The sequence below is a fragment of the Panthera tigris genome, chromosome C1 (genome assembly GCF_018350195.1).
Source record: "Panthera tigris isolate Pti1 chromosome C1, P.tigris_Pti1_mat1.1, whole genome shotgun sequence".
Lineage (NCBI taxonomy): Eukaryota > Metazoa > Chordata > Mammalia > Carnivora > Felidae > Panthera > Panthera tigris.
Window position 1 is genome coordinate 150,997,530 of NC_056667.1, and position 72,089 is coordinate 151,069,618.

Here is a 72,089-nt window from a genome sequence, read left to right on the forward strand (position 1 = left end):
AATCATAAATCCATTTACTAAGGTTTCCTTAGTATGTCTTGGTTACATGAACCCATCCTGTAGTAGATTCCTCACAAATGATTCACACAGACGATAGACCCTGGGTTCTTGCACAGTTAACACTGGTTTTCTATAGTCTTGATACTTTAAAGACAACTTGGCTGAATTTAAAACCTTGCTTAACTTTTCTTTTAGTGAACATTTTGAAAGGGTTGCTTCACTGTTGCTTTGTGTTTTTTGTTGTTCTTGAGAGGCTGATGTTAGACTAATATACTTGCCATTATAGATAATTTCATTATTTTGTTTAGAGGAACTGGCGATTTGTTTTTCCCTTAAATTAGAATAATTTTCCTAGCATATTTCTCCAAATCATTTGTTTTAGACCATTTTCTCATGTACAAGGTAGGCCCCTTCAAAATGTAGATTTAAGCTATTTTTTATTTCTGGATAATTTTCTTGCCTTACAGATTCCAATGTTTATTTCTGTTCTGTTTCTCTTTATTTTACAGTAACTCTAATCATGTTAAGGACAGATTTTTTTCCTTGCCTGCCTGGCGTTTCATCCACTTTCTTCTTAACCTTTATACTCTTAAAAACAATCTCAAATGTACTCTCTTGGTTTTTGTCCTGCCTTTCTTCAAAGTCCCTTATTAAATTTTTATTCCAATCTATATTTACTCCCCTGGGTACCTTCTAATTTCTTCTTCACTTCCTGGTTTACTTTTTCATTTTCTTCAATTTTTTTTCTGAGTTGGACTTACATTGCATTTTTTCCTGTGTTATGTCATTTTTGTCACTAGGTTTTTTTTTTAACTTTCTGTTTTAATGCATTTCTGGAATTACAACTAAATGCTTCCTTGAAAGTAATATAATTTACAATATTTGATACAGTGTTCTTCCTTATTGAATTTTGGGAAAAAAATTATCACAGGTAATATTTTAATTGGAATTTTCTGTTTATTTTTTTTGCATACTTATGTGTTGATTTTGGTTGATTTTTTTAAATCGTTGGCATTTTTTTGATGATCTCCTAGCTCAAAAATGCCCTTTTCTACCAGTATGGTAAAGTGCATTTTAAAAGAATTAGTTGTGCCGTTTATATAAGTGATGATGGCGTGAAAATGGGATGAATGGCATCTCATTTTATCTTTTGTTTCTGTAGGATCCTTAACTTTTAGGTCTCCCTCTTCTTTCTCTTTCTCTCTTTCTTTCTCTTTCTTTCTTTCTTTCTTTCTTTCTTTCTTTCTTTCTTTCTTTCTTTCTTTCTTTCTTTCTTCATTCTCTATTTAGCAGATTCTCCACATAAGAAGCAATGTTTCCCAAAAGCTAATTCCTCCAGGTTTGCCTACTTTTAAGCCCCATTCTTGTAGCTGGTGTTGGGAACTACCAATTACTTGACTCGTTTCTAGTATTTTGGTACTAACTGTTGTAATTTCTTTCTGTAAGTGATTTATCTATCTTTTTGCTATATGTTCTATTCTATTCTTCTTTTTCACAGAATCCCTAAGTTCTCCTTTACTTATTCTTCACACCTATAGTCTTTCACCAGCCATGAGAGCTTTCTGGAATTTAGTTTTTATTTCTCTACTTATAAGAATTAGAAGCTGATGGCATTTGTGTCCCCTAGTGATGTCTAAAATATGGTTGGTTGTAATTTTATTTTTGTTTATTTGTTTATTTATGTCATTTTATTTGTCATTGTTGGTCATGTGGGTTTTCAGAAGGTTGTAGGAAGAGATTCAGATTCAAGGAGATCAAGAGATTCAGATTCATTACCCTCCATACTGGGATGCTTCCCCAGGGAAGGTTACTTTAACAACTTCAAACAAATCAAGAGTCGGATGTTCAACCGACTGAGCCACCCAGGTGCCCCAAAATGTCAGTTTTAGAAGCTGAGTGGAGGCACTACTGCAGGACTGAGAGAGTAGAATTAAGGATGAGTAATTGTTTCAGTTTGTAAAGTGACTCATAAGAAAAAAGTGTCAGTAGAATTTCAAAGTTAGGATAGATTCAAATTGCAAAGTGATAAGGACTAATTGGTAATTTCTTAAATAAATTGGGTTTTATATAAAGGAATTGTTACAAATGGAGTAAATTTTCAATTCATTAATAGCAAAGTAATCAGTTTTTGGAAAAAGATAATGTCCTACTAATGCACAGTAAGGATTCCATTTGTCCCTGACCTTCAGGGAAATTCTAAAGGAAACATTATTGAAAAGGATTGTAATACCATATCATTATCACTTGATTAATTATGCCAGATTTTCACTTGAGATGCTCATTTTTAACAGAGATTTGTTTTTGACTCAAATTAATTTGGTTTAATTGAACTGAATTGTTTTAATTTTTGTTTATATTTTAATGATTATAGCACTTAAAGATATTAGGCGTGATGGCGCTTTGCTATGGAAAAAGTAAGCTGATTGGGATTGAACAGGAATTAATATAAATTGCCACCAATATGAATCACTTGGAGAATTAAAATAAGCTACTAGAGGTATTGTGAGATTTACAAAATTAATAAGCATAAAATGCTTGGAACAGTGTCAAGCACAGTGTAACTACTCAATAAATATTAGCTATTGTTAGAACATAAGCTGTACCAACCTTGATTTTGTTTACACAGCTCTTCTTTTGGATATAGCTAATAGAACAAATTGGAGTAAAAATTATTTTTGTAGGTCATTTCTTTTTGACTTTCGTCAGTAACAGTGGAAATATTTCCTGAAACCTCTCCATTTTTAGAATCTAACTTCTAAAATATAGACATATTGCTTGAAGCATTCATGCTTTTTTTTATAATGAGGCAACCTATTCTGAACATAGATTATGGTGAAAAAAGAATGTAATATTTACTACAAAAGAGAAACATACAATGCTTCTAAATATTATGCTATTTAATAATTCTTTATTGAATTTTATAGTTTTATATTTCTTAGTCCATTGGATTAATTATTGAGACCTATTGAGACCTTTGTTCTATCATATAATCATAAAGACAAAAAGCTTTTCTTAGGGAAATATTTGCCTTAATAGTTATATTTTCAGGCTACTTAAATCCTGAATCTTTACCATTATACCCTGTCAGGTTTTTTTTTTCTCCATATGCACTACTTTCTATCCCTTTTTACTTATTCCTTCTGCAGCATATAGCCAGCCTAAAACAAAAATTAAATTAAATGTTTGCTCCAGTCTCAGAAATACCAATTTATCCACATTTGTATATTTTGTGTTGCCATGACCTCCTTTGACAATTTCTAGAAGTTTAAATTTTTTTAATCTTTTGTTTAATTCCAGTTAGATAACATAGTTAGTTTCAAGTGGACAGTGTAGTAATTCAACACTTCTGTACAACACCCAGTGCTTATCATGACAAGTGCACTCCTTGATCCCCATCACCTATTTCATCCATGCCCCCACTGACCTCTCTCTGATAGTCCTTAGTTTATTGTCTCTCTCTCTCTCTCTCTCTTTTTTAATTTAATCCAAGTTAGTTAACACATAGTGTAATAATGATTTTAGGAGTAGAATTTAGTGATTCATCACTTACATATAACACCCAGTTTCATCCCAACAAGTGTCCTCCTTAATGCCCATCACCCATTTAGCCCATCCCCACCCAGCACCCCTCCAGCAGCCCTCAATTTTTTCTCTGTATTTAAGAGTCCATTATGGTTTGTCTCCATCTCTGTTTTTATATTAATTTGCTTCTCTTCCCTTATGTTCATCTGTTTTGTTTCCTAAATTCCACATATGAGTGAAATCATATGGTATTTTTTTTCTCTGACTGACTTAATTTCGCTTAGCATAATACACTTTAGTTCTATCCACATTGTTGTAAATGGCAAGATTTCAATTCTTTTAGATTGCTGAGTAATATTCCATTGTACATATATATGCCACATCTTCTTTATCCATTCATCAGTTGATGGACATTTGGACTCTTTCCATACTTTGGCTATTATTGATAGTGTCACTGTAAACATTGGGGTGTGTGTGCCCCTTCGAATCAGCACTCCTATATCCTTTAGATAAATACCTAGTAGTGCAATTACTGGGTCATAGGGTAGTTCTATTTTTAATTTTTTGAGGAACCTCCACACTGTTTTCCAGAGTGGCTGCACCAGTTGGCATTCCCACTAGCAGTGCCAAAATGGTCCTCTTTCTCTGCATCCTCGCCAACATCTGTTTTTGACTGAGTTGTTAATTTTAACCATTTTGACTGGTGTGAGATGGTATCTCATTGTGGTTCTGATTTGTATTTCCCTGATGATGAGTGATGTTGAGCATTTTTACATGTGTCTGTTAGCCATTTGGATGTCCTCTTTGGAAAAGTGTCTATCCATGTCTTTTGTCCATTTCTTCACTGGATTATTTGGTTTTTGGGTGTTGAGTTTGATAAGTTCTTTATAGATTTTGGATACTAACCCTTTGTCTGATATGTCGTTTGCAAATATCTTCTCCCCTTCCGTCGGGTGCCTTTTAGTTTTGCTGATTGTTTCCTTCACTGTGCAGAGCTTTTTGTCTTGATGAGGTCCTAATAGTTCATTTTTGCTTTTGTTTCCTTTTCCTCTAGAGACATGTCAAGTAAGAAGTTGCTGTGGCTGAGGTCAAAGAGGTTGTTGCCTGTTTTCTCCTCTAGGATTTTGATGGCTTCCTGTTTTAGTTTTAGGTCTTTCATCCATTTTGAGTTTACTTTTGTGTATGGTGTAAGAAAGTGGTCCAGGTTCATTCTTCTGCAGGTTGCTGTCCAGTTTTCTCAACACCATTTGCTGAAGAGACTGTCTTTTTTTCAATTGGATATTTTTTCCTGCTTTGTGAATTATTACTCGTCCATACATTTGTGGGTCCGTTTCTGGGTTCCTTATTCTGTTTCACTGATCTTTGTGTCTGTTTTTGTGCCAGTACCATACTGTCTTGATGATTACCGGTTTGTAATACAGTTTGAAGTCCAGAAGTGTGATGCGTCCAGCTTTGGTTTTCTTTTTCAGGATTGCTTTGGCTATTCAGGGTTTTTCTAGTTTCAAACAAATTTTTAGGATTGTTTGTTTTAGCTCTGTGGTGTTATTTTGATAAGGATTGCATTGAATATGTAGATTGCTTTCAGTAGTATCAACATTTTAAGAATCTTTGTTCTTCCAATCCATAAAGCATGGAATATATTCCCATTCTCTTTGTGTCTTCTTCAATGTCTTTCATATAGTTTTCAGTGAATAGATTTTCACCTCTTTGTTAGGTTTATTCCTAGGTACTTTATGGTTTTTGGTGCAATTGCAAATGGGATCGATTCCTTGATTTCTCTTTCTGCTGCTTCAATATTGATGTATAGAAAGGCAACCTATTTACGTACAGTGATTTTATATCTTGAGACTGCTGAATTCATGGATCAGTTCTAGTAGTTTTTTGGTGGAGACTTTGGGTTTTCCATATAGAGTATCATGTTGTCTGCAAAGATATACTGTCAGGTTTTAATGCTTTGTTAAAAGCTCCTGTGTGGTAAGTACACACACACACACACACACACACACAGCACACTTTGAAGGGGCCAGCTGTAATAAGTAATCTGAATCTTTGGCTAAAATGTGTTTAATGAGATTAATCACCAGAAGATGTAAAAAAAGTAGGGCAGAAGTTTGAAGTTTGGACATTAGATTCTCTTTCTTCTCCTCTTACTTCCTGTCTAGTAATCCACAAGTAATAAATGAGGCTAAATGTCTGTTAAAGAATGTTGAGTAAAATAGAAACTCATGTAATCAGAGCAGATAAAATCAGTGGACAAAATTGGAAACTCTGAGCTCTGAGAGACCTCAGTAGCTGTGTTTAACATAAATACTTTTTGGGCCAAATTTGACTTCACTATGCCCTAATTAGAAATAAACATATCACTAAGTTCCTACTTGAAAAAAAGCTGTTACCTTTTAGATGTTTTGGAAGAAGATAATGGAAACAGAGGTAGAAGTAAGGAATAAGTAGGGGGAAGATAAACAAGAAAGACAGATCTATGGGGCATAGTCTGGATTAGGACCTCATCTTTATTTCTTCCTAGAACAGGATGCTGGCTACTGGGAGGCAATGTACTACTCTTTAAGTTATGTAAGTGTGTAAACCCATGACAGAGCACCAAGGACTAAGGACATTTTCTTTGGTACTGAAACATAGATTTTAGAGGCTTAGGTAAGCTTGTGCTACTAATGGAGGAATTAAAAGAACACCGCCTTCCACTTTCTACCTCCATGAAACCCTAAGAAACCAATCCATGAATATCCAAATCTGTTTCCTTGCTTGCAGGCAGAAGCAAGGAACTGTATCAGACAAGGATAGCATGCAGACTGCACGTGGAGGCTTATTTTCATTCCTTGCATTGCTGGCCATCGTTATCCATTTCTGGGTGCTTCTTAACACCTATGAGTGCTCTAGAGCTTAACGACAGGGGATAAATGGTAATAAATATATATATATTTTTTAAGTTGGCAATTGTGTGTGATATTATGAGCTAAAGGCTTTGGTACTTATTGCTTGCTGGGTGATGGGGTGCTAAATATGTGTGAGTTCAGGACATCATCCCATGCAAAGTACAAATCAAAGAAAATCTTGGATTGGAAAACAAAGCTGAGCAGACCATGCATTCGGCAAACAAACCAGATTTGTGACAAAAATACAAATATACAGATGTGTGTTCAATAAAACCTTGTGACAGTGTTACCATAAGAAATTATTAGCTGAATTTCAAATTCCATTTTTAAAAACGTAACATGAGGTCCATTTTGATTTAAGGAATTTTTAACTGTAGAACATATAGTCAGTTCCTTATAGGACAATGTCACTCACATCACGAAGTCAATTTAAACCTTGAGTTTGAAGGTAAAACACATAAGAACATTGTTGAATGTCCTCAATCACCACTTCCTTGCACTTTGGGGGAAAAAATCAGAAGAGGATGTGGGTGGGAACAGATGCTGCTTAAGTAGAATTCCACTTGGGCTATTTTAAGTCGTAAATCCCCTTCCATTTGAATTTATGATTAATTTTCTATTCATGTGGTGTGATATTGTTGTAGTTTAGAAACAGAAGTTTAGCCAACAAATGTTCAGAATAAGCTCTATATTCTTTTTGAAAATGCCATTAGTTGAATGGCTTTTGATAAGGTGCCCAACTTTGCTAAGCCTCACTTTCCTTCGTTTAAGGTGGAGGCAGTTCCTGCTTCAATTATTTACAGTATCTTTATAAGATTCCAAATAAACCTCCTATACATTTGAACTTTCATTGAAAAACCTTGCTTAAAGCCCTAGTAATAAAAAGTAAAATGTAAAGGGCAAAGTTATCCGAACTACCATAAAAAATAATGACTAAATTAATTAATTAGGACACATAATCATGTGTTGAGAAAAGCTATGTGCTTTTATTAGGAATATTAGGAGGTCATAAAGCTAACTAGGTTTGAGTCACTAGCACAAAATAGTAATTTACAAAAAAAGGTCAGTGAAGCTCAAATATGAAAATAGAAATCTCAACACATTTTTATAAAGGTGAAGAAATAATGTTCAGTTCTATGTAAGTACGTAGAAAACAGGTAAAAGGACCAATTTAGGGACTAATGTGATTAAAAAAATGTTAAAAAGCGAAAATTATGAAAAAGTATAAAAACATGTGAAAAAATGAAGTCTACAATATTGAATCTATTTATTAAACCTTGAATATATTTAAGTTACTGACAAGATCCTTGAGGAATACATATACTGTATAACAGAAATACTGTAGATGTACCACATGGGGAAAAAGCTCAAAAACAAAATCAGCTGAGCAGGATCATACATATCCGACTATCATCAGCCAGTGAGGGGTCTGTCCTGGTAGATGACGAGGGACATTGAGGCACACTTGGATTAGGGGACCCAAGAGGTTGCAGATATATCTGGACCTGGGTATTGGATGTATGATATCCAACAATTAAAGGGATGCAGAAGGAGTGCTAGATTACAGTTAATTTGGATCAGGTGAAGCTATAGACAGTTGTTTTATTTGGGATGTTTAGATTTTAAGTTTGGGGTAGGAAACACAAATGGGAATATATGAAAAGTTTTTGGACATTCAACAGGTAGGCCTCTTAAGCATTTTTACATACACTGGACTTAAGGATACAAGTCCTTCCTAAAGAAAAGCAAAATGTTTCACCAGCTACTGGTGTCATCTCTTAATCTGGCATGTTCAACAAATACCTATTTTGCAGCTACTTTGTGTCAGAAGCCACGCCTTCTCTACATACAATATGAAACCTTCAATTTCACTTTTCACCTATCCATAGGCTATTCTTCCTGCTTGGAAGGCTATTTCTTTTGCATTCGCCTTTTCAAAACAATAATAAAATGTATGATTATATACGGCATGAATTTCAGTATACAAAATCATGTCTATAAGGACTATATTTTTTCTATAATTCAGTTTAATTTTTATTTCAAGCCCCTATTCCAAAAATTGTATGATATTTAATTTCAGTAGTGCTTTCGGGCTCCATCCCGTAACCTGGGTCTAAGTGTCAATTGTTAGAATTAATACACTGTACAAAGGCATAAGGGAGGGGGTAGGGTTGATAATCTATTTATTGCCTGAAAGAAATCATACATCTGAGTCATATCATAAAACTAAAATTTAAAAATGCATATTAGGGGCACCTGAGTGGTTCAGTCTGTTAAGCGTAGAACTCGACTCCTGAGTTTGGCTGGGCTCATGATCTCACAGTTCGTGAGTTTGGGCCCTGCATTGGGCTATTCACTGACAGCATGAAGCCTGCTTGGGATTCTCTTTCTCCCTCTCTCTGTGTCCCTCCCCGACTTGTGCGTGCTCCCTCTCTCTCTCTCTCAAAAGAAATAAACTTTTAAAAATGCATATTAAGCAGGTTACAGTAAAGAGCATATTTTTATTCCAAAAGTGTTGTTTTACAGCTGGTAAAAGAGAAGAGAGGATTACTAAACTTAGCTACACTGGCATAAAAATAAAAATGTAGCCTATAGACCAAAATAGATCCAACCACATAGATTTGTGTATACTTTTCTGATGCTGGAAATAAGTGCTCTTTCACTTCAAGTTACATTGTCCAATATGTATTTCGGAAATTTGAGTCACCCTTGTTTTCACAGCTCTTTACATTTTCATGGGTTCTGTTCTCTCACTTCACCTGAATGCATTTGAAGTTTGTCACATTAGCGTATATTTGTATTAATTGATATGGCAATGTGTATATTTATATTAATTTATATGGCAATATACATGTACATGAGGTATATATACATATATATGCGAAGTTTGATATATAGATGTATCTTTTCCAAAAATGAGTGAAAGCTGTACCTTCTGCAAAGACAGATGAGACTCAGTAGAATCAATGAAACTTGAGCTCTATATTTAGCCAAGATAAATTTAATTTTCTCAAGATGACATATAAACAAAAACATTCCAAATTTTTGATGAATGACAAGTATACACATTTTCTTTTATAAATTACAACTGACAATATTTGCTTCTTTAAATCTTAAATACAAATACCACATATGTTCACACAGAGTAACAAATATAATGTTGTTGTCAATTTATTGTCAATTTTTTCCCCTTGAATTTGGAGAAAATTTTGTTTTATCTAGAAACCCAAACCATAAGAGTCTTCCTCCCATTTTATAGCACCATACAAAGATAAATTATTTAATATAGATTCTTATATTGTTCTAACAGATTCTAAAGTGCCTTCAGAATTAAATGTTAAAGTGTTATTAAAGCCTTATTTATTCATATTATTATTTAATATGTGCTTTTTAACCATATTTTATTATGATTGTCAACAGTAGAAAATAGATTTATCCAACCTTTACCTGATTAAAGCTCCATTTTCACAAGTGAATTCGTATTGGGAATGGATTTTTGAAAAGGAATGAAAATGTGGCAATTAAAAGATCTGAGAAAATTACTTTAGCAATGATACATAAAATGTTTTAGAATGTAGTGTTATCAGCGGCATACCTGTTACTAAAATAATATAGAATCGAAGTGCAAGGGGACATACACTAAGCTCAGTTAATTGTGATAGAATATAAAGCACAGGAGAGCCATGAAAATTTGAACGGCTGAATAAGACAGAATAAAGACAGAATATGACAACTGTTCCTTAGTTCTTTTTTTCCCTAATTTTTTATTTTGCATTTCTTATTTTTTAAAATTTACATCCAAATTAGTTAGCATATAGTGCAACAATGATTTCAGGAGTAGATTCCTTAGTGCCCCTTACCCATTTAGCCCATCCGCCCTCCCACAAACCCTCCCGTAACCCTCAGTTTGTTCTCCATATTTATGAATCTCTTCTGTTTCGTCCCCCATCTATTGTTGCCTGAGTTGTTAATGTTAGCCATTCTTACAGGTATAAGGTGGTATCTCATTGTGGTTTTGATTTGTATTTCCCTGATGATGAGTGATGTTGAGCATTTTTTCATGTGTCGGTTGGCCATCTGGATGTCTTCTTTGGAGAAGTGTCTATTCATGTCTTTTGCCCATTTCTTCACTGGATTAATTTGTTTTTTGGGTGTTGAATTTGATAAGTTCTTTATAGATTTTGGATACTAACCCTTTATCTGATATGTCATTTGCAAACATCTTCTCCCATTCTGTCGGTTGCCTTTTAGTTTTGCTGATTGTTTCCTTAACTGTACAGAAGATTTTTATTTTGATGAGGTCCCAGTAGTTCATTTTTGCTTTTGTTTCCCTTGCCTCCAGAGATGTGTTGAGTAAGAAGTTGCTGCAGCCAAGATCAAAGAGGGTTTTGCCTGCTTTCTCCTTAAGGATTTTGATGGCTTCCTGTCTTACATTGAGGTCTTTCATCCATTTTGAGTTTATTTTTGTGTATGGTGTAAGAAAGTGGTCCAGGTTCATTCTTCTGCATGTCTCTGTCCAGTTTTCTCAGCACCACTTGCTGAAGAGACTGTCTTTATTCCATTGGATATTCTTTCCTGCTCTGTCAAAGATTAGTTGGCCATACGTTTGTGGGTCCATTTCTGGGTTCTCTATTCTGTTCCATTGATCTGAGTGTCTGTTTTTGTGCCAGTACCATACTGTCTTGATGATTACAGCTTTGTAGTATAGCTTGAAGTCCAGGATTGTGATGCCTCTTGCTTTGGTTTCCTTTTTCAAGATCGCTTTGGCTATTCAGGGTCTTTTCTGGTTACATACAAATTTTAGGATAATTTGTTCTAGCTCTGTGAAGAATGCTGCTGTTACGTTGACAGGGATTGCACTAAATATGTAGATTGCTTTGGGTAGTATCGACATTTTAACAATATTTGTTCTTCCTATCCAGAAGCATGGAATCTTTTTCCATTTTTTTTGTGTCTTCTTCAATTTCTTTCATAAGCTTTCTATAGTTTTCAGTGTATAGATTTTTCACCTCTTTGGTTAGATTTATTCCTAGGTATTTTATAGTTTTTTGTGCAACTGTATTTGGGATTGATTCCTTGATTTCTCTTTCTGTCGCTTCATTGTTGGTGTATAGGAATGCAACCAATTTCTGTGCATTGATTTTACATCCTGGAACTTTGCTGAATTCATGAATCAATTCTAGCAGTGTTTTGTGGAATCTTTTGGGTTTTCCAAATGGAGTATCATGTCATCTGTGAAGAGTGGAAGTTTGATCTCCTCCTGGCCTATTTGGATGCTTTTTATTTTTTGTGTTGTCTGATTGCAGAAGCTAAGACTTCCAATACTATGTTGAATAACAGTGGCAAGAGTGGACCTCCCTGTCTTGTTCTTGACCTTAGGGGGAAAGCTCTGTTTTTCCCCATTGAGGATGATATTAGCATTGGGTTGTTCATATATAGTTTTATGATCTCGAGGTATGCTCCTTCTACCCCTACTTTCTTAAGGGTTTTTATCAAGAAAGGATGCTGTATTTTGTCAAATGCTTTCTCTGCATCTATTGAGAGGATCATATGGTTCTTGTCCTTTCTTTTATTGATATGATGAATCATGTTAATTGTTTCACGGATATTGAACCAGCCCTGCATCCCAGGTATAAATCCTGCTTGGTCGTGGTGAATAATTTTTTTAATGTATTGTTGGATCCAATTGGCTAATATCTTGTTGAGGACTTTTGCATCCATGTTCATCAGGGAAATTGGTCTATAGTTCTCCGTTTTAGTAGGGTCTCTATCTGGTTTTGGAATCAAGATAATGCTGGCTTCATGAAGTTTGGAAGTTTTCCTTCCATTTCTATTTTTTGGAACAGTTTCAAGAGAATAGGTGTTAACTCTTCCTTAAATGCTTGGTAGAATTCCCCTGGAAAGCCATCTGGCCCTGGAATCTCGTTTTTGGCAGATTTTTGATTACTAATTCGATTTCCTTACAGGTTATGGGTCCGTTCAAATTTTCTCTTTCTTCCTGTTTCAGTTTTGGTGTTGTATATGTTTCTAGGAATTTGTCCATTTTTTTCCAGATTGCCCATTTTATTGGCATATAATTGCCCATAATATTCTCTTATTATTGTTTTTATTTCTGTTGTGTTGGTTGTGATCTCTCCTCTTTCATTCTTGATTTTATTTATTTGGGTTCTTTCCTTTTTCTTTTTGATCAAACTGGCTAGTGGTTTATCAATTTTGTTAATTCTTTCAAAGAACCAGCTTCTGGTTTCATTGATCTGTTCTACTGTTTTTTGTTGTTTTTTTTTTTTTTTGTTTTGTTTGTTGTTGTTGTTGTTGTTTTGGTTTCGATAGCATTAATTTCTGCTCTAATCTTTATTTCCTGTCTTCTGCTGTTTTGGGGTTTTATTTGCTGTTCTTTTTCCAGCTCCTTAAGGCTTAAGTTAGGTTGTATATCTGAGATCTTTCTTCCTTCTTTAGGAAAGCCTGGATTGCTATATACTTGCCTCTTATGACTGCCTTTGCTGTGTCCCAGAGGTTTTGGGTTGTGGTGTTATCATTTTCATTGACTTCCATATACTTTTTAACTTCCTCTTTAACTTCTTGGTTAGACCATTCATACTTTAGTATGATGTTCTTCAGTCTCCAAGTATTTGTTACCTTTCCAAAATTGTTTCTTGTGGTTGATTTAGAGGTTCATAGCGTTGTAGTCTGAAAATTTGCACGGTATGATCTTGATATTTTTGTGCTTACTTAGGGCTGATTTGTGTCCCAGTATATGGTCTATTCTGGAGAATGTTCCATGTGCACTGGAGAAGAATGTATATGCTGCTGATTTAGGATGAATTGTTCTGAATATATCTGTTAAGTCCATCTATTCCAGTGTGTCATTCAAAGTCATTGTTTCCTTGTTGATTTTTTGATTAGATGATCTGTCCATTGTTGTGAGTGGGGTGTTGAAGTTTCCTACTATTATGGTATTACTATCAATGAGTTTCTTTATGTTTGTGATTAATTAATTTGTATATTTGGGTGCTCTCACATTTGGCGCAGAAATGTTTACAATTGTTAGGTCTTCTTGGTGGATAGACCCCTTGATTATGATATAATGCCCTTCTGCATCTGTTGATACAGTCTTTATTTTAAAGTCTAGATTGTCTAATATAAGTATGGCTACTCTGGCTTTCTTTTGTTGAGCATTAGCATGATAGATGGTTCTCCATCCCCTTACTTGCAACCTGAAGGTGTCTGTAGGTCAAAAGTGGGTCTCTTGTAAACAGCATATAGATGGATCTTTTCTTATCCATTCTGTTACCCTATGTCTTTTGATTGGAGCATTGAATCCATTGACTTTTAGAGTGAGTACTGAAAGATATGAATTTATTGCCATTATGATGCTTGTAGAGTTGACGTTTCTGGTGGTCTCTGGTCCATATGTTTTCATCTTTTCTCCCCTCAGAGAGTCCCCCTTAAAATTTCTTGCAGGGCTGGTTTAGTGGTCACAAACTCGTTTAATTTTTGTTTGTCTGGGAAACTTTTTATCTCTCCTTCTATTTTGAATGACAGCCTTGCTGGATAAAGAATTCTTGGCTGCATATTTTTCTGATTCAGCACACTGAATATATCCTGCCACTCCTTTCTGGCCTGCCAAGTTTCTGTGGATAGGTCTGCTGCAAACCTGATCTGTCTTCCCTTGTAGGTTAGGGACTTTTTTTCCCTTGCTGCTTTCATGATTCTCTCCTTGCCTGAGTATTTTGTGAATTTGACTATGATATGCCTTGTTGATGGTCGGATTTTGTTGTATCTAATGGGGGTCCTCTGTGCTTCTTGGATTTTGATGTCTATGTCTTTCCCTAGGTTAGGAAAGTTTTCTGCTATGGTTTGTTCACATAACCCTTCTACCCCTATTTCTCTCTCTTCCTCTTCTGGGACCCCTATGATTCTGATGTTGGTCCTTTTTAGTGAGTCACTGATTTCTCTAATTCTTGAATCGTGCTCTTTTGCCTTAATCTCCCTCTTTTTTTCTGCTTCATTATCCTCTATAAGTTTGTCCTCTATATCGCTGATTCTCTGTTCTGCCTCATCCATCCTTGCTGCCGCTGCATCCATCCGTGATTGCAGCTCAGTTATAGCATTTTTAACTTCATTCTGGCTATTTTCTACTACTTTTATCTCTGCAGAAAGGGATTCTAATCTATTTTCGACTCCAGCTAGTATTCTTATTATTGTGATTCTAAATTCTAGTTTAGACATCTTGCTTGTATCTGTGTTGGTTAAATCCCTGGCTGCCGTTTCTTTGTGCTCTTTCTTTTGGGGTGAATTCCTTCATTTTGTCATTTTGAAGGAGAAAAGGAAATAATGAGGTAGAAAATTTTTAATAAAAAAATTAAAATTAAAAATATATTAAAATTAAAAATTAAACACACACACACACACACACACACACACACACAAATCGAATAGATGATGCTAGATCCTAAGTGTGTTTTGGTCTGGGTGTTGAAAGTGGTTTGACAGATTAGAGAAAAAAAAGCAGGGCGGGGGAAGGAAAAAAAGGAAATCGTTTGAGAATTTGAAAAAATGAATACACTGAAGTTGATTAAAATGAAATGATGGGTGTAAAATTGAATTTGAAAAAATATACACAAAAGTAAAGAATACAGTAGAGAAAATTAAAGAAAAATATTTTTAATAAAAATTAAAAACAATTTTTTTCTTTTTCTGTATTCAAGAAAATAAGAAAAAAAAGAGAAAAAAGATTTTTAAAAAAGAAAAAAATGGAAATCGTTTGAAAATTTGAAAAAGTGAATACACTGTAGTAGACTAATGAAATGATGGAAGTAAAATAGAATTTGAAAAAAAATTACATAAAAGCAAAAAATATAGTAAAAAAATTAAATAAAATATTTTTAATAGAAATTGAAAGTAAAAATGAAGTTTTTCTCTTTCTGCATTCAAGAAAAAGAAAAGAAAAGAGAAAAAAAGAAAAGGAAAGAAAAAAATAAAAAGGAAATTGTTTGAAAATTTGAAAAGGTGAATACACTGAAGTAGACTAAAATAAAATGATGGAGTCATTGTGGTGTCTGTACGTTTCATCAAATGACGAATGGATAAAGAATTTGTGGTTTATATACACAATGGAATACTACGTGGCAATGAGAAAGAATGAAATATGGCCTTTTGTAGCAACGTGGATGGAACTGGAGAGTGTGATGCTAAGTGAAATAAATCATACAGAGAAAGACAGATCCATATGATTTCACTCTTATGTGGATCCTGAGAAACTTAACAGAAACCCATGGGGGAGGGGAAGGAAAAAAAAAAGAGGTTAGAGTGGGAGAGAGCCAAAGCATAAGAGACTCTTAAAAACTGAGAACAAACTGAGGGTTGATGGAGGGTGGGAGGGAGAGGAGGGTGGGTGATGGGTATTGAGGAGGGCACCTTTTGGGATGAGCACTGGGTATTGTATGGAAACCAATTTGACAATAAATTTCATATTAAAAATAAAATAAAATAAAATAAAATAAAATGATCGAAGTAAAATAAAATTTGAAAAAAATACACAAAAGTAAAAAATATAGTAATAAGAATTAAATAAAAATATTTTTAATACAAATTGAAAATAAAAATGAATTTTTTCTCTTTCTGTATTCAAAAAAAGAAAAGAAGTGTAAAAGAGAAAAAGACAAAAAAGGAAGAAAGAAAATTGAATAGATGAACAGGCTAACAGATTGAAGTAGGACTGAAATTACTTTGTTTTCCCTTAGAAGTCAGTCTATGTAGCACTTTATAGTCCATAAACTAAACCTGCAGTGAGACTTGTGTTCTTGAAGAGCCAAGTTGGCCCAGTTGGGTGGGGCTCAGTGTAACAGCTCTGCTCTCCACTAGATGGCGCTGCTAGCCTACTGGGGTGGATTCTTGTGGTGCTCACAGGTGAGTATGCGCATGCGTGGGAGCGGTGAAAATTGCACCAGACAGCCATCCAGTCTGTTCTCCTGGTTCAGCAATCGCGCACCCGTCCTCTGTCTTCAGCTTTCATCCACTCCCCGCTTTTCCACTCTCCGTGACTAGGCCCCAGGCAGTACTTCTCCCCTGAGTTTTGCCTGTGATGCGGCTGTTTTCCCCGGCTCCTTACTTCTGAAGAACTGTGGCTTTGACCCGTTCCGCCCCTCTGTGGGAGGGTCTCACCGAGCAATGGCCAAATGCCAGCTGCACCCAAGAATGCCTGCTAGACCCTGCTGCTGCCGGTGCCCCGAGATTTCGGCCAGGTGCCAGCCCGCTCCAGAAAAAGTTCGCGGGATAGTGTAGCAGCGTTTCAGGGATTATGGAAAATCACAACATACCTCTGGCACACCAGGCTTCACCCTTAACGACCTTGTTCCGGCACCAGCGAATGTGGCCATTTTCTGGGGTCTGCTGGGACCAGGTGGCTTCAACAGTCTCTACCAAATGTCCTTCTAGCAGTGGAACCGCTTTTCCCTGTGTGGCCCGAGAATCTCCTGGACCCCACTCTGTTCCTGGGGATTCGCCCTTCCCACCAGAGCACCGCCAGGTATCGAGCTGTGGAGTTGTAGACTTTGTGTTCCCCTTGTTTACAGTGTCAATGGAATTTAAACCCTGTCTCTGTTCTCCCATTTTAGTTTAGCCCCTGCGGCTGTTTCCAATTTTCCACTTTCTCTCCAGCGGCTTTTTGGGAGGGGTGCTTTTCCCGTATTCTCCCCTCCCCCCCCCCCCCCCCCCCCCCAGTTTCCGTCCTCTCTCCTCTGGCAAAAGCACCTCCCTTCCTGCTCCTTTTTGCTCCCCAAATTCACCTCTTCGTGCCACGTACCTGCTGAATTCTGTGGTTCAGGTTGTGCAGATTGTTGTGCTAATCCTCCAATCAGCTTTCTAGGTGTGCAGGATGTGTTTAGTGTTGGTCTGGCTGTATTTCATGGACGCGAGACACACAAAAAACTTCCATGCTATTCCGCCATCTTGGCTCCTCCCCCCCCTTCATTAGTTCTTTAATAGTGACACATGTTTCCTATATCAAGGACATTGATAACAATGCTGAAACACTAAAATAAAAACATAAAGTTAATAAAAGAGAGAGTAAAGTAAACCCATCTTATGAACATAGATGTAACGTTCCTGGATAAAATATTTATTATAAATTGACTCCAATAGTGTACTAACAGACTTGGTATTGTAACCAGGTAGGATTTGTCCTAAAATACAAAAATGACTCAACATTAGGGAATCTATAAGTAATTAATTGTCTCACAGACAAAACCAAAATAAAAGATTTGGCAGATATTAACAAATGGTAAGTCAGAAATAGGAGGAAAGTTTCTAAACTTGATAAAGTGGTATTTTATTGAAAGATACTGAAATGTAAAAGCAAAATGATGCTAACACCACTATATTCAAAATATATGAGAGGTTGTGGCTAATTCTACAAGATAACAAATAGCGATAATTATTGGAAGTGAGGAGAGACTCCACCCCAAAGATAAAATTTGCTTCACTAGAGAAAGTAGCAAGAATGTTAGACTCTGGTGAGATCTGCTGAGAAAGGACTCTAGGCTTCCCTCCTATGATCAGAGATGATCAACAAAACTCCTAGATCAACTTAGAAAGACCTGATAGTAAGCAGGGCCTAAGTTCCATCTTCTGCCAAGGGACCTGAGGGGAGGCCAGTGCCCTCAAAGTTCTTTGTGATACCATGGCACAGGAGAGTAATAGAAATGGCTACCTCAGGGTTCCTCGGTAAGTAGACCTATTCCAATCTCAGAGACCCTGTGAACCCCTGTGGAGAAGCAGGAACAAATAGCAATGAAAGCCATAGTTCTGAGTATGACCTGATTCCTAATGTGAGTATGATCATCTCAGCAGATACTGCAGAGAGAGGTGGTGACCAAGATCCGGAGTACTCCTGTTGATGTCATTATGTTATGTAAGCCCTTGAAACTTACAGATGCCTCTGAATAAATTGAGGAATTCCTGATTTGACTGCATTTACCAAAAATGGGAAAAAATAAACTTCCCATTGCTGGAAAAATGGGGATGTATTTGGAATTCAGACATAAACACTTTTTTTCCCTATAACAAAATTTATGACACATTTTACAGATTTACACATATTACCTATATTAGTTTCTATCTCTCTAAGTAAATTTGTATATAAAGCACTCATGTATCTATATGTGTAATGGCATGCACACATGTGCACACACACACACGCACAAGAATAGAAATATCTGAAAGGGCACTTAACTATTAACTCTAGGAGAAATAAGAAATTATAGACGTAGGGAAAAGAACGCACAGGTTTTTTTTCTATAATTATTTTTATCATTGGGATATTTTATAAGAATGAATATTCTTGTTTGACTTGTTTAAAAATCAATTAAAAGTAGTCACCACCTCTATGTACAATTTATAATATACTGTTCTGTAAGGTTAAGTAAATTTTATGATTAAAGAACAATGAACAGAGAAGATAACTTTCATTGAATGTTAGCCAGTTGAGGATTGTAGGTTTTCCAAATACACTTTACAATAATCATGGATGTCTCACTGTAACAGATATAATAACTTTGAGAATGACCTTTATTTTTGTTAGCAGACAGTGTTCCATTTCATGTATTTGTTTCAGAATAAGACTTAAAGCGGTGTTTCTCAACCTTTAATGTTTGAGAATGGTAGCCTTTAAAAAAATGCAGATTCTGAGTAAATATATCTTGAGTAAAGCCTGAGAATAATGTTGCAAGGATTAAATGAAATAACGTGTATAAAGCACAAGGTTGACATATAGGAAGCGCTTTATAATTTTTTTTTATTTTAACGTTTTATTTATTTTTGAGACAGGGAGAGACAGAGCATGAACAGGGGAGGGTCAGAGAGAGGGAGACACAGAATCTGAAACAGGCTCCAGGCTCTGAGCTGTCAGCACAGAGCCCATCGCAGGGCTCGAACCCATAAGACCGTGAGATCATGACCCGAGCCGAAGTCGGCCGCCCAACCGACTGAGCCACCCAGGCACCCCTAGGAAGCGCTTTATAAATACTAGCTGTCACAATGACAGTATTTTTAATGATTAAACATTTGTTGGTAATGATTAACAAGTTATCTCATTCCAGTTTACAAGTGCAAATAATTAAGAAAATCTTACCAGTTTAATTTAAAACATCACCACTAGTGAAATTCTGCAATCCAAATTATTTCATGAAATTCAAGGAATTTGACTTATTCTGACGTATTCAATAATATGCATTCTCTTTCTTAGAACAAAGATTGTAAAAGGTAACTGGCAATGGAGAATTGTCAGATAGAAAATGTGTCCATACAATCTGAGATACCCTAGGGATTCAAATATATTGCCTTAAGCGAAATAAGTCAGTCAGAGAAAAACAAGTATCTTACGATTTCACTCATATGTGGAATTTAAGAAACAAAACAGATGAACATAAGGGAAGGGGAGAAAGAATAAGATAAAAACACAGAGGGAGGCAAACCATAAGAGACTCTTAAATACAGAGAACAAACTGAGGGTTGCTGGAGGGGTGTTGGGTGGCAGAATGGGCTACATGGATGATGGGCATTGAGGAGGGCACTTGTTGGGATGAGCACTGGGTGTTATATGTAAGTAATGAATCACTGGGTTCTACTCCAAAAACCAATACTACATTGTATGTTAACTAACTTGAATTCGAATTCAAATAAATAAATTAAAAAAAAAAAGAATATGCAGTTTGGTTGTGTTTCATTAGTGTATAGTTCATAGATTAAAAATCAATGGTATCGCAATTTTGTCAAGATCCATTTCCAATGAACAATAATCAGGCAAAAATTAAGCATTTATACTTATTTAAATGTGAGAACACTGTATCTGTTACATGGTACACAGAGAAATATGAGCCTGGCTTGGTGTTCATTTTAATGAGTTTTGACTCATGTACACCTGTTTCTCATTACCCAGGAAGAGAATTATAGCAATTCTGAAGGACAGAAAGAAAAAAAAAGATCACCCTTGCTGCAAACTAAAAGGAAGATTGCAACTTTCCTATAGCTTTACAGAATATCTCACAATTGTAATGGAGAAAGCATTGGTTTAGAATGTTTCCATTTGTTAATGCAAATGTGAAATAAACTGTTAAAAAGCATTGTGCCCGACAGCATTTCAAGCATTAAAAATATCCTGTCAACAAAAATAAAATGAGTTTTAAAAAAATCTTGCAGCACAAAAAAGAGTAATAGAATCCAACAGCAATTTGTTTCCCAAGTACCATTCTGGCATCTTTATAGGAGTCTTGGCATGTATACATTCAGTTATCTAAGTTAAATTCCACACTGAGCATTTTTTTTTTTTTACATACATGCTCTTGAGAAAGTTACATTAAAATAACCTAAATCAGTTTTTCAGCCAGGTAGGTAAACTCAAATTCTCTATCTATTCTTACGAATTTCAATATAATTCCTTTAAGGATTACTTACCGAATACCTGTTATGTGCCAGCCACAGTTGCACATACTAAACAGATATCATCTCATTTTTTCCACAATTCTGTAATGTAACTACAATTATGTACATTTTGCAAATGAGAAGAATAACACTTAAAATATATATATTAACTTGGCAAGGTGTGGGCTCTTAAGCAACACACCCAGAATGATAACATCCAGAGTAAGAATGTTAAGAATCTGCATTCTTAACAATTGTACCTTTTTCTCTTTTAACATTTATCCCAATTGCAGATAATTTAGATACTTAAAGAATGCATTCCAAAATTTTATTGGTAGAAAAGAGGCCCAGAGCACCTGGGTGGCTCATTCCGTTGAGTGTCCGCCTTCTGCTTGTTCAGGTCATGATCTCATGGTTCGTGGGTTCAAGCCACCTGTTGGGCTCTGTGCTGACAGCTCAGAGCCTGAAGCCTGCTTTGGATTCCGTGTGTGTCTCTCTCTCTGCCCCTCCCCCACTCACACTTTGTCTCTCTCTCTCTCTGAAAAATAAATAAATATTTTTAAAAATGTTAACAAAAAAGGAAATAGGCCAAGTTCTACTCACGGCTTTTCAAATGATTTTGTTGTTGTTGTTGTTCTTGGACAAAATGCATTTTTATCGTCAAAAACTGTTAAGAGGAGCAAGAATATATGCTTTCCCGACTTTTCAGAATTGTTATATGACATGAAGGAATCAATGCATGTGAGAGCACATTAAATGTAATGTGTTACAAAAATATATTGTATGTAACTGTCACATATTAAATGTTTCTATGTCACTGAAAGTAGTTATGGGTTCAATTTCTTTGTGACTTAAGATCTTCATGAAGAGAACTCCCTGCCTGTTTCAGGAGACAGGTCATTATACTGTACACCAAACCCAGGGACCTTCCTTGAAATCCCAGGGCTTTTCAAAAAGCCCCAGCAGATGAATGTGTATGGCAATCTTTTTTTTTTTATTTAAAAAAAATTATTTTTAATGTTTATTTATTTTTGACAGAGAGGCAGAGCATGAGTGAGGGAGGGGCAGTGAGAGAGGGAGACACGGAATCCGAAGCAGGCTCCAAGCTGTCAGCACAGAGCCTGACACGGGGCTCGAACTCACAGACCATGAGACCATGACCTGAGCTGAAATAGGACACCCAACCGACTGAGCCACCCAGGCGCCCATGGCAATCTTAAGTGTTCATGATGAGGAATGTAGATTCACAAGGCTTCGGTCATTCCTGAGTGTGAGTTTTGCAATACTTAAATATTCACATTAGATTAGTTGTTTAGTGGTTTTAATATAACGTTTGATGGTTTTAATATAATTCCTTTAAGGATTATTTACTGAATACCTGTTACGTGCCAGCCGTGGTTGCGCGTACTTAACAGGTATTATCTAATTTTTCCACATTAATTCTGTAATGTACTTGTCGTACCTGCTTCTGGGCTTCCTTTATGACAAATTACAGTGATTTAAATCCTTATGTTTCTAGATCTCATCTTCTAGAAGTCACTGTCTATACTATTTGGAGCCTCTAGGTGATATCTGAGGCAGTTTTTATATATATCTCAAGCAACTCTTAGAGCAGGATTTGCGAATTCAGATGCTCAAATAACATGCAAAACAGACCAAGTATAGGGAGTAAGGTGATGTGCGCTTCAGCTCATTGTTGACCTGAAGTAATGTTGGCCCACAATTGCCCTGTCTTCCAATTTAATTTTTTAATTTGTTCCCAACTTTAGTGAGATACAATTGACATGTAGCATTGTGTTTAGGTATGCAATGTAATGACATGCTAACATATATATTAACAAAATGTTAACTACAATAAAGTTAGTTAAGCCATCCTTCACCTCACATAATTACCACTTCGTTGTTACAGCGAGAACATTAAAGCTCTACTCTCATAGCAACTTTCAAGTATGCATTAGGGTTTTGTTAACTAAAGTCACCATGCTGTCCCTTAGATCTCAGAACTTGTTCATTTATATTGACAATTTGTACTCTGACCAACAACTCCTTCTTTCCCCCAACTCTTTTGCCTCGGGAAGTCACCATTCTAATCTCCATTTCCATGAGATTGATGTTTTTAGATTTCATGTGAGGCCATGCAGTATTCATCTTTCTCTGTTTGACTTATTTCACTTAGCATAATGCCCTCAAGGCCCATCCACTTCGTCACAAATGATAGGATTTCCCTCTTTTCCATGGCTGAAATGTATGTGTGTGTGTGTGTGTGTGTGTGTGTGTGTGAGAGAGAGAGAGAGAGAGAGAGAGAGAGAGAGAATGTGTACATGCGTGTTTATACACATATACACACCACATATTTTTTTATCAGCTCATCCATCAATAGACACTTAGATTGTTCAGGCCCTCCAATTTTTAAGAGATGGCAGAAAATGGTTCCTTGAGTGAAACCCTACCAATTTTTAAATGTTAGAAACTAACTCAAATTAAAACAAAAAAATATAAGAAGGACAAAACAATTCTGTTTATAGGATTCATTTTGTAGTCTCCTGATTCATAATTTCTATGTCAGTCTTTTATGGTACAGTCTTTATATTATGTATAAAAGAGTGTCTCATTATCGTTTAGTGCTTATTAACATCATGCATTTCTTCCCATTGAAGGCAACCTTAAAACACATTTTCAAGAGGGCACAGTTCAGCAGCTATTCCCAGTTATTACTGCCAATGGAATGCTTTATTTCTGGCTCCAAGAGAAGTACCAGCTTTTAGGTTCTGTATAGAACCCACACTGCCTTAGGGACTGTCTCCACTCTTTCTGCCCTCTGCAGCCTGATTACTATGTGTAGATATGGCTGGAATTTTGTATGTTTAAAGAGCAGTTGCTTTGCTGGGAAAAGCTTCAATTAAACAGAGTCTAGAGATACTCAAGGGTACTTCGTTGCTTCTGTAGTGGAGGGTTACATTTATTTTCATAAGCTTCTGTAACAAAGCCCCAGACTCTCCAGCAATCATGTAGACCAAAATGTCTGTGCATACTGGGATCTTCTTGCTAAATTTAGAATGGCACAGGACCAGCTTTTCTATAAACTCCCTGGTGCAATGTGACCTCTCTTACAAAAGAAATAATACTTCGTGTCTTTGTTGAAATGATGCTATGAAGAAAGAGGAAAAAGGAGATAAAGCATTTGAAACATATTGGGTTCCCTAGATATAAAACTGTGATGAAATCCAATGTGTCAGCATCAAATGATAGAGTAAAGTTAAGGAAATTTTGTACCCTTTGTACCCGTTCTAAGATAACCATTCAAACACTGACTTGGTTCCAAACCCTGTATCCTACAAGATTTTTCATTGATGAATCATCATGAAAATATTGAGGCAAGTTCTGGTGGAATTTGGATTAACATCTCTGTGTGGGATTTCCCAGTAGGAGCTAAGAGAGCAGCAAAAAAAGAAAACAGAAATATAGTCTCTTGAACCCATGGTCACCTCTCTTAATTTTCTAGTTTCCACCTTGGAAGGTCTTTGCAGATTTAGCATCATGTCCCTTTGAAGCCCTTTGAAGGAAGCTTGATGCTGTACTAATTGCAAAGATGTCACTGGTGTTGTTGAAGTTTCAAAAATTAGGTCAGTATCCTGACATAGACTATGCTTAATGTTTCTCTCTGAAGGTTAAAATACCTTAATCAGTTTTGGCAAGGGTCACGTTTAATGTAGATTAACAATCCAAAATGGAGAACTATGAGCATGCCTCCATTTTCAAGGAGAGGCTTAAACTGATTTGAAAGATAACACATTTTGAATATGGCACATTTATTAAATATCTGTTTAACCCTCAGCAAACATACAACCTGAGTCTATAATTGAAAAAACATAATTTCCTTCAAGGTTGAGGAAAGGTGGATATCTACTCAGAAAAGAGTACCTAAAAGAAATACTATTTTATCATTCACAGTGCATAGATTGGAAAAATATTATTTTTGACATAATTTTTCTGGCTTTTCAATTTACTTAGCAACTTCAAAAAATGTAGATTCCAGCTGATGCAGACATAGCAGAAGGCAGTAAAGCAGTCTTGTTACAATCTTTGTGTATGCCTGTGTATATCTGTGTTTATACTGAGAACACATGGTCGTCAGATTCTAATTCCATTTTGGGAAAAAGACATCAGGTGCCATAAAGATAACTACCAAACGTTGAGAGTCAGATGTACCAATTATTAATAGATAAATGTTACTGTTTTTTTAATCTCTAAATTAAATCTCAAAATCTTTACCGTATAAAATTTCCTTTCAAGGTGTCTTGGAAAAATAGGTATGGACCATTTTAAGTTCTATTTTTGTTAGTGTGTCAGCTCTGTTTATAACTCAAATCTATATTTTAACTCTTAACATAAGAACCAAGGGAGCATGAAACCTAGAATAGATTCTCTAAGGTACTGCTAGGTCACACTACAATACCAATACTGCACTTCTTGGTTTAGATTCATTTTTTTTTCTGACAGAGCTTTAATGGAATCTTTTGTTATTATTATGTAGTCAAAGAAGAGATATGTAGTTAATAGAGATATTTACTTATTTTGTATAATATATACATAAACAACATTTCCCACAGGATGTTTGTAGAGCACTATCTACATTTTGTATAATACATACATAAACAACATTTCCCACAGGATGTTTGTAGAGCACTCTATCATGAAATGCTATGAGAAAAAGAAAATGAAGAATTAATGCACATTCACAATGCATATTACCATATTAAAGGCTTTGAAGTCTTGCAATGAATCAATCTGTTGCTGTTTCATCATTACTTTGCAAATTATGTGATTGCTTTGTGAGTGTGTGTATGTGTGTAGCATAACATGGAATCAATGGCCCATGCTTGGGGAAAAACAGAAGCGCCAATAAATTATTAAAGATGAAACAAATGTTGATAAAATAGTTTCCTAAACTTTAAAAAATAGGAGAAGTTAAAATGAGCGTTAAAGAGTTTTTTTTTTTCTTTCTTTTTTTTTTGTAGGGGAAGGATGCTACTTTTTAGCATCCATGTATTTATTTATCCAAAAAGTTTCAAACAAGATTTTTTTTTCTTTGTGGGAAATCAAAATACTGAATGAAGGGGGATAGGTTTGTTAAAAATAAAACAGACTCCAAGTGGAGTCGCTTAGGCTAAGCCTTAGGTGACCAAATAGAGGCATAATTACAGGTTTGGCTTTCCCAGAAATGGAATTTGAAATCAAGTCACTTGGGAATTATCTGATCAGCACTAGTTAGGTAATCTACCTCATAGACCCCTGCCATCCCCTACAAGAAAGCAACCTTGCAATAGCCAGCCCCCCACTTTTTTGCCCAGAATGACTCCCTTGTTCCTGCTTCCTTCTGCCAATAAAAGTCTTTCATTTTGTATAGCTCCTCAGAGCTCCTTTCAGCCTACTAGATTGGATGCTGTCCAATTCAAATCCATTTTTGCTGAAATAAACTCTCCAAAATTTTTAAATGCCTCAGTTTATCTTTTAACAGGATGAATAAAAGCAGTTCCAAGATAAACCCATGTAGATCAATTCTTTCTGAGAGGCAAAAGGGTAAAGAAAACCCTGCTTAACATTTTGAAAGAAAGATCTTTTTAAATAAATGCAAAAAGTATTTTAAATTATAATACAACTATATATATGTACATATACATATAGTACAACTATATATATGTACATATATATATATACATACACACACATATACATTACATATTTTTGACGGAGAAGGAAAGAAGTAGGGTAAAATAAAAAGGAAAGGGAAATGTACCAAGATGAAAGGTTGGGAGAGACAGAAAATTTAGACTAGGAAAGTTTAAGAGGAGAAGGAAGCAAAAGTGACACAGGAAGGGGGACATCTATAGAGGGAGCAGTTTCTATGGTGCTAAATGTGCGTGAACTATGAAGGTTAAAGCTGAGCCCTGTACTCAAGCTGATGGGAGGCTTCCATCAGATCCCTTCAAAGCTATAATTAGCCAGTCCAGCTCGGGCTGCAGTCCTTCACTTGCTCTTTGTCCTTCATTCTCAGAGGAAATCTCGGAATGAGGCAGACCAAAAAGTAAGAGAAAAAGGAATTTTTGTGTTTCTCAGGTAGTGGCCAGAGAATCCTGAAATCGAGTTAATAAGAGTCTTAATTTAAGAAAGCTTGAGGGGTGCCTGGGTGGCTCAGCTGGTAAAGCATCCAAATCTGGCTCAGGTCATGATCTCACAGCTTGTGAGTTTGAGCCCCGCATCAGGCTCTGTGCTGAAAGCTCAGAGCCTGGAGTCTGCTTCAGATTCTGTGTCTCCCTCTCTCTCTGCCTCTCCCCCTGCTCACACTCTGTCTCTCTCTCTCTCAAAAAATAAACAAACATTAAAAAAAAAGTAAGAAAGCTTGAGAATGAAAAATAAAATGGAAATGGAAAAAATAATGAAAAGAAAAATAAAGGAAATCAGAATGAAAGTCTACTGAGGGAATAAAATAAAACAAAACATCTACTGAGAAATAGGAATGGGTGGGAGGAATGGGTTTTAAGTAGAGGCCCTGCCTCTCCTACCCAGGCTAATTTCTCTCTCTGCTCCCCAGGAGGCAAACCTTGGGCTCCTCATTGGCAAAGCGTTGTGACAGTGTTGGAAATCCAGGTAGTGTCGCTTATTAGATGTGTGATCCCAGGCAAACATCCCACGTTCTTGGTACTTCTATTTTCTTAACTTTTAAATAGAGATACTGAGGTCTTCCAATGAGGCTGGTCTCTAGTCTAAATTCTGTTTGCTTATCTCCATTCCTCTGGCTATAAAGTCCTTTCCTCACCCATCCTTAAATTAACATTATGTCATCATAACGGAGCTCACATTTCACCTTTTCCAAGCCACAGAAAACATTTTCTCTTTCTTAACACCCATAGGAGTTAGCACTGCTACGTATATTTCTTAATGTTCTTGACTTACCTAATTGCTGTAATCTTTTCCTATTGGGTCTCAAAATCCCTTCAAGTGAGCTTGGGTATTGTCTGCTCCTTCAAAATTGCAGGCGGTGCAAGTAAGGAGTGGAAGTATGGGGAGAGGGTTTTAAACCCTGGTTTTATATCAAGGGTGTCTGAAGGTAGATAATAAGGACTTGATGCCTCATTTTATTCCCTGGTAATCAATTAACTTCAATGCAAAAAGTGTTAAAGTTGAAAAACCTTGGATTTGGTAGAATTCAACTACAATATATCTTGTATATATTTTATTTCTTCTTAACAAATCAAAAATATAAGTGTAAGAGCTTGGATCCTCCTGCAGGTGACCAAAAAAGGAAGACATTGTCTGAGAACACTACCAAGGGATCTATTTTCAGAATGTGTGTCTGCAGGTAGGGCTTTAAAGATACAGTTATTGCTGCACTCAATCAGTATTAGAGAATTTCTAGTGCTTCTATAGTTTCATGGCAGCACAAGTAACCACCACCTTTTTTGATTTGCTTTCTATCACCCAAGAACAAAAAATAAATGAACAGACAATAAACAAAAAAAATCTATAGTAGGAAGGTCCATCTTTCGTGTTAGTTATCTAAGATCTATTTCTTCTTATAAAAGAGGAGGTAAAAAAAAGTCAGAAGTGCTCAATGGCTGACTTCTGGTGGGGTGACTTTTACACTCTATTTTATAATCATAAGGTTCCTGAAAGTATATGCAGTTCTGAAATGTATACACAGGAGTAACATCATGAGATCTATTTGAGTAGAAAGGGATAATAAAGTTTAATTTCTCCTTTCTACCTTTTTTATGTTCTCTCTTATGAGAGATGAGTTAGAGAAAATAATTAGATCAAGTGCAAGACTTCTACCCATGAGATTAAACATTATGTAATTCGAAGTTTTCCCTATTTTAGTAGATGTAGACAGTACTTGTAACAAAGCTACGATTTTCCTCCTATGCTCTTCCAGCCTAATTTATTTTCTTAAGTATATTTATTTATTTGGAGATATACAAAGCCACATAAGTGGAGGAGGGGCAGAGAGAGAGAGAGAGAGAGAGAGACAGAATCCCAAGCAGGCTCCATGCTGGCAGCTGCAGAGGCCAACGCAGGGCTTGAACTCATGAACCTTGAGATCATGACCTAAGCCTAAACCAAGAGTCAGGTGCTTAACCAACTGAGTCATCCAAGTGCCCCTCATCCAGCCTGATTTCTGAGCAAATCCTTTATGCCATTGTCTCTTAAAATTATTCTGATTCCTTTTTTGTATGTAAGCTGCATTAAAAGTGTTTTATATGTGTCTGTATTTGAAGGTCAGAGAATAAAATTTTACATGGCAAGTTGAACTAAATTTTGTTGGTCTTAGATGGACAGAGATTCCATGTTGCAGGAAACATTGTTTACGTCCTCTGTATCCCTGGATCTGATAGGTTTCAAAGCAGTAGTGTCTCCTGATCCAGCTGAGGCCAGCAAAACAGTCTTAGCAAGCTGCATTTTGTCTATGCTTCCTTAATGGTTATCAAAGACAACTATTCAAACCTGCCATCTAGTTCTCTTGTTGATAAAGTGAGAAAACTCAGACTCCTTGCCCATTGGTCCAATTTAGGTCCAATCTATTTTGCTTCTGCAGTCATGACAAAATATATGGGCTTGCCCGCCTCCAATATATTTAACATTTAATCTCTGACTGTAATGTCACTGGGATTCCCTAGAACAATTTTTTGTTCCTGTTATTATGTTTAAGGTTCTCGTCCCTGTTGGTGTGAAAAAACAATCCAGTACCATCGCATACACTTTAGTTTCCCTGTCTTAACAATAATATTGGTTCAAGAATATTTAGATGTAACTGAGGACCAGAAATAGTACAATAATTAGTGGTAAGAGGACTTTTCCTCAAAAGGGGCCTCACAAAATGATAACTACAGGGCTTCTAAATAAATTCTTGACAATAGCAAAGTGTTGCTTTCAGGATCTATTGCTTTTGTTGTTGCTGTGTGTGTGTGTAATTTTTTTTTAGTTGGCCTAAAAGAACTTCATCAAAAATTCTTAATGGATTCAACAGTTTATTTAAAAATATCTCAGAAACACTTAATGGCATCTTAAAAAGGAGTTCAAATAATTCATAAAAAGACTAACCTTTGCATTATCTAACAGTAATTTATAAGTGTTGAGTATTTACTCAAACTTATCATTTTAAAATGAGTTCATGACATTTGACAAATCTAAAACAAGTTTGATTTGTTATCATGGGTAACTGTATAATGTTCTCCAGATGATATGTATTATTTCATACATCCCATCTTTCACTGCCATCTAAACAGATTGTTTATTTCAAAATGACCACATTTGCCTTTATTTGTATTTGAAGGGACTACCACATTTACCTGTGATACTCTTGATGTAATATAGTCAAATGGTCAATTTGAAGGGACTACCACATTTACTCTTGATGTAGTCAAATGGTCATTTTGAAATAATACTGATAGTGAATAGTTATCACAAACTAAAATCAGCTCATATAATACTTGACAAGGAATTATAAGAATCTTACAAAATTATGTCAAAATATTAGCACGTCAAAATGTGGCTATGTTATACTCACATGTCCTCAAGGCACTGCTTTAAAACACATCAAATTAGATACCAGATTCTTCTTAGATGGTAACAGTTTTGCTCCCTCCAAGAAAGTGGAAGAGCCTCTTCTTCTTACGGTTTTGAAATATAAATTATTTGTTCCTGAGAACCATGATCTAACATGTTTTGGTCCTAAAAAATTTTTACATCAAAGCTTAGGTTTGTTTGCAAAGCTTTCAAGTCTCTCAAAAGTAAGGGATCTCTTGCTAACTTTGAATGGGGACTAAAGATCTGATATTCATTATAATATCCAATCTTTGTAACAATCATATAAGGATAATTATCTCTATTTTATTTGTTTTATAGGTGCTTTTAAACTCAGGCCAAGAAAAAATAACTTAATTGTACATGGTGGAACCATAATGTGCCACTAATAACAGGAGAAAACAAGACAATTTGCTCTTGAAAAACACCAAAGATAATTTCAGGTGGGTTTCTTAGAAAACTATAGAGTTCATATGATTTATATTCTTATATATTTGTCAATGTATTAAACTTTTTAAATACATTATTAGCATGGGGCTGGCCTATTTTTACTAATGGCAACCTATTCACAATCTTTCCACTCTTTCAATCATTTGAAACTGACTTTATGAAGTCTTTCATTCAGTAGGGATGATGGCTAGAAATATTCCATATGACTGAACTTGCAAAGAAAACCTAGAAGAGACAATAGTCTGGCTCAGAATTTATAAGTGTTGGCCTTTAGTCAATATATAGAGAGTAACATAAAAAAGTATGGCAAAACTAAATCATTCTGCTTCCTATCCACATAATATTCTAATAATACTAACCAAGGAAAAGAATATAAATGTCTTAAGACTTAGATATGTATATAGGACTAAAATTTATTTCTTAATTTCCTATTCCTTTGGATTTCTTTTTCTTTCTTTCTCTTTCTTTCTTTCTTTCTTTCTTTCTTTCTTTCTTTCTTTTTCTTTCTTTCTTTCTTTCTTTCTTTCTTTCTTTCTTTCTTTCTTTCTTTCTTTCTTTCTTTCAGTGAAACATGCCTTCCCCCCCCCCCCCCCCACCGGGATACATTATATATTGTATGAATCCCAATATATTTCAGGAGTATATTGTCAAAATCATTTGTCTATAGTAATTTGTATCCAATCCCTTTTTAGAGGATCTGCCACTAAAAATTCTAATTCATTGTTCAGAGTGGGCCTTAGGCATAAATATTCAAATAAGTTCCCTAGGTGATTCTAATGTGATGGTTTAGCAACTACTTCTCAAGATAATTTAGTTTTCCTTCTTTACTCTGTGGCTGACATCTAATTTAATTTTCTATGGATTTAGAGGTTGTTTTTTTTTTTTTTTAAATTTTGTGGGTTGCCAGATAATTATAATCTGATTACTTTGACCAGTTAGGTCATCATACTATTAAAACATAGGTTATAATTAGAGCCCTATTCTGTCACTATATACTGTCACTCAACTTGTCACCAGAAGCCTTACAAATATGTTGTTTATTTACTATTGTTTTTTTTTTAAAAAACACACTAGAGAGTTTGTTAAAATCGGGTCAAATGCATGGTTACTGATGGGTTAGCAGTTAAGAGCACGTGTGTGATCAAGGTTTATCATCTGTCTTCTGTATACCATGTTTAAAGTTTTATGTTCACATCTCACAAATATTATTACTTACTTTTTAAAAATTGATTCACTTTGTAAACTCAAACACATAAAGAAATTTTATTAGCTACTACTCTAAAAAGAAAATAGTAACATTGTCATAAATAGAGGATAATTTTAAAACAAATCCAATAACACAAACTTAATGTTTTTAAGTCTAATTGGATACTTCTGTCTAATGCATTAGACTTTAAGCCTGTGGCTTGCTTTTGCTTTCTTAAGAAGAAAAATTTATAAGGAATGAAAAGTGTTAAGTATATACCGATACAATTGAGCTGTCTAAAGTGTACCTCAAATAATTCATAGTAGTGATCAGACATTGATTTTTAAGGCATATTATAATGCCTCAGAATCTGGATCTGAGAAGCCAGTAAGATTGCTTCTACTATGTGAAAAAAAAATTTTTAAGAGTCATATTGGATTTAGGATTCTAACCCATATCTCTAATGTTTAATTCTATTAATTCTTGGGATCACATTGAAAAACATAATGTGATCTTCAGTTTCTGGCTATTTGGGTGAGTTAGAAAGTCTGAAAAAAATTCCTTAAAAAACCCCAGAAATTCTTGAGAAAATAGTACAAACATCCTTTCAAATGCCTACTTAAACTTCTGAGAAATAAAAAATAAATAAATAAATAAATAAATAAATAGTAAAAAAAAAAAAAAAAAAAAACACAAAACCAGAATCCTAAGAGGTAAAAAATACAAATAAAAAGAATCTGAAAGAGTAATAGAAAGCTAAAGTTAAAATAGCAACTGTTCTTGTGGCAGAAAGAAAGTAAGGCCTTGGGCCGTGCAATATGGTGAATTGAAACTGAGACACTCTTCATGAAACAGAATGTCCATAAGCTACTTCATCATTGAAGAATACACTAGAAAAAAATATTCCCTCTGGCAATTAAAAATGACAAAAGAATTTGTCTGTCTTCACTTCGATTATAAGTGGAAGAAAAAAAGTCCCCCCTGAGAATTCATGACCACGGGTATTTTCACACAGTTTTAGTCCTGAATTTATACTACTTGTTAAATCCTGGGAAATCCCAAACTGAGAACTTGTTGTGATATCTCAAGTATATGGAAGTATCAAACACAAATTATTTTTGAAAGGATGTATCTCAACCTAGTCTTATAGCAGTTCAATAAAGAATAACTGAATACAAGCTCATAATCCAAAATTATTAGACATGCTAAGAAATAAATCGCCATGAGTAAGAGTCAGTGAGCAGAAATCACCATCAGCAGAATTAGAAAAATCAGATACAGCATATGAAGAAATCGTGTTTAAAATTGAATGCAAAGAACAAGAAGCTTTTAAAAGTAGTCAGATATTACAACCTGAAAGCAAAACAAAAGCACGCATATGATATCTACAACAGACATATAATTATTGAAATCAGTGGATCACATAAACATCAGGTATGTTATACACACCTGAATGTAATTAGTAAACTGAGATATTAATTTTTTTAACATTTCTTTATTATTGAGAGACAGAGAGAGATAGAGTATGAGCATAGGAGAGGCAGAGAGAGGAGAAGACACAGAATCTGCAGGAGGCTCCAGGCTCTAAGCTGTCAGCACAGAGCTCAATGCTGGGCTCGAACTTACAAATCACCAGTCATGACCTGAGCTGAAGTTGCACACTTAAACGACTGAGCCACCCAGGCGCCCCTAGTAAACTGAGATATTGATCTAAAATCTAAGGAAGTAATGAGATAGGAACCACGAGATATTAGACAATAATAGAAACATCTAATGCATTTCAAAATTCTGGAACGAGAAAATACAATGCAAGAGAGACAATATTTGAAGAGATAATGGATCAATATTTTTAGTAACCGAAGACATGAATTCTCAGATTCAGGAAACTCTACAAAGTCCAAACAGGGAAATAAAATATTGGATATATCATAGAAAGCCTATTAGTGAAGACAAAGAGAATATCTAGAATATCTTAAAAGTTGTTAAAAATAATGACAGATTGTCTGCAATTAGCATTTAGATGGAAAGATAACTTTTTAATAAGAACAATAGAAGCCAGATGTTAGTGGAACAATATCTTCAATTTACTAAAAGAAAATAACTTTAAGACTACAAACCTACTTTAACTTATATTTGAGAGTAAGATAAAATACATTTTCAGATAAAACTAAGAGAGCCTACCTTCAATAGACTTCATTAAAACTTCTAATAGATGTAGTTTAAGAAAAAGAAAAAAATAAGGAAAGTGAATGATATAGAATGGAAGAATGTGCACAATTATTGGTAAATATGTGGGTAAATTTATGTTAACACCAACTCTATAAAAATAATAATTACTTATTTATGGTATTAAAAAGAGAGAAAAAATAAATACTAGACAAAAATACCCAACAAGGTAGAAGAAAATGTTCAGGTTAAATAATTCTATATTTGTTTTGTACTGTTGGGTGGATGAGTAGGATAGAAATGATGATTAACTTTAAAGTTATTTTAACATACCTGTTAAAATGTTAAGGATAGTCACCCATAGAATAGAAAGAATATACAAGTTTCCCAGAAATGGCCCAAAAGAAAGAGCACAAGGGAAAGGAGGTCTCCAAACACAGACCAGTGGGAGACTTATTATTGCAAAGTGTTCTAATGTAATTTCCTTATTCGCACCTTTTTTTGTTGGATTGGTGAGCTCAGAATTTTGACTCTGGATGCTGAAAGAAATCATCTGCTCCTTCTTCTGTTGGCTGCCCATGATTAACTCCAGAACTTGCTCTGTTGGCCACTTCAACAGCCACTGAAAAACAAAGACTATGCCAGCCTTACTGTCTTTTAGAATTTCACAGTATTTAATTTTGATGGAACGTTCTACTTTTAGAGTATAGTTGTAGACAACAAAGGTAGTGAGTATTCAGCTAGTTTTGATTTTCTTGGCGTAACAACCAATTCAATTTATGAGAAGAACACAATTGTTCGACAAATACGTTTCCTTGTTGCGATTGGTGGTAGGCTGGAGTTGTGAAGCCAATGAGCATATTCATTCATTTCCTAATTGTTTTCACCAAAGAGCACTGCCAGTGATTATCTCAGATCTTCTGTTCGCAAAGTTACTAATCAGTTACTTCAGGTTTTGTCCTTCAGACCAATCTGCTTTCTTCCAAAAACTTAAGGGTTAGGCTCAAATCAAATCACTTTCCAAAGTAGTAGCCACACTATTTTTCACTGGTCTTGGTAAATTCCTTTCCTCCCCACTCCACCCTAAGAAAGCCTAAAAGTAATTCATATTTTCTGGTTGTGTGGATAGTTTGACAAATTATTTTCAGGAGTAAGAGGGATAGAGTGTGACCCAAGAAAGCCTGCTAATTTTATGGACTGCATTACGACTGAAGTCTACCGGTACTTTCTTCCCAGAATATTAGAACGACCTTGTGGCTGGATCATTCTGGATGATCAAGGGACAGAAGCTAAAATCAGTGCTTTGTGAGTGTAAACACAGACTTAAACAAAATCTATAAAAGGAAATGTTGACCTTTGGTAAGAATGGAAATAACTCCAACTGAATGATTCTTATTTATAGGCTGCTACATAAATATTTGGCATAGCAGGATTGGCACCGTCATCCCAAGGATTCATGAGACTCTTCTTTCTGAATGGATATATCTTCTTAGCTATTAGCCCTTCCTTCCTTACTGCCTAGCTACAAGAGGGAGGAAAGCCGTAAGTGCTGACAGGGCACAAAAAGGACCAGCTAAAAATAAAGTTTCTTGAAATACACAGAAGCATGTGATGCCCAGAATTTCAGGCTAGATATAATACTGAATGAATTAGGTTCTCATGAAGAAGCCTTCTTATAAAAATATATGTGACAACTTCACATGCAGCTAATGAAAGAAGAATGAGAAAGGCTAAGAAGAAAGAATGTCGTTTGGCAGGCAGCCAGCCATCACTGCAGTGAGCCTCTTATAGCAGCCAGGTGATGCAGCAATAATTAATGCCGCCAACTTTATTGGGCAGAACTGGTTATCCTTATGCTGGAGGGGTGTGAGGCATATGGGAGGAAAAGACAGGGAAAATAGTTACTTTTTGTTTCCCTCGCAGTTAATTAAATTAAATTGAAAAATAAATTAAAACACATCAATGCTTGAATTCTGTCTTTCTGTCCTCCTGAACACGAATAGAAAGCTCTGCTCTGACTTTCCTGTAACATGCAAAGAGAGTACATTGTTTTTATACATAATACAGAAAGAAATGAGTCTTAACGCCCAAATATTATCAACGTAAATGTGTTACGTTTACAGTTAAGGTAGGTTCTTACTTTAATCTGTCTATGAAATATTTTAAAAAGTGGTGGGGTTTTTTTTTTTGGTGAATTATAGATCTGTAGTTGGACTGATTAGTTTATAAGTCTGCATATATGATTTCAAAGAAATTGTGCTTACCTAGTTGTTGGGGAAGTAAACACTCTACAATAAGAAGTGCTCAGCTCAGCATGAAGCATGGGAGTGCATGAGCACAGTATGGATGAAGTGTGAGGAGATAGAATCTCATTTCAGGAACTAGGGAACCAGTTATCATGGAAAGGTACCGGAAGTGTGAGAGAGGGACCTGTCAGAGCACCCCCCCCCCCTCAGGGCAGGGGGTATTTTTTGTGCATAAGCCCAGCCCAAAACTGAGCTTGAGAGATTGGCTTTGCCAATTACCCTGTCTCAATGCAGTCCCTAAGCTATGCTTCCAATTATATAGCTTAAGAAACTTCCTTATTTCTTTTAACAGAAGAAGCACAGATATCAGCAGAGAAAATTCCAGTACTAACATTCTTGTTATTTCAAGCAACATTTCCATTTGATGCTGGATGTCTTCTGCTAATGAGCACCAGACTTAATAATTTACAAAGAAAAGCAGGTCAGATGTGAAATTGCTAGTGTGATATGGCTGCTGGTTTCATTTATTTTGTAAATGGACTATTTCTAGGTTTTAAATTATTTGGTCTAACTAACGCCCCCTTTTATTTACAAACATGCACACCAGAATCTAGGGGGAACACAAAAGCATCTCTGAAAAAGTAAACTTAAGCTTAGAATAATTTTGTTAAACTAACCTAGAAAGTTAAAACCACACAAAACTAGATAGATCTACATCATAGGATACTCTGCTGCTTGTAAGAACAAAGTCATACATAATATTCAGGGATATTTGGAAATGGCATTGTGTTAAATGGAAAGTAGTGCACAGAGAAGGAGCCAAACTGTGTTTAAAAAAAAAAAAAGGTAAACAGGAAAAAGATTGGAAGAATATACACTAAAATATTAAGAAGAGCTCTCATGGGAAAGAGATTATTGGTGGTTTTTGTTTTATTCTTTGTATTCTTTTGTACTTTCCAAAGTAAAAGCTTATTATTCTTTATGTTATCACATATTCAATTAATAAAATCTATGTTTTACTTTTATTTCATCACTGATCACTAATTATGTTCTCATAATGAGTTTTATATCAGATGTGTTCTGTTATAAATGCCAAAGTAGACTACTTTCCCGAGAAATTTTACTTCTTAGATAGTTCATTTAAATTAATTTTAGTTTGTGCAAACTTCATTCAGCTAGAGTTGCAAACAACTCCATATTCAAATTTCCCCTAGTGCTCAATAATTGCAGATTTTCTCTTTCTTTTCTTTTCAATCCATGATCCAATTAAGGACCACACATTTCATTTATTCATGATAGCTCTTTAGTTGTGTATAATCCAGACCATTTCTCCAGGGTTGGTTGGTTTTTTAGTTTGTTTGTTTGTTTTTGTTTTATTTTAATCTTTCCTAACATTGACATTTTTAACACCTGTGACAATTGTTTCGCAGAATGTCTTTTGATTTTAGTTTTCTGATTATTTCCTCCTGATCAGATTCAGGTAAACTTTTTTATAAGGAATGCTATACAGGCCATATTGCTTCCTTCTCAATACATCATATTGGGAGGCTTATAAGTCAGTGTGTCCAATGCCAAATTTGCTGCCTTGGTCAAGGTGGCATCTGCTAGATTTTGTCATTCTTAAGGTATGCTTTCTTCTTTGAAATTCTAAGTAAATTCCAGTGAACACTCCTTTAAGCTGGCTTCTGTGTCCTTTCCAATCTCCATATGTCTTGAAGGGCTCCTTTACTTTTTGTCTGGAATGTTTCTAACTTGTACATTCCCTGTTTCACCCCTATTCACTTCTCTAAGAAGCCCTGGTTTCTTTTAGTGGGGAATAATATTGAAAAAACAAGATGTGGGTACTGGATACTGACCAGAATTCTAGTTCCTGTTAATGGGCACTGTTAAGAGATGCACTGCTAGCTAGCATCTAGTTAGATAGAGAGATAGATGATAGAGATAGATAGATAGATAGATAGATAGATAGATAGATAGATAGATAGATGATAGACAGATGATAGGTAGATGGATGCTAGATAGATGATGGGGATAGAGTTTTGTTTTTTTTTTTTTGGTTTGTTCTTTGTTTTTTTGTTTTTTAACAAGAAGCTATACCTCTAATACCAATCCCACTCCACAAGGTTCTCTGTTTCCTTTTCTATTTCATATTTGTACTCACTTCTCCCATAGTAAGAACCTAGTTCTCAATAGTATCAATATGTCCCTTTGTTTGCTCAGGCTTATAATCTATATACTCAGATAATTGCTACATTCCTAGCACTACAAATATCAGACTATGTTATATTTTCTTTGCAGTTTTTCCTGGTCTTGTTGTTTCTGTTGCTGTTTTGTCTTTAGAGTACATCCACCCAGGAGGTACCATCAGAGAGCTATGTTTAAAAGTGTATTAATTCCACTTTTGATCAAGCAGGTTAATTCTTCTGTGTGATTATGTTATCAACATAGTTTTACATTCTTTTGTTTCTGTTTGTTTTTCACGTTGCTGTTTGCATTTTTTGCATTTTTCTTATTTACCTTTTTCTTTTCAAGATTTTACTTTTAGGTAGTCTCTTCACAACCCCAAGATCAAGTTACATGCTCTACCAACTGAGCCAGCCACTTACTTCTAATTTACTTTTAAACATGGAAATTCTTTACGTAGTTTACAGTAAATTATTTACATAGTTCCAGAGTAAAATAATATAGTTAGAAGAGTCTTACTCTCTACCCTTCCCCTTCCCCTCAATCCCCCCACCCCCCACCCCATGCAACCATCTTCTTTTATATCTGTTGGTTCCATTCTGAATGTCCTTTTTTAAGAAGCAGCCATCATAAAAATATCTATCAATTAATATCTTATTCACCTTTTACTCTTAAACAAAAAGTAGCATAGTAAATATTTTTCCCCACCTCATTTTTTCACTTTATAATATGTCCTGGAAATAACATGATAGGATTCATAGAGATAATTTTTATTCCATCCTCTTCGTTGTTCAATTCTGTGAATTGAATGGAGTTTATTCAACCAATGTTCTATAAATGAGAACTCTAATTGTTTCAAATATTTGCTATTAGAAATATTGCTGCAATAAATATCTCTGTGATGTTTTGTTTTGTTTTGTTTTGTTTTGTTTCTGGAGATGTATTTTAAGGGCAAATTCCTAGAAGTGAGATTATTAGGTTAAAGAGTAATTTCATGTAATTATTTTTTTAGCTATTGGGAAATGCTTCACAATGTTTTTACATTTTTGTATTCTATCAGCAACATCAGTACACAATATCAGCAATGTCAAACTCTCCAATTTTCACTAATCTGATAGATGATAAATGGTATGGAGTAATTGTATTTAGTGTTCTCTTATTATGAGAGATGGTGAACTTTTTTTTATAAGTTCAAGGCTATTTGCATATTTTCTGTGGGAAATCTTTGTTCATGTCATTTGTTCACTTTTGTAGTAAGTTTCTGATCTTCTATCCTTGCTTTTGAAGCAACCTTCACATATTACAGATAAAACACACTAATCTAGGGGCACCCGGGTGGCTCAGTGAGTTAAGAGCCTGACTCTTGATTTCAGCTCAGGTCATGATCTCACTGTTTGTGAGTTTGAGCCCTGCATCAGGCTCTGCACGGATAATGTGGAGTCTGCTTGGGATTCTCTCTCTCTCCTCTCTCTCTCTCTCTAAAAATAAATAAATGCACATTTTAAAAAAGACACACTAATCTACAGTGTATGCTGCAAACATTTTCACTCATTTTTGGAAAATTGTCTTTTTTTTTCCCCCTTAGTCCATGGTCCTTTTCATGTTGTGCAATTTTAATTTATTTTTATTTTGTTGAAGTTATCAATCTTTTCAATTCTGCATCATACTTAATTATATCAAAATAAAAAAATGATAGGGAAAAACTTAAATAATGGCCTATCTTACTATACATGCTTTTTATTAATTTCAAAGTGTTGAAATGGTCATTAAGCCAAATAAATCTCTTCCTAACCAATATTTGTTAAATAAATTTTGTTAAATAAATTTCTTCTTAATCAATATTTGTTAAAGACAGGATTTTCCAAAAAGGAGTAATCTTTTCAGTCCCTATGAGTCACCCACGATTAACGCAAAAGTAATGTTGAAGTGAATCAAAATCTGGGGCAAAGACAACTACATTTCTTGCCTGATTTTATATGTGTGTGTATAGTATACACACACACACACACACACACACACACACATATATATAAAATTATAATGCAAGTTTACTTCTGTAGTTTTGGACCATTTACTCCAATCAGATCATGTATGCTTAAGAAGATTTTAGAAATACCTAAAAAGTGCCTTAGTCTTGGAAGGTGATTTTCCAGTCTCAATTCCTTTAATTTACTTCTTAGTCTGAAAAGGAAAAATGAGCACTTGAGTTATATTCAATGATTGAATATTTTTTAATTATTAAATTAGTTTTTCATTTTTAACCAATTTCACATAATTTTGCAGATGTGTTTAACTTCACAATTTTACAGCCAGAGATTTCGTTCCCAGGATCCCTCATAGTCCATGCATTCTTTTGAGGAAAAGTTTTTTATCTCTGTTTTTGGATGCTTTTATTAGTATATGACTAGAACCTTAGCAGAAGACATTGTTTTGCTTCCCAGTAATAGGAGTAATAAAAACGCAGTTGCATGAGATGCTATGGGGAACTCATTTATGAATACAGCACAATATAATGGGAAAACTCTGGAAGAGGAATCAGGAGAGTAAAGATATTGCTGTTGTTCTGTCATTATATTTTAAGAGCTTTGACAATCAGTTCTGGTCTACAATATGCACATTTGTGAAATCTGAGAGTTGTGATTGACTAAATATCTCCCAAACTGGAAACTTCACAATTCTGTAATTGCAAGCCCTCCCCAAGCAGCCTCTATCCTCACAATTCTATCTTTAATGCTATTTGAACTTCCTCAACTACCTGTACTTCTTTTTTTTTAAGTTTATTTACTTATTTTAAGAGAGAAAGTACAAGTGGAGAAGGGACAGAGAAAGAGGGAGAGAGAGAATCCCAAGTGGGCTCTTCACTGATAGCACAACCCTGATGTGGGACTCAAACTCACAAACCCATGAGATGATGACCTGAGCTGAAATCAAGAGTTGGATGCTTAACCGACTGAGCCACCCAGGTGCTCCTCACCTACCTGTACTTCTTAAATTTGTAAGTCCACTCACTTTTCTAAGAAAATGCTTCCCTTTGACTCTCTTACAAGGCCACAGAAATACTTGTATAATTCACACAAGTTTTCAAATCCCACAATAGTTGGGGTTTACATACTTTTCTAGGTCAACTACCTAAGCCCTGGTATTTCTGGTTAAACCTGTGTGTGTGCACACATACAAGCACATGTCCACAAACAGCTGAAGGCACAAAGAGGTATGTAATAGCATATGAATGAACCCCTTATAACTCTGAAATATACTATGATGAAGTATCTTAATCTCCTTCAGGGTTGGAAGGGTGTGTGTGACTTGACCTACAAATCTGGAGGGACTGAACATTGCCACCAGTTTAATATACTTATTTCAAATATAGTTCAGCTCGTAATCATTTTGCTCTCTAAAATAGCTCCCATTAGTCGAGCTTTCTTTCTGTCCCAAGAAGCTTAGTGGTCATTCTGGCCACTGGGCCAAAATAATTCTCCTTATAATATTTCTCCGTATGAGGCTTAATTTTGTGGCAAATGTCCACTAAGGAGAAGTTTTCTGAACAATAGTACTTGGGTGGATGCACTTTACCATTACACCAACTTGTGAAAGGCAGGTTTCTGTAACTTTACCAAATAATGTAGTAATAAAAGTAAAATGTGATTGAACGGTTTGTAGCACTCTTCAAGACCCAGGACCATGACTAAATTGATACACATATCTTTTTCTTACTTTTTTAAGAGAAAGTACTTTGATAAATCTTGTAATATATCTAAAGTCAGCTCTGAAAAATACTTCTCTTCACTACTATCCACACATATTTTCAATACAGAATAATCAGAAACTGGAAAATTTCAAAGTTAGCTTGTTTTATTTTCTAAATCTCCATTCTGTATATATCTAAACTCCAAACTATAAGATCTAGGATCAATCATATGCTTGCTTGGCATCTCAAAAGCGACCTGTTTTCAGTACAATGAGATTTGTAGAAATCATATCTCTGGTAGGCCATTTCCTATTTTAACTTGATTTTTATATATGTGCTGTTTTGGATATGCATATACATATGCATGTGTAACATATCTATATATGTCTATATTAAGCAGTGGCTGTATGAAAGAGATATTTAATCTAGGAATGTGGTTTCCTAGTAACAAGAATCACATAGAAGTTCTTCAAGAGCTTCATCTCTGCAATCATATGCTTTCAGTGTATTAGGAAGGCAAGAGCTTTCCAGAAGCAGTTTCATATTCTGCACAGGACATCTAACAATCAAAGTAAGGGTGCAATTATAGTAGAGAAGAGGGAGAAGAAAAATAGACACTCAGGCAGATTTCTTTGGGTCTGATTCAATTTTATAAAGTCACATAGAAGGAAACTCCCATAATAACAACAATATTACCAAAATGCTGTACATTGTGTGGAGTTTGAGAGGCTGAAGACTTATTTTCAGAGCTAGAAGTTAAAAAAAATAGTTTTATTTCAAGTGGGATTAAATAACTGGGACTTGTGGATAAAAAAATTGAATTATGTTCATCTTCCATTTTTTTCCAGAGGATAAAATAGACCAGTTATAGAATGCAGAGATAAAAGGCCATTTGCAAGTAAATGTTTAAAACTTGTCCTCCTGCCTGATATAAAACATTGGAGGCTAAGTGAGAGATTTTAGTCTAACATTTACTTCAAAAAATTGCACATACTCATTTTTTTCCTACAAAGTTTTCTCTGTTCAAGTGCAAATGTATTATAGGTATTAAGCTTGAAGTTGACCAAGATTTAAAAACTTAAACATTGGGAATAGAAAACAAAGAAATGGAAAGCATTTCTTTAACTGTTCCAAGCACAAAGCGAGCAACATTTAGTAGTTTGAGTTCCCAAATTCTAATGTGAGCTATGTCAAAGTATGTGATCTTTATATATTACTTAACCTTTTCTGAATTTTGTTTTCTCATCAAGGCAATCTGTCTCAAAGTTGCCATCAAACACTCTGTATTACTCTGTGTAATATCAAGGATAACACAAAGTATTTGACTTGTACAAAGAAGAGCACTGAGATAAGTTAATAGCATTGTCCTTGTGAAGACCATAGCTATGGATCAGTGGAAACAAGATTTTACTGAGAGGCATAATAGTGTGTCCCAGACCTAGCTTAATCACCTGCAATTTAGAATGTCGTCATAATTCCTTGAAAATTTTAAAATTTCTAAAATGGCAATCTTGAAATGCTACCTCAGAGGATGATTAAGAAGATGAAACCAGGTAAACATATGTGAATTTTGTTTGCCAACTAAAGGGTATTTATGAATATGTAATACCCTTAAGTAAAATCATTTATGTTGAATAAATTCATAGATCCTTTCTGAAAACATTTAGTGCTGCTTTAAATAAGCAAATTAATCTGAACAAGTATAGAGTTAAAATGCAAGAGTTATATCAATGGACATTAGAAAACATGTTACCAACTTCACTAAATACTTGGATGATGTCTTGAGAGTCCTGATTGGCATCTTCCAAGTATCTGTTTGTGTGAACTTCAGTGTGCTCATTGCATAATGACTAATATACTTTAAAATAATGACATACCTAATTTCTGAGGTTCTTATTCATGTTGTACCAACATGCACATTACTAAGAGGTAATTTGCATGTAAATGAATTTAGCTTCAGTAAAATATTTTAAAGATCTACTAGTTATCTAATAATTTGCAAATTAAGCAAATAAAAGTGATGGAAGCTTCTAATTTCATCAATGATGGAAAAAACACACGGACTAATTGACCTGCTGCTAACAATTATAAACCATGGGCAAAATATAAATACTTAGAGTTACTGGAAAGTAAGAAAAACAAGAACAAACTGGAAGAGGTTTAACCCTGAAAGAATACAAACTGTCTGGGTAAGATGCAGTCTTCCCTTAAGGGAAGTCTCAGGTCCACGAGACATGCCTTTGACAGAATTCAAGGAAAAAAGCTACTTGTCAAACAGTAGATCCAAATTAGATTCATGGATCTAGGAGCAGATAGAATATGAAGAGACAATCCCCAAAAAAGAGAGAACCACAGAGATTCTGCATGCAAACTCTTCTCAAATCATTGACTCCTAAACTATGCATGCACAGAATGAGACAACAATGAATCTCTCTGGGAAAACCAACGTCTGGAAAGCTGAAAGAATTATACTGAGATATTAGTTGCTGCTGGAGAAACAGGTTTGGAGTGTGAATTTCACCATGTGAACAAATGGATTGTAGTTTGAATCTCATCATTTGGTAAATGCCTCAGGGTCTCCACCGACAACATAAGGGTCACATATTGGGAGTAAAGACTGCATCCAAAGACTAAGGGGTTTGCCATAAAACTCAAAACAAACAAACAAACAAACGAAAACAAGAAACAAAACACACGCACAAAAAACAAAACCGACCTCTCTTAAGAAAGCCTAAAAATAATCCCTTCAAAGATCAAGTAAACTGCTTATAATTTACTTGCATGCTTGTACAAATTGCAGCACTGAAATTTCAGAAGACAGTAGCAGATTTCATATTCTTTACAATACTTCATGTCAACTACTAAAAAAAAAGCAAAAAGCAAAAACAAAAATCCTACTATAAAATCCCAGATTTGTACAGAAATAAATCACTGACACAAACCTGTATATGGCCCAGATATTGAAATTAGCAGTCAGGATTTTAATATAATTATAATAAACACACAAAAATAAATATAGGATAATATGGGTAAAATGGTGGAAGTGATGGAAAATTTCAGAAGAGCTACAGAACTATAAAGAAGAAACCAATGGAAAATGTAAAACTGAAAAGACACAATATCTGAAATCAAACATTCATTACATGTGATTAACATCAGATGGCACAAAAGAGGAGAGAGGATCAGGATATATGAATGCAAGTCAACAGAAATTATCCAAACTAAAATATAGAGGTAAAGTTGGCTGAGAAGTATGAATAGAGCCTCAATGGTCAATATGACAGTATCAAATAATAGAACATACAGGTAATTAGAGTCCCAGAAGGAGAAGAATGAAAGGTGTAGGGAAAAAATATTTGAAGTAATATTGACTGAAAAAAAATAAATTTGACCCCCCAAAAAGCAACATACAGATGCAGGAATATCAGTGAGCCCAAGGCAGCATAAATGAAGAGGAAAATACACGTAAGTCGCATAATAGTGAAATTGCTAATAACCAGAGGAAAATACTAAAAGCAGCCAAAAGAAAGAAAAATTATATACAGAGGAACTATAATAAGAACACTGCTTATTTCTCTTTAGAAACAGCATAAATCAAAGAGAACATAATAACACTCCAAAAATCACAAAAGAAAAAAAAAGCTATATCCAGGAAAAATATCTTTAAAAATTTAAGGTCCCCCCCCCCAAAAAAGACAAAAGCTGCTAGAACTTGTCACCAAAGATATACACTAAAATATTGTTAATTAAATGTCTTACACTTACAGTAAATGACTCCAGATGGATTACTTTTTGGTATAGGAACGAATGATGAACATTAAAATTGGTAAACATGTAGATAGATACTTGTATATCTTTTCTTAAATTTACTAAAAGTAAATTATTAAATTAGAATTATAAGACCAATGTATGCAGTGTTTAAAACATACGTGTTAAAGCATGACAAAATAGCACAAAGAATAGGAGAGAGATAAATGGAATTATACTGTAATAAGGATCTTAAATTATATATGTAGTGATTAAATATTAATCCATGATATAGTATCATTAGTAAAGAATGCACATTGTAGCCGTTAGAGCAATTTGGAGAAAGATTGTCAAGAGAGACACATTTTCTCACCCTAAATTGTAAAAGTAATTTATCATTCCCCCTTATCTTAGTCCTTTTAGGAAGAATAACAATTTATTTAAGGGGCATTAAACATTTATATATAATGGAAAAGAACAGATTTATTTATTTATTTATTTATTCAGCTGACCATTGATAAAAGTCAAAGAAAAATTTTCTTCCCATCAGTATACATTACTGAAGATCTCTGTGTTGGTCCAAAGCATAAAGAGAGAATTAAGAAAATGTCTCTTACAATGATCTAGAACCCAATATCATGTACAAATTTTCTGAAATAATCAATTACCCATGTTAGAATAAATAAATTCAAAATTTCCAAAAAGGGGGTTTATTCATTGGATTCTATAACGAATATAAATAGTTGCTGACCAACCCCTCCACCCATTTCTCACCCTTGTTGTAAACAAGTATTCTCTTAGACCATCTTTAGTTTTCATGTAAGATATACTGAATATGGTTAGAAGATGAGACACAGTACCTCTTAGTCTTTAGCATCAGTTGCTAATTCAAAACCCAAGGTTAAAGAGTAGAACCAGGTCCCCAAGAATCAAGAAAATAACCATGATGGATTTAAAGGTTAATAAAAAAGGTTTTTTTTTTTTAATGTTTATTTATTTTTGAGAGAAACAAGAGAGGCAGAATGCAAGCAGGGGAGGGGCAGAGAGAAAGAAGGAGACACAGAATCTGAAGCAGGCTCCAGGCTCTGAGCTGTTAGCATGTAGCCCAACGCAGGGCTCAAACTCGGGGACCGGGAGATCATGGCCTGAGCTTAAGTCGAATGCTCAACTAACTGAGCCACCCAGGCATCCCTGGATCTAAAGGTTTTTACTTGCTCTAGTCATCTGTAGCTGAGACATGTTCTTCACTGCATCATATTCGCTATGGTTCCCCATCTGAAATAAGGAATTATCTCCAAGTGACTTATGTATAGAAGAGGCCTTTTCATGAGGAAATGGGCACCATTATTTACTGATAGCAGAAATGGCATAGTTTTTGGACATTTCCCTCTCCCAAGGAACACTTGTTTCAAATATTTAACAAGAATTGGGAGAGTCAATTAAAGATGAAGCTCTCTGGTCAATGTCTAAAGGGCATACATATTTAAATGGTTGTATGGGACTCCTCCTGCTTTCGATAACATTTCATTAAATAATTGCGTCAACATTACATTTTTGAAGCTATTGTGCCATGGTACTCATGGGAAGAGAGACTGTATGACTGTAAGAATAAGTCCCAAATATTTTCTCAAAATAATTTTTCTTTATAGAAAGACTTGACTGCTTATTTATTTTTGAGAGACAGAGCACGTGCACGGGAGGGGCAGAGAGGGAAGGAGACACAGAATCTGAAGCAGGCTCCAAGCTCTGAGCTGTCAACAGAGCCCAATGCAGGGCTTGAACCCACAAACCATGAAATCATGACCTGAACCGAAGTCAGACACTTAACTGACTAAGCCACCCAGGCACCCCTCTTACAGTAGATTCTAAAGTTGCCGCCAAACCTACAGAAGTAGGAACTTAAAACCTACAGAATTTTAGGTATAAGTATAAGCAGTAAGAAAATCTGTAGATACTATAGTAGAATGTCTGATTTTGAGGTTCACAAATTTTGTTGAGAAAATGTTAGCTTCAAGCTATAGTCTTAAGTTGCAGCTTCATAAATTGTTGACTGAACTTTGGGTGGAATGATTTTTTTGTCTGAACACTGGAAATTGTCCTGAAAATACTCAGTTTTTGGTGAATTCATGTCTAGTTATTCTTTTTAAATAATTTCTTAAGGAAATTATAACTTTTAAGAGTAAAGACACGTGATTATTGATTATATTCTTAATCTGTGGTGGTCTTATTTCAATACCTTTTAAAACTAACCTAATTTGTTTATCTGTATACTAAGAAGAAGAGACAGGAGTCAAGACACAAGTACAATTCCATTTAAAATGATTCATTTATCTTTTAATGAGCCATTCGTATTCACTGTAATTCTGATAGAATATTGTAGTCCAGACATAAGAAATACAGAAAAAAACATACAAACAAATAAACAGCAACAAAAACTCTGACTCTATAAAGCTCAAAATAGGAAGTTTCTATTTATGGCTATGAAAATAAAGGGAAATGTTTAAATATGATAAACGGTCTAATCTTAATATCTTCAAAGTAAGCATGTACATGGTGTGGAGAAGTGCTTGCTAATAAGAAATAATATGTGCTTATTATAAAATGATTTTTTTAAGACACTGCAAGTAAGAACCACCCCAGAGGTACCTGGATGGCTCAGTGAGTTAAGCATCAACTCTTGATTTTGGCTCAGGTTATGATCTCACTGTTTGTGAGATCAAGCCCCATGTCAGGCTCTGCGTTGAAAGTGTGGAGCCTGTTTGGGACTCTCTCTCCCTCTCTCTGTGCCCCTCTCCCACTCATGCTCTCTCTCTGTCTCTCAAAATGAATAAATAAACTTAAAAAAGTAAAGTAAGAATCACCCCAATCCCACCATACAGACAAAACCATTGTCAACATTTTGGTGGGGAATATGCTTATACTCTTTTACACATACACAGTATATCTATAATTTTAAGTAACCAGAACATTACTCAATAAGCTTTTTAATAATGTTATTTTCTTAATAACATGTTGCAGATGTATCTCCAGCATTCATTTTCATAAGATGAAAATTTTCCATAATTGTTCAAGAAGGTGAAGCAAAACCTGTCAGTAAATCAGTACCTGAATGCTGCCTAACATACAATAACCAATTGGTAAATGCTGACTAATCATAACCTATTACTAAATAAAATGAAATAAAAGTAAACTAAAAACATTTTAGATTGAAAAAAGTCATTATTTACTTACATAAAAGCTTAGTTTATCACTCAAATGGTTTTAAATCTGATGGGTTCACCAGGCTTTGAATGGGGAAGATGGGGTTTAACAAATAAAGAGAGAGCATCACAAGGCAATAAAATTACCAGAAAGAATTTACATAGTCATGCTTTCTTGTGTTACCTGAGAGGTGCCATGAACTGCATCCCAAATTTTCTACCGGGGATTTTGTTTTAATTAGAAATTGACATGGTTTATAAAAGGATATTAACTATGTTGCTTCCTCTGAGTTTCCCCTTGGGAAGTTGACTTATAAACTGTTTATTTTTATATTTAACTGCTTAGCAGCTGTTGTTATAGGAGCAACTATGTCTTATTTTTATAGGAACAGAATTAGTTTTAACTTCACAGTATATTTGCTTAATATACCAGAACTCATTAGTAGAAATTGTTATAAGACTCTCTTGCCCTATGTTGGTCAGAGGCCTCTATGTTTTTAATTTTTATTGTTATCTTTAAATGTTTACTTTTTATTTTTGAGAGATAGAAAGAAAGTGGGGGAGGGGCAGAGAAAGAGGGGGACAGAGGATCCCAAGTGGGCTCTGCTCTGACAGCAGAGGACCTGATGCTGTAGGACTGGAACTCACAAACCATCAGATCATGACCTGAGCTGAAGTTGGACACTCAGCTGACTGAACCACCCAGGCACTCTGGCCAGAGGTTTTTAAAAACAACCGCCACAAAGAATGGCAAATTTCAGCAGCTAACGAGACTTTTATGGATAAAACTCTGAACCTCAGGTTTGTGAATTGTATCCAACTATTCTTTAAATGGTTATTTTATAGAGGTCCTTTACGTTTACAGGCCAGGTATATAGTATTCACTCATTCTTTATTTCATTTATCCTTCATTTATTAACTCAATTATTCAGTGACTGAGGAACAATCATGTATTTATATATATACTGCTATGGACTAGGGATTGTTGTAGATGTTGTGGATATTATTGTAAACAAGACTGATAAGATCCTTCGGATCACATGTTTAGGATTTATAAAGAAATATGGACAAATAAACAAGTAATTATGTATAATTTAAGAATAGTGGAATATTATGCCCTTAACAAAATATGTGGTTGAGGACATCTTGTAGAACAGTGAATTAAACTGAACGCAGATGATTGAGTAGGAATTAGCCAAGTAAATGCAAATTAGGATTGCTTCACGTCAAAGGAAAATTAAAAATGGAGAACTAGAATCAAGAGAAGGGGTTGAAATGAAACTAAAAGCATTTCTAATGTCCGGGACAAAATATTCTAGTTGGTAAATTATGAAAGACAAGGCAAGTAGTGCCTTCGGCCTACGTCATAAAGACCCATGAACTTACATAAAGGGATGTGAGCTGTATCTAAAGATTCATTGACAGCCACTGGAGGATTTTGAGTAATACTGTGATATGATCGGTTTTTCATTTGTAAAGAGCAGTTCAACTATGTTACAGATAATGATCTTAATTAGAAGGTATTTCAATAAACCACACAAGAGAAATGGTAGCCTGAATACATGAGGAGGCAGTGTAGATGAAGAGAACAGTTATTTCCAGAAGTTGCTGATTGGATGGAGCAATCAATCGCATTGAGATTGGGGATAGCATGCCAGTCAAGGATTTATGTGAGGATAAAGACTTTCTTTTTTTTTTTTTTTTTAAAGTTGAGGTTTAATTTTCATACAAAATTTAAAAATCAGGTTTAGGAGTACAGTCTGAAGAGTTATGACAGATGTACATACCCATGTAAGCACCACACCAATTGAGATACAGCCCAGTAAGTTTCTTCATGTCCATTTCTAGTGAAACTCCATCCCCAAAGGGAACTGCTCTTCTGATTTCACCAGTTTAGTTTTGCTTGTTTTTGAACTTTATATGAATGGAATTTCACATTATTTAGTCTTGTGCATCTGGCTCCTTTCTTTTAGCAAAATGTTCTAAAGATTATCCATATTGAGTTTATCAGTTTATGATTTTTCATTCTTATATTATCATCATCAAATAAAAGACAAAAATCTTTTAGAAAAGTTAAATTGCCTTCCCAAGATCATACACAAACTAACGGAGCTGAGGTCTAACTCCAGGAAAGTTCTAGTGGAAATGCTGAATTTGTGGAAAAGATGCAGTACGAGGTATTCCAAGGGAGTAAAATGACAGTTCTGAAGAATGAGAAAAGAGAGAAAACTAGGGAAATACAGAAAAGATTGCTGAGCAATGTGAGGGCTTGCATTGCAGTTAGAGACCAAGAAATACAGCAATTTTGTTTGTATACATGATTATCTCCAGCAGTGGTTGGCACCCCAGTGGTAGGGGATATGTGATCAGGGGTTGTTTAGGCGTTTGAGATCAGTTGGTCTGGAATTTTGGTTTTGTGAGGCAGATAGGACTAAAAAAACCCCAATAGGTCAAAAAGATATGGCCAAGGAATAGTTAAAATGGTTGACTTAGCTGGCTAGGGAAGAGAGTAAAGACAGAAGAATGTAGGTAGAGACAACATAGAAGATACAAAGACCTGAAGATCAAACTGTGGTTTAATAGAAGAAACTAAATAAGAGAGCAAAAAAGGAAATAAAGTTTTGGTCAGAGAGAGGAGTGTTTGAATTAATTCTTTCAAAAGAGATAACGTTTAGTTTCAGATAATGGCATGGCCAAGGTATACCCATAAGCTTAGGTGTATGAGGTACCATTAAAGATGAGAGGATCCAAGAACTGAGAAGCCATATTGTTGAATAACTGTTTACGTTCCCAAGAATGTAAGCAGAACTCGGTGTAGAAGGAGTCTATGAGCCATGTGCTAGGAAATTTGTAGTCAGGGAGACATGTAAATGTTCATAAGTCAGTTGAGATATGTCCCAAAGGATCAGGTTCTTTTTCTTTGCTTTCATTCACGAAAGTCTATTAGTTTAAATTAGGATTTAGTCTTTGTGTCATAAAAGTTTTTTTGGGTTTTGCCAAATGCATAATGTCATATATCCTATATTTTGGAATAGTATAGAATAGTTTCACATACTTAAAAATCTGCAGTTCCCCAATTCATCTCTCCCAACCATGTCCTCCCTCCTACCCCACAGCTCCTCGGCAAACACTGATCTTTTCGTCCTCTCTACAGTTTTACTTTTTTCAGAATGTCATATATGTGGAATGATACAATATGTAGCCTTTTATGATTGGCTTCTGTTACTTAGCAAAACGTATTTCAGTTTCCTCCATATCTTTTTGTGGCTTCTGAGCTCATTCTTTATATTGCTGAGTAATATTCCATAGTGTGGACGCACTACATATGTTTTTAATCCAGTCTCTTATTGAAGGATACTGTGGCTGCTTCCAGAGTTCGGCAATTATACACAAAGCTTCTCTAATCATTCATGTGCAAGTGTCTATGTGAACATATGTTTTCAAACACCTGGGGCCATGATTGCTGAATCATATCGTAAATCTATGTTTAGCTTTAGAACATACTATCACGCTGTCTTCCAAAGTGGGTATACCATTTTACATTCCCACCAGCAATGAATGATCATTCTTATTGTTCCACATCCTCATCAGCATTTGGTATTGTGTATGTTTTGGATTTTGGCCATTCTAATAAGTGTGTAGTGGCATCTCATTGTTTTAATTTGCAATTCCCTAATGACATGAGTTTGTAGTTTTCTTCATTAGATCATCTATGTATTTTGTTTAAATCATATATAAGTATTTCTTTCTTTAGGGAGGGAAGATGTTAAGGTAAATGGTATTGTGTTTCTTTTTTTTTTACATTTATTTAGTTTTTAGAGAGAGAGAGGGAGACACAGAATCCGAAGCAGGCTCCAGGCTCTGAGCTGTCAGCACAGAGCCCGATGCGGGGCTTGAGCCCACAAACCATGAGATCATGACCTGAGTTGAAGTTGGACGCTTAACTGACTGAGCCACTCAGGCGCCTCTATGGTATTGTGTTCCTAATTTCAAATTCCAGTTTTTTCATAGCTGTGATATAGGGAAGCAAGATTCTCAAGGTTAAGGTGTTTTATAATGTTTATCTTTCTTTTTTTTATACCAAGTTGAGAATGTTCTCCTTTATTCCTAATTTCCTGAGAGTTTTTATCAAACTGGGTATTGGATTTTATCAAATGTATTTTCTACATCTATTAATACAATTGTGTGATTTTTCTTTTCTAGCTTAGTGACTTGATGAATTACATTAACTGATTTTTTAATAAATTTCTTTAAGTTTATTATCTTGAGAGAGACAGAGATAGTGCAAGTGGGGGAGGAGCAGAGAGAGAGAGGGAGACAGAGAATCCCAAACAGTCTCTGCATTGTCAGCCTGGAGCCTGATGTAGGGCTTGAACTCATGAAACTGTGAGATCATGACCTGAGCAGAAACCAAGAGTTGGATGCTCAACCAACTGAGCCACCCAGGCACCCCCATTAATTGATTCTTGAATGTTGAATCAGTCTTGAATATTTGGGGTAAATCCTACTTGGTCATGGTGTATACTTCTTTTTTTAAATATGAGAATGTATATCATTGTTTATTTAAAAAGCAGATGAAAATTGGGATCCCTGGATAGCTCAGTAGGTCTTTGGCTCAGGTCATGATCTCACAGTCCATGAGTTTGAGCCCCACATTGGGCTCTCTGCTGTCAGCATAGAGGCTGGAGAAGATCCTCTGCCCACCTCTTTCCTTGCCCCTCCTCCTCACGCATGTGCATTCTCTCTCTCTCTCCCTCCCTCAAGATAAACATTTAAAAACAAATGAGAGTAAATAATCTAAATGTCTAGCAATAGCAGATGGCTAAGTCCATTCTTTCATTCATATGATAGGATATTATATATCCATTAAAATGTTCAAGGTCAACTTTTGACTTGGAAGTATATTCTTGAGATAGTGTTATTTTTATTTTAATTTATTTGGGAGAGAGATTGAGTGTGCGTGAGCAGGGGAGAGGCAGAACGAGTGAGAGAGAAGTGATTCCAAGCAGACTCTGCACTCTCCGCACACAGCTGAATGCAGGGTTTGATCCCATGAACTGTGAGATCATGACCTGAGCCAAAATCTAGAGTGGGACACTTAACCGACTGCGACACGCAGGTATCCCAAGATGGTGTTAATTCAAAGTAAGTTGTGAAATACATAGTATGGTCCAATTTTGTAAAAAATAGACATTTATGGGGACGCCTGGGTGGCTCAGTCGGTCAAGCACTGGACTTCCGCTCAGGTCATGATCTCACATTTCGTGGGTCCGAGCTCTGTGTGGGACTCTGTGCTGACAGCTCAGAGCCTGGAACCTGCTTAAGATTCTGTGTCTCCCCCTCTCTCTGCCCCTCCCCTGCTCATGCTCTGTCTCTCTCTATCTCAAAAAAAAAGGCATTTAAAAAAATAAAAAATAAACATTCATAAATTTTCACAATAAAAAGACAGGAAATATGTCCATAAAATATTAACAGTGGCTATTTCTTTAAGTTTATTTATTTATCTTGAGAGTGAGAGCAAAAGAGAGAGAGAGAGAGAGAGAGGGACAGAGAGAGAGAAGAATGGGGGGCAGAGAGAGAGAGGAAGAGAGAGAATCCTAAGCAGGCTTTGCGCTGTCAGTACAGAGTCTGATGCTGGGCTCTAATCCACAAACTGGGAGATCATGATCTGAGCCGAAATCAAGAGTTGGATGCTTAACTGATTGAGCCACCAGGTCACCACAACAGTGGCTATTTCTAAATGGTGATATGTGTAATTAAAATGCTTTTACTTATGAATATTTTCTAACTTTTCTGAAAATAACATGTGTTAATTATAGGAGCAAAACAGGAGAAAACAGAAGCTCCACCCTGGTGCTCCTATATTATACTTTTTATACATTACTGGATTTGATTTACTCTTTTGTTAAGGATTTTTGCATCTATATTTATTAGAGACATTGGTTTGTAGTTTCTTACAATGTCTTTGTGTAGTTTTGGTATTAGGATAATGCTAGCATCATAGAATGATTCAGGAAGTGTTTCCTCTATTTCAATATTTTTATAAGGTTGTAGATAATCGGTACCATTTCTTCCTTAAATGTTCGGTAGAATTCACCAGTGACACCACCTGGGTCTTATGCTTTCTTCTTTGTAAGATTATTCGTTGTCAATCCAAATCCTTTAATAGATATGAATCTCTTCAGATGGTCTACCTCTTTGTGTGAGTCTTGGTAAATTTTGGCTGTCAAAGAATTGGTTCATTCATCTAAGCTATCAAATTTGTGGGCACAAACTTGTCCATTGTACATTATATTCCCTTATTATACTTTAAAATCTGTGGAATCAGTAGTGATTGACACTCCTACATTTCTGGTATTAGTAATTTGTCTTCTGTCTTCTTTTCTCAGATGGCCTGAATCGAGATTTATCAATTGTATTGTTCTTTTCAAAGAACCAGCTTTTGGTTTCATTGATTTTCTTTATCACGTTCCTGTTTTCTATTCCATTGATTCATTTCTTAATTTTTATTATTTCTTTTCTTTTCAGGTTTTAGATTTACAATGGTCTTCTTTCTCTAATTTCTTAAGGCAGTAATTTAACATTTATTTATTTTTGAGACAGAGAGAGACAGAGCATGAACGGGGGAGGGGCAGAGAGAGAGGGAGACACAGAATGGGAAGCAGGCTCCAGGCTCTGAGCCATCAGCCCAGAGCCCGACATGGGGCTCAAACTCACGGACCGTGAGATCGTGACCTGAGCTGAAGTCGGATGCTTAACCGACTGAGCCACCCAGGCGCCCCAAGGCAGTAATTTAGATTATTGGCTTTAGTTAGATCTTATTTCATATCTAATCTATGCATTTGATGGTTTTTTTAATAAGTGTTTTTTTTTTAATTTTTTAAATGTTTATTTATTTTTGAGAGAGACAGAGACAGAATGCAAGTGGGTTAGCGGCAGAGAGAGAGGAAGACACAGAATCCGAAGCAGGCTTCAGGCTCCAAGTGGTCAGCACAGAGCCCAATGCGGGGCTCGAACCCACGAGCTGTGAGATCATGACCTGAGCCAAAGTCGGACGTTCAATCTACTGAGCCACCAGGGAGCCCCAATGCATTTGATGTTTTAAATGTCCCTCTAAGCACTGCTTTTGCTGCATCCCACAAATTTTGATGTTTTTGATGTTGTAGTTTCATATTCACTTTTTAGCGGCTGCCCTGGTGTTTGTAATGTAGCTTTGCAACTAATCTAAACCCACTTTCAAGTAACACTATACCACTTCACAGGTAGTGCAGAGTATAGCAGAGTATTCCCAACTGATCCATTCCATCCCTTATAACATTGCTGTCATTTATTTTGTTTCTTCATCAATACAACTACTCAATGCATTGTTCCTATTATTATTTTGAACAGTTATCTTTTAGATCAATGAAAAATTTTTTTAAATTTACCTTCATCTAGTCCTTCCCCAATACCTTTCTTTATGTAAATCTGATTCTCTGACCTATATCATCAAAAGAACTTCTTTTGACATTTTTTGCAAGGCAGGTCTAATAATGACAAATTCTTAGTTTTTGTCTGAGACAGTATTTCTCCTTCAGTTTTGGAAACTGGTTTCACTGGATACAGAATTCTAGATAGGTGAGACTTTTTATTTTCTTTTAAGGCTTTAAATATTTCACTCTACTCTCTCCTTGCTTGCGTGTTTTCTGAAGAGAAGTTCAATGTAATTCATATCCTTGTTCCTCTATAGGTAGGGTCTCCCATACCCTAACTTCTTTCAAGATTTTCTCTTTGTATTTGGTTTTCTATAGTTTGAGTATGATATGCCTAGGCGTACAATATGTTTTGTTGTCATTGTTGTCCTGCTTGGGGCTCTCATCATACTTGGATCTATGTTTTGATGTCTGTCGTTAGTTTTAGAAACATCTATGCCATTATCACTTCAAATACTTCTCTTGTTCTTTTCCCTCTTCCTTCTCTTTCTGTATTCCAGGTCATGTTGTTCCTTTCATAATTTACCCCAGTTTTCTTGGACATTTTATTTCTTTTTATTTTAATTATTATTTTCTGTTTGCATTCAGTTTGAGAAGTGTCTACTGACATATCTTCAAGTTTACTGATTGTCATTGTCATGTCCAGTCATAACAATGATTCACTCATCAAATGTACTCTTCATTTCTGTTGATGTTTTTTATTTCTAGAATTTCCTTTTTCTTCTTTCCATCTCTCTGCTTACATTACCTATCTGTTCTGGCCTGTTGTCCATTTTTTTCCCCCATTACTGCCCTTAGCATATCAATCATGGTTGTTTTAAATTCCTGTTCTGATGACTCCAAAATCTCTGCCACATCAGAATCTGGTTCTGATGTTTGCTTTGTTTTTTCAGACTGTGCTTTCCTTGCCTCTTAGCATGGCTTGTACTTTTTCTGTTGAATTCTGCAAATGACGGATTGGGTAAGAGTAACAGAGGTAAATAAGCTTTTAATAAGTGGTCTATGTCTGTTCGGCTAGGAGTTAGGCTGTGTTTAACATTTACTGTAGTCATGTCAGAGAGGTTTCCATTTTCTCTACTGGCCTCATTTTTTGTTTACTCTGTTGTGTTTGATTTCCCTAGAAACTTCTTAAGGAGCGTGTATGTCTTACAAATCTCTTAGATGTGATGCACTGCAAATATGCAAGGGTCATGTGGTATGAGATGCTGGGGAGGGAGCATTCCATACTTACAATCTTGTGGCTAAATCTCCATTTTCAGGGAGGGAAAGGGTGACCTTCAGTACAGCTTCCTAGCCATTTTATTTCTCCACTTATAGGAGACAGGAACACAGAGGGGGGCTGGAGTTGGTTTATTGCCCTTCCCCCAGGTCAGATGACACTCTGGTAAGGTAGTCTCCTTTGAGGACAGAATTTTGTTAAGGAAAACAGGATGTTCTAAGTGTATTTCAAAATACTTATTTTTCCCTTGCTCCTACTTGAAGCACAAGAGTTTTCCCCAATCTTCAGCACGAGAACCTGGTGGGGTTCTTGGAGGTAACACTAATGAAAGTGGGAGGGTTTATGGTTGGGCCCCAACTGGTTTTAACTCTGAAGGTAGCCCACACTCAGCCTCCAGCATTTTGCTGATTACTGTTTAAATGTTCCTATCAGTCTCTGGCTCCAGCAGCTTCTGCTTCCAGTCAACCATGATTCTCTGCATTAGCCTGTCATTAGCAATTTACATAGTAACCTCAACTCTCTGATTCTTAGAAGAATTGTTGATTTTCAATTTTTTTTCATTATTTTCCTTGTGTTGACAACTTCCAAGCTCTTCATATGTCAAGATAGAAAACTACTGGGTCTTTTTGTTTGTTTGTTTGTTTTTGTTTGTATGCTTGTTTGTTTTTAATAGAGCAAGAGGAATAAGATTCTGGAAGTGGATGTTTGCAAAGGGATATGATGCCATTTGTTGACTTTGAAAGAAGCTAAGAAAACTCAATATTGCTTTCTGAATGGCCTCAGTATAGGGGAAACTGGGGAAATTAGCGAACTCACAGCAATGGCTACTTAATGAATCCCTGTACTACCCCTAAAATATTAGCTATCTTAAGTGAACATTTGGCAAGTATTAAATCACAGTCAATTCATGACTGAATTCTGTGACAACATTTGAAGTGCCAATATTCCACGGAATTACAGAGATCCATACACTTTAGATGCCAGGTGTGCAGGTGGTAGAATTGACACTTGGTTGAGAAAATGTTAAAGTATAATGTGCATTCTTGCTTAACAGGTCCCTTCTATGTGAACAGAGTGTCAGTATATACATAACAGAAAAAGTCTGTATGATCCAGTCACCTTGCAAGTTCTTATTATGGCAGGTGAGCACGCAAGCAATTATACCCATAAACACACATATATATAATGTGTGTGTGTGTGTATCAACTTTCAAAACAACAGGCACAAACATACAACCTTTCATTCTACTCAGATATTTTATGAAACATTTAATTTCCCTAGATCGTCTAAACTATCAGAGTACCAGTTGGTATTTTTAAAATTACTCATATCTGCTCTGTACCCTAGAGGCAAATCAGAATTTTTTGAGTGTATCATACTTATGAATTTATTTATGACACTACTTATCCAAAAGTTGTAGCTTCTTTTTCAGGTCGCAACTATGTCATGATGCTAAGCACTGATAAAAAAGCATAGAGAAAAGTAAAAATACCACTTACCTTTGAGGAGCACACTTCAGTAATTTCTTACACATGACTTTCTTGATGCCTTATCTCATTTAATCTTTCCAACAACCTTTGATGATAAATATTATTTTCTTCACCTTAAAATGGGAGAAAACATGGCATCAAGGTAAAGCAATTGCCATTTTAAGCTTGGCCTTCAAATAGTTCCTTTCTATGAAGTAAAAGTTGAAAAAAATTGTACATGATGTGAAAAGCCTCATATTTTTCTTGGCCAGTTTTCTGGTGAGATGAAAGTAGAATGTAGCCATGATCAAAGGAGAACAATAGAAACTAAAAGTTATTTAACCTCCACACTTCAAATATAAGCATACGCATGAAGGCAGTATGCATACTGGTTAAAAGGGCAGACTTTAAATGTAGACTGAACTATTTTTGAATTCTGGTTCTGTTTATACTCGCTTCATGACCTTGGCCAGATTACTTAACTTCTTGAAGTCACTATTTTCTCATTTGTCAAGTAAAGACAATATAGGTCAATTTTCTTATTTGTCAAATAGATTGAACAGAGTTGAGGTGGAAGTTAATATATGTGAGGTGCCATTTATATTTTAAAAATTCACAAATAGAGGTTATTAATACTATTGATACAGAATTGTGGTAAGGAATACTTCTTTATTCTCCAGGATTGGTGCATGTACTATTTATATACTTTTCAGACCCTCTTCTTCATTACCTGATAGATACTGAAAATTGCAGTAAGTGAGACAAAAGTAAATAGAGTTGAATAATTTTCCTAATTGTTTCTGAAAACATTATATCTTTAAATATTAATTAAAAACAGGGAAAAATGTTCTATTTGCTCTTTGATGCTTTCTATCTCAAGAATTCAACACTACCCTGCATTTAGAAACAAGCTACAAAGTACTGTGAAATAGGATGTCATAAAGCTAATTTATTTCTCTAGCTTTTTTAACCAAATGGTGTGGTTTCTTTGACTTTGTATGTGCAGAAAATTTAGCATTTGATTTTAAAATTGAAGAACATGTATTTAATTTCTGAAACATTTATTACCTTAATATGTTCATTAAGGTTGTCAAAAAAGAAAGCTTAAAGAACCCTTGTCTCAGCTAAGAAATTAAATCCTAAACAATGATTGCTAAATTATGAAGCAATCAATTGAGAAAATTACACAAAATATTAAGTTCACTCCAACTTATCCATTTTATTTGTGCTTAATGGATATTTTTCTCATTTTATGCTATAATATATACAAATCATAATTGGCTTTAATGAACACAAATTCTATGCTCAATATAATAAATAGCAAAAACTAAAACAATATTTCTTGTTGGATCTGAATCAAACATTTAAATTTGACAAGCATATTTTAATTTAAAGGATGAATTTCTAAGGTAGCTTAATAAAAATGAATCATTCCTTAAACCTTAACACCTTAATTATTTCTTATACTCAGTTAGAAAACAACTTCAGTTTAAAATCGATAGTTACCCATGTAATCAATAAACATGATTTTCTAATATAATTTTTATTGAACAGATGAAATTTAGACCATTTAATTAAATTGCACCATGTACTTAGTATTGATGGGTTTCTTTAGCCACAATTAGATAAGAGCTTTACTTTAAAATTTAGTGTTACCTATGCTTCACAGAATAATCAATAAATATGTTTTCCAATATTTGTTTGGAAAATAAACTTTATTATGAGAAAGATTGTTTACAAGCTTTGAATTTAGATTGTCATTTAAATAATTACATTTCTTATTTGTTATTTGTGTAGCTAAGTCAAATTACAAAGCATTGTGATCAAAATAATTTGCTGGGAAAAAAATAACTTGCTGGTACCATAGAGAGAATTAAGAAAATGAAAACCTAGAGGAAAATGTGGTATCTATAGCAACAGACTTAGTATAAATTAGAAGGGTCTATTCACCTCCAATTCATCAAACAAAACAGTATGTACAGCAATCAAATACCAGTGGCATCAGCAAACACATATCAGCATCTACTCTGTGTAGAACACTGTAGAATGCTGACCACTACCTGCCTGTCCATTTGGGGAAAAGAGACATACATATGACTTGGGTAAAGAAAGCATACTGAAGAGCAGTGGAATAAAAGGTAAGAAATATTGCGTGAAGACATATCATGGAAGAATTTGAATGAAGAAATTAACATTTATTGAATGCTTAGAATTCAGACACAGTGCTGAGTTCTTGAAGTGTCTCGCAAGGCACATCTTCAATTCATTGCTAAGGATTCTGAGAGGCGGATGGCTTGAATGATATTGTACTAGGGTATAACATATGGAGGCAAACAATGCCCATCATTCTCTCATGTTAATTTTATCACCCAGTTAAGATGATGCTTACTTTCTTCACTGTACAGTTCCCAAAATTCCTTTTGCAACTATTAACTGATATTTGTCAAGACAATTTAAGACAATACGAATATCTTACACCTCATCAAATTCTCCTAGATTTAACATTCATTGATGATTCTTGCTTGAATGAATCTTTACTATGATGATCTGGTTTATATACTTAACTTTATGTAGTCACAAAATGATGGTTTCCTAACCCCAGGCTTCTCTCCACATTCTCCAATCATCTCTCCTCTAAGGTTCTCTTCCCTGCGTAGCCATCCCACAAGAAGATGTGGCAAGTTTAGCAGTGGTAAGGATAGACTTGTATGAAGGCTGCACAAAAGGAATGGGAAAATTAAAAACTAGATAAGTGGAGAAAAAATAGAAAAGCAAAGGATCAGGATGCAGTGATCCCAGACAATGTTTATAATTAAGAAGAAAGAGAAAATGCAGAAGATCTCAAATAAATGAACATGCTATCAGAATGTTAAGCAAAGAATCAAGGTAGTGATTACAGAGTTCACGGCACAAGGGAGGTTCATGAAGGAAAGTTTGGTAACAAAATAAATAAATTTCCCAGGTCCATGGAAATAAGAAATGTCATTAGAAGTGACAATAAATGGAATAAAATTGACCCTTGAACAACAAGAGTTTGAATTGTGAATCCACTGATAAGTGGATTTTTTCCCTAAATACTGTACAGTACAGTAAGCATATTTTATTTTCCTTAAGATTTTTGTAATAATATTTTTCTTTTCTTTAGCTTACTTTATTATAAGAATACCGCACATAATACATATAACATTCAAAATATGTGTTAAGTAAACCGTTTATGTTGTCAGTAAGTCTTCTGGTAAACCATAGGCTATTAATAGTTAAGTTTTGGGGGAGTCAAAATTTAAATGTAGATTTCTGAATGTGTAGGGATTGGCACCCCTAACCTGTATGTTGTTCAAGCGGTATTGGAAAGTGAGCATTTTTTCAGAACAGTGGAGTCAGATGCAAAATTGCAGAGATTACAGTTGGTAAAGACAAGAACGAAAATGAATACTGACATGTTTTCAGTGAAATAGAAGATAAATAAGGGTTGGTAAGTGTGGAGGGCAAAGGAAGGATTCATTAGGTTTTTGTTTTTATTTTTAAAAAGGAAAGAAATACCATGTATTAAAGTAGTAGTTGCTCAAAGTAAACAAAACAAAACAAAACAAAACAGTGCAGAGTTGGGCGTAGAAGCAAAGACCTCAGGTGTCTGGAAATAATGGGATCAAAAGTAACTGATTACGAAATACTAAGATTGCTACACCTTCCTTTGTTGCTATTTTCCACAAAATGTGAGATTAGTTTGAGGAGAGTAAATCCACGTGTTTCCATCCTATCAATGAAGCCAAAGGTAAGCCTATCCATAAACAGTGTGTGTCAAACCAGTGGGCCTGGAACTTAAGCAAAGTATATAATGACTTTGGGGTCTTCAGTAGGATTTTAGCAAGCAGGAGAGTTTCTGCTGAGCTGGTCTCTGTAATTCATGAAATATGCATGGTTACCTATCTTCCTTTGGGATTATTGTGTGATTCAGAACAAGAACAGAGAAAACAAGTATGTGATTAAAAAGCCAGGGATTTAGAAAAAAGTATGGCAAAAAGAGGAATAAAATAGATGAACGTCAAGTCCAGTCTGATGATGAGCTCCTAATTATTTGAAAATGAGTAATCAGGAAAATCCAGATAATTTGAGATCTAAGGCAGTTCCTTACTATTTATGTGGTTATGTGTGCAGTTGGCTTTTTATGTTTAAAGTGTGTATGGCTGTGGAGGTATATGTAGTTATATAAACAGCTAAATGATGCAATGAGATAAGATGTTTTTTATCTTTGCAATTGCACCAATGCATACAAGTGTGCTACACATTCAGAAAGAAGGTTTAAGTATAGACAGTTTTAAGCATAGGTAGTTGAGTCAGTGACTCTTATGACTATGTCACCTCATCTTTCTTTCCTTCCTACTTTTTCCTGATCTTCCACTAATCCCCCATCCAGAAGAATGGCGGGAAGACCACAACTGCCAATTGGAGAACATAGATTGGGACAACTTGTAGGTAACTTTTGCACCGAAGGTATCCTACATTGCAGCAGGAATAAAGAAGCTGGAATGGTGAAAATACTGTCTAATACTAGGAGCTAGTCTTGATTGATATTTCAAATAGGAATTGGTTCTCGAAAGATTTGGATTTGCCACAGATTTGTTATACAATGGTGGATGTCATTACCTCACCCGGAATAGTAGCCTATTAATTTTGTTTATGAGCTAGAAGAAAACAAATCAGAATCTCAGTTGGACAAGGACATTAAATATTTTCACATATATTGAAAGACATAGATGTTTGAATAGACCAAATTGGGAATAATTTTAGAGATTAAAAGTATGAGATAACTCATGAAGAACCCTTATTTTTTTCTCTTCTTGCAGACCAGGAGGTCATATTTATATTTAGTAAATATATTGTTGTTGTTTTTTTTCTTTTAGGTAGGCTCCACACACAGTGTGGGACTAGAACTCACAACCCTGAGATTAAGAGTCAGTGCTCCACTGACTGAGCCATCCAGCTGCCCTGGTAACTATGTAGTTTTTTTTAAACTAAGTAACCTCTTAAAATCACTAATATAAAATGTCTTTAGTCTTCTAGTCCAAAGACTTCTGGACACAAAATATACTTGCTAATTGCAGATGACTTCTAAATATTATTATTTAATCATTGGCTCTTGGGTATACTGGGAAAATGGTATGGAAAGATTTAAAGTGTAAAATTTCAAGATGTTATCTTTAACATATAAAGGGAAAACATTAGTTCTGTGGAGTTGAAAATAGTGAATGAAAAATTCCTGATCCAAGCAACATCCCTTCCTCCTGTTCCCTACCTCCAAGTTGGGAATAAAGTTAAATGAGAACATCACGTACCCAGATATTTCTCCTATTCTAACAATCTAAAAACAGTAAAACCAGCATTGTAGAAAGAGTATTTGCATACCATCTAGTGGCAGCTTTAAAAAATAGCAACAGTTTTTCCAGACATGTGTTTGTTCCAGAAGAAATTGTGTATATGATTATATTTGCTACAAATATAAATCACAATGCCTTTCATTTCACATGTTCAAAAAATAAGGTGAGGAGTGGTTTTGCTCATCCTGACACAGCCACGAATAACACTATCATCACTTACAAATAACTGTTTGGCACTTGTCTAATATTTTAAATGGTATCAAATAGTGTGACTTTGCAATTGCTGCACCATTTTCTCAGACGTGTGTATTTGTTTTTGAGCTCCACAATACCATTAAAAGGGAACGTCTTAATGCTGAATTAAAATGTTGAGTGAAACTTCATTTTTTTTTTAACAGTGGGCAACAAAATATAACAGTCAGAGCTTTTATGCTCTTCCCACACATTGGGATCATGTTGAAAATAAAAACCTTCACATAATAGCTTCATCTGGAGCACATGAATGGAGACTGAGGCTCATTGACCAGCTCTTCAACTTCTTGTGAGCGATTTCGTTATGCAGGTCAGTCATATGGTTTATCTCTCTATTTTTGGGAAAAAAAAAAGAAGTTAACTGCTAATCATTTAAATACAAAACGAAGGGTTTGGGGATTATCTTTTCTCCTTAGAGTAACTTGAGACAAAGTATCCAGATCATAGACTGTAACCATCATTCCCAAAGCCAGTGCAAAATGTACCAGCAAAGGAAGCAGAAGGCATTGCTTCCTGATGCCTGCAGAGTATGTGGTGACGAGGAGGTGCCCATGGAGGTGTGGCTGTCAGAAACAATGCCGCATGTGTTCTACTGCCATAGGAGAGCCGAAGAGGATGGGGAACTCCTAGCACATTCATTTGGAATGGATCTTGCTAAGAGAGGCAAGCTGAATTTTATGATGAAAATAGAATGGAGCACATGAGTGGAGTCCTCAGTTGGGGGCTTACATAATTGAAAGGGGAATCCGCCTTACAGCTGAGTCTGTGCTGGGTAAAACGTACAGGGCAGAAGGTGTTTTCTTTCTTTCTTTTTTTTTCTGCTTAGAGCTCTAATTAGAGAAGGAAAGAACATAATACTAAGATGGTCTTGCAACTTTGAGGTGTGGGCTGTGAGCAGTTGAAACTTGGGCTCTCCTCGTTCTGGCTTCCTTCGAAGTTAGAGGCATATGGCAGTCACTTCCTTTCCTAGGGTGTTTTGGGTTCAACTATCAATTTTTGCAGCTGGTAGTATACAGTAATAGAATTCTTTTCTAACAAGAGCCAGCTGAGAAATTTAGGTTACACAAAACCAAAAACCTATAGTTTCCCCGTGTCCACCTAGGTTTTCCCCAGAAAGTACCTGAGCCTGAAACAAGAGCCTGTGAACAAGTGGCTTATTTGGGAAGTCATCCCAAAGGGCAGGGGTGAGTGGTAGGAAAGAATGAAAAGCCAAAAAAAAAAAAAAAAAAAGAGGAAGTCATTATAAGCCAGTGTTCTTGAAATAGTCACCCCTGTGGCCAACTGGTTCTCAATCCTACTGGGAGCCTCTGAGGAGCCACACAGAATCCATCAGAATTGTCCAAATGAGGGACAAAAGAAGCTATAGCATTTTCACCATGAATGGAGTCTGACTGTTTTCATTTTAGAGTAAAGAAAACAAAAGATATTTAGAGTAGAGAAGACTAGACAACTCAATTATGCTGGAAAAAAATGTGAGGTGGAAACAGCTTTCTATGGTACTACGAGCACCCAAAAGAACAATTTTCCCAACCTTTCATATTCTTTATGGGCTGCCCTTAATCTCTATTTATACTCACCTATTACTGTTTCTTAGATTACTTCTCTCCATTTTATGTTATTTGGGAGATAGTGGAGGAAATTAGAAGAGTATAGAGTTCAATATTACTTTATTTCCTTCTGTATTTTCCTGGCAAATGACAGTCATTGAGTAGTTTCATGAATGAAGGGCTTAATACCTAATTCCACCATAACATGTCTTTATGGCATTGACCGACCTACTTAACCTGAATGAAGTTCTCTATCAAATTTTGGAAAAATAAAATTCTACTCTGCAGATTTGAGGTTTAGTCAGGATAACATGAGATAAAATATATAAAAGCACTCTTCAGACTGAAAAGTACTTTTCAAATGTAAGTAAGTATGCTCTTATGGCATTTGAGCCTTCTGGCATCTAATATTCTTTTTTGGTGCACAAGCATTTTCTGCAAGTTGCAATAAAAGGACCTTTTAAAGTTTTGCCTAACAGATATCACTTAGCTAGGAAACTCAGGGTGTCCCAGACTTCAATCACAATCCTTTTCTCCTGTCATGCTCAATAGCTATTCATTATACAATAAAAATTAAAAAGCAAACTGTAGCCTGTCCTAATAAAGGTTGCTATTTTATTCCAGAACAAAGCAGTCAGGGGGCCATTTGGGAGGTTTCCTTGGCACTGAGGCTGGATGTGTGACAGACTGAAAAACCCTGCTCAACGCCCACGGTGCCGAACACTCTATGTTCTAAATATGTAGCTGGAAAACTTCCCAGATTGTACATCTGCCTCTCTAATTTACACCTCCAAAAATGAGGGTGAGCAAGGAAGAGGTGAGAAGCCTTAATGAACTACTTGGAGCCTTTTCATGTGCTGAGGAAAACTTCCCAGCGCACACTGAAGCCTGGTAGCAGAGGGCTAGGTGGTAAACAAATATTTGAATATTGACTTTCAGTGATACCCATTGCATTCCAATCATGGCCTTTCCTTCAAAGAACCAAGAATCCCCTTCTCTCTCTCTCTCTCTCTCTCTCTCTCTCTCTCTCTCTCTCTCTTCTTTCAGTCCTTCCAAGCTGAGTCCCAAATTGGACAGTCACTAAATTCTTCCCCTCAGGTAGCTGCCAAATTCTGGTCCCAGCATAGTTGGGGACTCCTTTTGTTATCATATTTTGGGTCTTCTTTACCACACTATGGATACTGCACAGGTAGAAACTATGCCTTCATTAGGATCAGATGTTTTCCTTGTAATAAAATTACTAACACAATGAAATCTGCAGGATAGTGCTGGCAAGAACACGTAAATCCTAAATTGGCCACAGTGAGAGAGGAAAAAAAGTTTGTAGAGAGTAAATTGCTTACTGTTCAGTTTAATTAATGGTGTTTCTCAGCAGGCCATCCTCACAGTCCATGATGTGAAAATAATAATCTGTTTATACTTTGGGGAAGGACTTTTGCTTGTGATTAAATTCAAGATAGCCCTTAATACAGTATTTTCTAAATCATAGCATAGCAGGTTATGCTCGTCCACATCATAAATGCTTCTTCATTCTTCCCAGGGTCCATAGACCCAAGATACACCATGGATAGAATTCAATGTGTTTATGAATGTGGATGAAAAAAATGATATCTTCAATTTTGCTAACCCCTACCTGAAATTTAGCATATCTTTTAAAAAAAATTAATGAAGGCCACAAAACTCAGTATTATCTTTTTTAAGTTCGCTTATTTATTTTGGGAGAAATAGAGAGAACAAGCAGAGGAGGGGCAGAGAGAGAGGGAGAGAGGATCCGAATCAAGCTCCATGCTGAGAGCACAGAGCCTGGTGAGGGGCTGGAACTCATGAACTGTGAGGTCATGACCTGAGCCCGAGTCAGACACTTAACCGGCTGAACATCAAGGTGCCCCCAAACCTCATTATTATTAGCAGAACCTGTGATCTGTCACCAACCACATCACATATCACAGATATTTTCATAACAAGTTATAGTGATTAGAGATGTCTCAAGTAACATTTAGATTCTTCACTTCCTTGAATTAGGGTGATTACTAGAACCACCTTTAAATCTTGTTATTTAGTGCATTTATAAAGAAGTGCATATATTAGTACCTGAGAAACATATTTTAAATAACCCTTTCCATATAGTTTGTTTCAGTTACATTTCTATGTATTTATTTTAAGCATTTAAAAATATTATTCTGTGAAAATTTCATCAGACTGCCAGAGGGGTCTAGGTAAAAATATGCTAAGATTTTCTGTTAGACCCACATCATACATTCTGCTCCATGAAGCCTCCACAGCTCCAAGGAGAACTCAGCACATCAGTCTTGGTGCCTTCACTGCGATGAATTTGCAAATTGTAATTAGCACTTCTCATGTCCACTCGTGTCCAACTCCTCCTTTAGACCGTGAGCTTCTGGAGAACAGAGACGCTTTCTTTAGCATAGTGGCTCTAGCATAAGTGGCTCTGGAGCCGGACTGCATGGGGTCCAAACCCTAGATGACTTGCCTGGCCCCAGATGCATCACCTAATCTGAGATGCATCAGCTATTAGCACTGTGACACTCGACAAGTGCTCTAGTTTCCTCAACTGTAAAATGAAGATAATAGTACCTACCTCCTACATTTGCTCTAAAGATTAAATGAGTGAAACACTCCAAGCAATGCCTGGGAGATAGTGAGTACTCAACAGATGTTAGCAATCCTTATCTTTGCCTTTATTATCACCACCAGCAGCAACTGATACAGGATGTTTGTTAGCAGTGCTGATGGAATGTGGCAGATTGCAATTTCGGAGACTAGCACAGTGCCTGCCTGGCACATAGTAAGCATTCAATTAATGTTTGTTGAATAAGTGAAATAATTAATGGATTTCCTTTTGCTTTCAAATAAATGCATGTACATTTTCTCACGTCTTTACAGCCTACCTCTGGACAGAAAAGAGGCATGTGTTGTCTTTGCTTGTATGGGTCAAATGTGCATCAGAAAATCTGAGCAGATTGTCACCTCAGTTATCAGCGTCGATAAAATCACATATTGTTTGCATTCGTGAATGTAAAGGTCATTTAAAATATATTTTGAGAGTTTTCACTGCAATAAGGTTTTAAAACAGAAAGAAGATAGAAATAGAGTTATGCAATTTAAACACCTGTCCCTGGAGAAAAGCCGTTTCTATGTTTTGTTGTGAAGAACCAACGAAGAAACTTTTAGAACTTCAAGGTGCAAGACATCCAGAAAAAAGAAAAAGTTGTATTTCATTTTGTCACTAAGACTTATTCAAAATAATTGTTTGTTGCCCATGAGGCAATGCAGTTAAAGACCATACACATTGACAAATTTCTATAAGATAATGGACTTCTCAAAGTTAAAAGAACTTATGCTCCGTGTTGTGCTATCCATCAGATGACAAATTTTCCATTATCCAACATCTGACTTTCAGAGACGCTGTGTGAATTTCAGTGATTCAATGAAGAAATTCGATGAAGAAAAAAATTAACCTCAAAGTTTAACCAAATAAAAATAGATAAAAATTGTATCAAATATACCTTTAACTTACACTGCCAATCTTAAAGCTCAGATATTAATGTCAAAAGCACCAGTTTTGAAATAAAGCACTTCACTTTGATGCTATTTATTACTACTCTTACCATCTTACACCATTTTAAAAGACAGAAAGTTACATAAGAATGTGTATGTATTTTATTTCTCAAATACATAATTATACTTGCATTAAAAGTGGTACATGACTGATAAAATTTTTCTTTAATATTCATACAAGAGATCTTTAGTTAACATGACTAGCCCAAATATTTAATTGCTTGTTCAGAGAACAATCAATTAATTCAATCAGCTGCAAGTAAGTTTAGCAGAATGTACTATGATGTAAGTTTTATTCCTAATAGAATGGCTAACTACCTTCCAGCCTTTGATCTTTGAACAAATAATTTCAGAGAAAATCTAAGGCAGTGGTTCTCCCAGTGTGGTCCTTGAGCCACAGCATCAACGTCGCATAGGAACTTGGTAAATATAAAACCTTGAGGTACTTCCCAGGTACCGAATCAAGAACTCTGAATGTGGGGCCTAGCAATCTGTGTTTTAACAATCCTACAAGTGTGTCTGATGCATGCTGAAATTTAGAACCAGCCCTCTAAGGAACATGTATGAGACCTATAGTGTACTAAATTTCCTCTGCTTTGTGTTTGAGACTAAAAGGACATCTGCACCAAACCTTGCAGACTGAGAGCATCAAGTAAACAACTAAAAAACATCAATCTTTGAAATGGTGCCTCAGAACTGAATATAAGAAAAGGACATCGCATTATAGGAAAAATTGTACAATTCTGACCCCACAGTGATTCAGAAGAATCTTAAATTCAGAATGTGACAAAGGTCTAGACCTTCCTAATTCCCTAAATTTTTTGGTCTGACTTCAAATAGAACAGGAATAGCTTCATCTAAACCTTCTTTTCATTGATATTTCTGTCAGTTTGACTTGTTCATATGTGTTTAAACTGTGGAATCCTATCAGTAGCTTCTCTGGGTAACTGGTACTCTGGACAAGGTGTCCTAAGTAGTATAAGGCACAAATTTCCTTAGCAGATATTGTAGTCCAATACCTTGTATCCATGAGTGTCAACAGTGCCTCATCAATCATTTTTTTCCAGTAGCCTCAAGAAAACCTAAAGCATCCAACAGGCTGGGCCTCACGTTGTCATCATTTCTCTGGTTCAACTGAACCATAATAATGTCTTAGTTAATACAATGTTCGTTCGTTAAGTAATCATACAAACTAATCTGACCTAAATAATCAGTGTTATAACAGAAAAATCATAGAATATTTTCAGTCTACTTATCAGTTGACTAACAAAACAGAAAAAAAGTAAATTAAATAAAATATTTACATCCTTTAAAGAATACCTCATCCCTGTCTCCACCAAACAAAACAAATTTGGAAAGCATATATTGGATGCTGTTTTTGATAATATAAACCGAACCATGCTTAACATTATCAAATTTATGGAATAAAGGTTTCCTTATGAAACTTTTATTTTCATGGCATTACAATGACATCCAGTGGCTGCCTCTTTAAATAATACGTATTTAGATGTTTTATACTTTTTGAATAGAGGGTAATTTAATCTCTTTCTGAAACTTGTTTTCTGTGCATTTCCAGGCTCTTACATAAGAAATCCAGTTTCAAAGGTCACCCCCACAGGAAAGATAAAGTTTGAATAGGAAGAGTTGTGTAGTGAGCAAATTATTCCCAGCTTCGTTCACTCTTCATAGTGAATTCACCCTAAGGGAGGAATATGACAACATAGTTTAATTTACTCATTTTTAGTTCTCCTTGAGGCTACTCTTCCTTGTGGGTATCTAAAGGGAACTTCAGAAGAGCTTTATCCTATAGTGTTTTGATTTAATTTACACTGGTTAATTAATTATTTACCTGTGACTTAGTCTCAGCTTAGATCCCAACTATATTCCTTGCAGTCA